At 36.3% G+C, this 72089-nt stretch overlaps 1 protein-coding gene across 1 annotated transcript in view; it reads left to right on the top strand.

Annotated features, from left to right (window-relative positions):
- REV3 (recovery protein 3) overlaps positions 1-1633 on the top strand; it is a 410344-nt gene extending 408711 nt beyond the window's left edge. The window contains exon 22 of the mRNA XM_089402764.1: positions 1051-1633. Within this exon, the coding sequence (XP_089258890.1) occupies positions 1051-1218 (168 nt within the window). The 3' untranslated portion in view covers positions 1219-1633. The remainder of the gene's footprint in view (positions 1-1050) is intronic.
- The last annotated feature ends 70456 nt before the right edge of the window (positions 1634-72089 follow it).

The raw sequence follows: 72089 nt of genomic DNA, 5'->3' as shown, positions 1-72089 counted from the left end.
TATGTAACATGCCCAAGAAGGGTTCTTCATACATGACATTGACTCAATTTGACTTTATGACCAATCCAAAGGGCTCACAATGGGAGCTTTACCTAAAAATAAAATTCCTCACTCATTGAACCCATGAGACATTACAATAATAATTTTATTTTTCTTCTTTGCATCAATTACATAAAATCACAATTACATATGTCATTATGAAAACCGAACCTAATTACACTTTTCAACAACAATCATCCTCAATGACTTTCGTATTCCCATGAAATAGATTGATTTGGCCCTTTTATGTGTGCTGGTGGTCTGGAAAATAATATTTGAAATTCTTTCAGCATTAAAATATACTGCTAGTTAGGAGAATATTGTAGCTACTCTATTTACTGCAATTTTATATTCTATAGGTATTAATAAATATTTGTACTGGTTGCATGATTTACTGTTGGGTATGGATTCCCTTATAATTTATGCTTACTAGGTCAGTAGTCATGCATCTGGTGGTTTACACAAATATTTATCCTTTTCAGTATCTATACTTAAATAACAAGATCCCATTGTAAAAGAATTTTATCTTTCAGCTTGCGTTCCAAAACACACAATACATCAAAGATATAGTTGAAAGTATAATGTCCTAATTTTTTCTAAAATGCTTTTGGGACTTCTTGACCGTTTTTCAACCGCGTAGTTTTGCAAAATTCTTCTGGATTGCGTAAATGTACTGCTTGCGTAAATGTTTCATTTTCTGTATAAAGCTTGCTTTACATCATTCTTTTTTGAGCTTTCCTTAAGTTATCTGTTAGTTGATCATGGATAGTTGCTATTCAACTTGCCTTTTTGTTTGAGCTTAAAGAATAGGTCTCTGGAATTTGAATCCGGCTGACCAATTTGCGACTAGATACTATTTTGAGGTTCTTTATTCTGTGGCAATTTTAGCATTTAAAGAGTTTTCCTGCCCTTGGATACTGTTTGATATGCCGTTGGCTCGTATTAAATTTCATTAAATCAATGATTTATGCAGTGACAACTAGAAATTGACACTATATTTTCATGTTTCAGGTGTGCAGACACTGTGGTGGGGGTGATTGGTTTGTTGAGAAGGGAATCAAATGTGTTTCTCTTGATTGTCCTATATTCTTTGAACGGAGGAAGGTACAAAAGGAATTGCTAACTGTTTCGCAAGTTTCAACTGAGTTGGGATTTTACCCTCCTGTTGAGCTGTTTTAAAATTAATCCTGGTGTCAGATTGGGAAATATTAAACGTAAATTTATCTCCTTTCTCCAGCCACGGCTAAAAAGGCCAGCGGTTTGGGTGGCGGTTGAATAATCAGCTAGACACCCTGCAAAGCTTAAATTAAAAAATCAGCTAGGGCAACAAGCACTTTGTGAGGTATATAGTGATGTTTGCATTACCAAAATCGTAGGTTTATTAGCGGTTGAATAATCAGCTAGGCAGCCTGCAAAGCTCAAATTAAAAAATCAGCTAGGCCCACAAGCACTTTGTGAGGTAATCTAGTGATGTAATTGCAAGTGTACATTACCAAAATCGTAGGTTTGTTAGCGGTTGAATAATCCGCTATACAGCCTGCAAAGCTTAAATTAAAAAATCAGTTAGGCCCACAAGCACTTTGTGAGGTAACTAGTGATGTAATTGCAAGTGTACATTACCAAAATCGTAGGTTATTCATTCTATTCATAACCACAAGAATTGAGTTATTACAATCTTGTAAATATACATAACCTATTGCGAGTACTTGCATGTGAATATAATTTCAGTACACTTATGCCTCTTCCGTCTAAATGTCCAAAGGTGGAACTTTATGGTACCGTAATGTGTTGAATGGTACCCTAACGATAACCTAATGTTTATTTGCAGCAGGTTTGGCTATTAAACTTCATAAAAGCATCACTTCTCGATTTGCGCATATTTAATGTACTTTGATGTGTAAATTATAATTAGATTTCATAATTATTCTGGAAACCTTTACCTATATGTGTAACAATATTTGTGTAAAAATAAGTAAATATTTTATGCTTATCATCATGTTGCAAATTAATGGTTTGAAAATTTATGTAGATGAATTGAACTTTGAAAATATGAGTGCACAAAACAAAAATTAATGGTATATATAATTTCAGTAATTTATGTTATATATGATTTACATTTTAAAAGTTGTTGTTTTTAGTCCAATTTTTTGGACTTTTTGGTGCTAGAATATGGCGAAAAATTTTGAGGTGAAATCTTGATTTGTGTTATTTAAACTGATTTTTTCATTGTATATATGGATTCAGCGCCCTAAAAAACCTCCAGGGCACTTCGATTGTGCAAGAGTCACCCGTCAAGTTTGTGATTTCAATAAATTCCTACCGGAATTTAGAGAAATTGGACTGGAAAAATCCACCAGAAAAACTTCCAAAAAGTTTCACTAAAGACAACTCTATTTTAAAATGCGTTTTTTGGCTTTTTTCACAAGTTTATATATATATATATATATATATGGACAAAAATTACAATTTTGGGCTCCTTTACAAAGGAAGGTGACTTAAGGTGACTTAAGATGAATAAGGTACTAAAAGATTATGACATTGCAAAGGATGCCTCTGTCTCTCTTGTTGGGTGTCTGAATGGAGGTACCAAAGGTGGTCGACGTGAAATCCTCTTTCCTTCAAGGATGTCGTCAAGTTAGGAACTGGTGCTCAATAGCCCCCTACAACACCTAGGTTGTTCCAGGTGGACAAAATTGAGGATGTTCCCTTGGTTGAAATTTCATCCTTAGCTCTAGAGGACCACCTTCAGCTTCTACTATGAGAAAGGGCTCATTTGCCACTTCAATGACTTATGGCCACATACCACTAATTTTTATAAGTGGATGCATGCAACTTGAACTTAGAAGTGTTGGGTTGTCTTTTGCTCTAAGGGTTTCTTTGTAGTATTGTTCGCTAAACCAGAAGATTACTAGAAGGCCCTAATCGATTGACCTTTGTTTTGGGGTAAAGCCAGTTTGTTCATAACCCCCTGGTTTCTGGATTTCGATCCCTCCACAATAGTCATTACCAAGCTTCCAATCGAGGTACGACTTCCTAATTTGCCTTCCCATATCTGGCACTTTTCAATTTTTGAGGGCATAGGTAACCCCTTGGGCCATTATCTTATCACAAATACCTCTCAAGGGAAATATGGTCTATACACCTATGGAAGAATATGTGGAAATCGACCTAGTAAAGGGTTGTCAGATCAAATAAATTTAAAAATTAGTGATTACCATTGGACCCAATCTTTGGATTAAGAGAATACTACATTTCGGTGATGTGTTTGTCTTCAAATTGACCATTTATAGAATTTATTCCCTCTATCAATCTTTATCAAGAAGCGGCACAATAGAACATCTAAATCTAAAAGTTGGAAACCTTGCAAACACCCCCCTATGGAGGGCAAGCCTTCTTCTACTTCTAATCAAGAGGATTAGGGTGCCATTGATGATATGATTCTAGGGGATCGAAATTAGAATGTTGCTACTCATCAACCTTATGAGGATTCAACTGGGATCCCAGTCCCCCTTGCAAATAGGGAGTTGGTATTTAGAGATCTCTTTGGGTATGTTGAAGCATGCTCATGAATCTACATCCTCTGACTCTGACAAGGAATCTCCTTCATCTCTCAACGAAAACTTGCAAATTAGATTGGTTCATTTGCCCCCTTTTGGTTGGACCAAGGTTGTGAGAAAAAGGAGAAAGAAAAGTCACTCTAAAGGCAATACCCAAGTTGGGTGTTTCTATTGAGTTTGTCAAATCTATGGTAGTTTCTTCTTTTGAGTTTGTGTCAAAGTCTTTTTTGGACGACATATGTTATCAATGTAAAACTTATCTTTATTAATAGAAATCTTTTGTACTGGTTTACTAGGAAAAAAAAAAAAGACAACATTACAGTTTATATATAATTTCAATCATTTTATATTATTCGGCTTAAACAGTAATTTTTCATTTTGCAATGAATGTTTTTAATAGGTTTGTTGTGATAGATTCATAATTACATACGATTGTTCCAAGGATTTTTTGAACTCATTTCCTTGTTCTAATGTTTTTGGGAGTTTAAGAACTAGGCTGAGTGATACAATGAAAGCTTTTCTAATTCTTTTAGCAACCAACCTTCGTAGAAATATGAAACCAAATTGTAGTAATTTATCACCAATTAGGTTGGGAGATCAAATTGATTACGTTCAAATGTCAAGACATTTGAATATGGATTGAATCAAGGAACATGAATCAATATCCAATAAGGAAATTTCACTATTGGATTTCATATAAATTTCAATAAATATTGAAATTTCATAGCTTGGTGAGAAACTTGTTTTCAGATCTGGTCAAGTGCTCTTTGTTGTTCAGGGTAGAAATCTGTTGCTTTGGTTCGCCCAACCATCTCTCCAAAATGGAAGAGTTCATGTGTAACAAAATGATTGGTAAAGTAAAGGTGCATCTCAGATCCAACGACAAAAGGCTTGAACCAAAATTTCTGGAGGAATCCTTCGGGAATGCGGACACAGGTAGTGCATGGTTGTCGTCAGCTCGTACAACCCAATATTTTCTCTTGAAGTTCTTCCTCCATGGATTGATCCAAGCACCTTTCAGTGGTAAATGTTCTTTCATTGCTAGAAGAGCTAAAGGAGTAACGGCCGAGTCCCATTGCAATTATTTGAGATGTGTTTGGATAATATTATTTTTCAATTGGGTATGGATCCCACCATTCCTGAGCTAAGCCCAACCCAAAGTGAGTTGTGGGATCAAAAGGAATCGATGAAGGTGAGTGTAAAAAGTTTTATTTGAGAGCAAATAAGGTATATGAATCTGGTATAGTCAGGTGGAGCAAAAATAGACCGTCACAAAAAAATGTAGATGGAAATCTTTATAATGGATCTAAATTTGGTAGCAAAAATAGCACTATCACAAAAAAAAATGTAGATGGAAATCTTTATAATGGATTTGCGCAATGCAAGAAAATTTTGGGGATAAAAGAAATATTTTTAATTCTCTGAATTTAGAAGATATTTTGCTTCCAAAATATTGTGAAGAATTTTGAGATCTTATTGTCCAATAAAATTGTTTTGTGGGATCCCATTGCAATCACTTGAGATGCGTTTGGATAATATTATTTTTCAATTGGGTATGGATCCCACCATTCCCGAGCTAAGCTGAACCCAAAGTGAGTGGTGGGATCAGAAGGAATTGATGAAGGTGAGGGTAAAAGTTTTTATTCGGGAGCAGATAAGGTATCTGAATCTAGTATCTGCGGATGGAGCAAAAATAGACCGTCACAAAAAAATGTATATGGAAATATTTATAATGGATCTAAATTGAGCAAAAATAGACCGTCACAAAAAAATGTATATGGAAATATTTATAATGGATCTAAATTTGGTATTGTCAAGTCGAGCAAAAATAGCACTGTCACAAATTGTAGATGAAATCTTTATAATGGATTTGTGCAATGCAAGAAAATTTTGGGGATGAAAAAAATATTTTTAATTCCCTGAATTTAGAAGATATTTTGCTTCCAAAACATCATAAAGAATTTTGAGATCTTATTGGCTAATAAAATTGTTTTGTGGGATATTTATGTCAAAATCAATAACGACACACCTCCAAATGGTTTGGAACAATTTTAAGAACTTGGAAACGAACAACCCCAATTCGTGAACAATAGTTTTGATCTTCTTGGGAGCTTTAACTTCATGGAAACGTCAAAATCAATAACGACACCTCCAAATGGTTTGGAACAATTTTAAGAACTTGGAGACGAACAACCCCAATTCGTCAACAATAGTTTTGATCTTCTTGGGAGCTTTCACTTCATGTTAATAAAAGTTTCAGAACAAGTTTTCTAGTTGTTATTTTTAGCCGTTGAGTCATGGATTAATGAGATCTGCTCATTCAACTTGTCTTGATGATGAACCGCACTAGAAGGTTCGAAATGCGTCGACATAAGTTTTTCTATGTGATTTTCGCCGAAAATTCTTCATAAAAATTGATATGGATCGCAGAAGTCTTAGTTCAATAAGTTTTCAATATAGAAAGCTTTAAAGTAAAATTATATTTTTGATATTTAATAAATTATAAATACTAATTTTTAGTTTTATTAAATTAAAATATATATTTTTTTAATATTTATTCACGTATTAAGAACACCTACTTTTGAATAATTGACGTTTCGAATCCCAAGTGGGATCCATCTTCAGGATGAGAGAATGATGATGACAGAAGAGCAGCGGAGAAGTAATAAATAGTGATGAGGATGAAACATTTAGGAATAACAAACAAGTCGGCTTGAATTAATAATTTTATTATTTTTATTTAATTTTAATTTTAATTTTTATAATATTAATATGTTAAATTTTTTTATTTTTTTTAAATATTTATTTTGATATGATAATTAATATTAATCTTAATAAGAAAATAATATCTAAATAATTTAATTAAATTATTAATAATATTAATAATACTAATAATACTAATTAATTATATTATTAATATATTATTAATATTAATTAAATTGATTATATTAATATTAATATTATTATATTAATTAATTAATTAATAATAATTATATTAATAATATTAATTATTGTTATTAATTAATTATATTAATTATTTATTGTTATTGAATATATTAATTAAAATATTATTAATATATTATTAATACTAATTATTATTAATTATATTAATTATATATTATTATTATTAATATATTAATTAATTAATATTTAATTATATTAATCATATTATTAATTATAAAACTAATCATATTACTTATATTATTAATATTAAATAAATTTTTAATTCTTAATATATTATTAATATTAAATAAATTTTTAATTTGATTAAGAATTAATTTTGTTATGAAATTAATTTAATTTTATACCTAGGAAGGAATAATTCTAATAAGAAATTGATATAAACCTAGGGTAATAATATTATTAATTATATTAATAATAATAATAATAATAATAATATATTATTATTATTAATGTTAATTATTTTAATTATATAATATATTATTATTATTATTATTATTATTAATTAATTATATTATTGTTAATATATTAGTTAATATTAATTATAATGATTATATTAATTATTATTATTAATTATTTAATAATATTAATTATATTATTATTTATAATTATAAAATAATTCCTCAATATATTAATTAAATTATTATTAATTATATTATGATTATTAATATATTAATTAATATTAATTATTTATTTATTTATATTAATTATATTATTTATTAATTATAATATTATTAATAATAATTCTTATTAATATTGTTATTATTAATATTAATTTGTTTTAATATATAATATTAATTCCAAAGTGAGATTAATGTTATACCCAGGGGAAATTTTTATAAGAAATAGATTTTAACCTAGGGACTATTAATACCAAAAGGAAAATAATATCTAGGGTTAGAATATTCTAGAATTTTACCAAAATCCTATACCTAGATTTAAATGAAAACAAAGACTAAAGACACAAGAAAGGAGAGGGATAACTTACCTGCTTGAGGCCTTTACCTATTACCAGGGGAAGTGCTTACGCTTTTTATTTCCTTGATCAAGGGAAGCCAACTCCCGCTAATCTCCACGCCATTATCTCTGTTCAAATTATGAGGATGTTTGATGATTTCAAGCGCTTCTCTGATCTTTCGTCTCTGATGTTGCTCTTCCCTAGCAATAATTGATGCGCTTTCGAGACATATATGGTGCTTTGTCTTTAAGGAGTGCTCTGCCAGGGCTGAAGTATGAGATCTTTCTTTCTTAATATCCGCGCCATGTTCTTTGAGTCTTGTCTGGAGGGAGCGACCTGTTTCACCAATGTAGCATTTTCCACAGGAACACTCTATTTTATAAACTCCTTTAAGCTGCTGCTTGTCGATATCATGTTATAAATGTTTCTATTATATTTATCCAAAATATCATTATAAAATAAAGATTAAGTTACAGTTAATTTTTCTTTCAAAGATTAATTTAAATAAAAAACTTAATTTAGTTTGGATATGAATAAATTCTGATGACATGAAATTCTAATAAATCAACTTTCTAATATTTTATTGTAATCAATCAACCATATCATATTGTATATTCATATTAGGAGAATAGTACTATTTATCTTTTATTCCAATCAAAACCAAAACAAAGTTATATATATATATAAATTACAAAAACATTAAAAATTTATATAGGTATTTCTTTTTCAAATAAATATTTATTGATATTAAAATTTTGAGTTTGTTAAATATGTTTATATAATTATTAACACAAATTAAATTAGTAACTTTAATATATAATTGTTCTAAAATTAAAAGGTGTTAATTGCAAATCTTCATTTAATTTGAAATTGATACTTGTTAATATTGAAAATAAAATTTAAATACATTAATATAATAAAGTCCTATATATTATATTATAAAATATTATGTAAGTACACTTGTATCCACATTTCTCATGCACCATAGGATAGATTGTATATTTTTGAATTGTTCAAGTTTTATCAATATTATACAATGGTTTTACTGAATTCTTGAGAAAATAAGGGGAAAACAGATAGAAGTCTGTCTTAATTTTCAATTTATTAAAATATTAATGTCTAAATACATGCCAATGAGATTGCAAAAAAACAGTGATGCAGACATAACATTTTAGATTAGGAGTGTTTAATGCATTTTCAACTAGAAAAGTAATAGAAAAAGAGCAACATATGAAATGAAGAGATGAACTCTGATTATGTAATTTGGAAGAATACATTAAAGCTTTTAAAATATTCATAATGCTCCTAACCATTTTAGGATACTTGGTATAGTTTTGGAAGTGTCCTAATTGGTTAGGACTTTCTTATGTTGAATAACTTTATGTTTCCCTTAAATGGAGTCATGCTGACCAACACATTACATGGCTATTAATATTGAAACATGCATCCCAAAAAATAGAATTGGAATTGATTTCCTAGAGATTTAAATAACCATATGGATTTGTGGCATTTTTGCTCAAATTTTCATTTTATTGTCCATTAAAGTGGGTTTTATACATTGGGAAAATAAAGTAGGTTTATAGGAGTTTTGTCTAACTATCTTTTCAATTTATCTTTGCAATATCAATAGCGAGCCAACTTTTTTTTTTTTAAATATGGACATTTGGCCACAAGCATCTATAAAAAGATTTGCTTATGGCTTTAATTTCCCATAGCCACGAGTCATCAAGTTCATGGACTTTAGTTTCCGTTATACTTCTCATCATCTAGGACAATGAAAATGGTATGGAGGATCATTAAGGGGTTAATGGATAATTTCGTAAAGACGTTTCACCGAGGTTCCACTTGCGCACGCTTGACACACATTTTAGCTTTATACTCAGGTTGAACCCTGAATTCAAAGTGATGTGATTTGGATATATGAATGCATTAGCCTGTTTTAAGGAGTTTCTCTTATTGTTCTATATGTTGGAGTTGTTCTCCATGCTCACGTTGTTGTACATAGTGTGTACTTCTGATTTCTTATGCCTTTGGAACATAACAAATGGAAGATGAACAAGAAGAGGATCTATAATTGGAATACTATACACATTGCAATTTTTCTAGAGTGTAACTTTTGGTGAGTTAGTGGTCAAACAAAACCTTAAAATATGAAGCCTGAATTCAAAGTGGTGTGATTTGGATATATGAATGTATTGATGTATTTGAAGGAGTTTCTCTTATTGTTATATATATGGGAGTTGTGCTCCATGCTCACATTGTTGTACATAGTGTGTACTTATGGTTTCTTATGCCTTTGGAACATAAGAAATGGAATATGAACAAGAAAAGGATCCATAATTGGAATACTATACACATTGCAATTTTTCTAGAGTATAACTTCTAGTGAGTTAGTGGTCAAACAAAACCTTAAAATATGAAAGGTTCATCCTATGAGAGCTTTGAGGTATGACATGTGCCAAGGAAAAACCTCTAGCTTGGAGGAGGCTTGAGACATGACAAGTGTTAGGTGAAAGAGCTAAAAGAAAAATACCTTGCTTGAAGTGGTGACATGTGGTACTAAAACAACATTTCCATGGTTAAAAGAGATGCCTTGGAGGCATTACACTTTGTTTGAGGCATGCTTTACATATTTGGAGCACCAAGCAAGAAAGAGATCAAAATACACTTTGAAACATGGATTTGGGTGTTTTATTCAAGTTATGGACTAGTCAATCCTAATAAAAGTAACCCCAACTTAATAAATCTAATTTAATTTTAAGTTATGAATGTTCAAAATGAGTATAAGTTGAGATCCAATAAAGAAACAAATTTATTATTATTGGAGTCATCAATATGCACTTGGATTTAATATTTCAGGAAGTCCACCCTAGCATAAATCTACATGGCCCGGTTTGAGCAATTTTTATAACAACATTATTATATATCTTTTCGTATGATTCAAATCCTCTTGATTATTGACCCATTTCCATTATCCAATTTGATACACATTGGTTTTAACAACCCACCATAACTTAAAATGATGTAAACTATCAAACGGTACTGTAATGAGTACCTATTTTTTGAAGTAGCAAAAAGAATTCTAATTTTGAAAAGTGTTGATCAAAAAAAATTCTGATTTTGGAAAGTGTTGATTCAGGATAGACCTTTTTTTGTGGGAGCATATTTTTGACACTTTAAATTTTCTTATGTAAAGTTTTTTTTTTAAATGTTAGTGATTTTCATGCTGATTTTGAAAAGTGTTATGCAACATCAACTTAGAAGGCTTATTTTTGACACTTAAAATTTTTTAATGTATTAAGTGTGGATAATTTATTTTAAATGTTGGTGATTTCCATGCAGATTTTGAAAAACATAATTTTTTTTTTTTATAGGCATATTTTTTACACTTCAAAATTTTCGTAACATCCCCCGATCATCTCACATGAAAATGGATGGAGTTAAAAATTTATACACAATTTACCCATGGCTACCCATCCAAATTACTATTCCAAATAAATCATTGACCATTAGATAAAATCTTCATCATTATATAGAGTAGCTTTAGTAAATGAATAGCAAGTTACATAACCATTAACAATTAATGTTGTAGCATATTAACATAAATGTTTTTATGTAACCTTGCATCATTTTCATGATTTCTTTAACTAGATTATTTAACCATACTTGATATTATAAACATCTACTCATGCAAGGAATCCACACCATAAAAGTACCACAACAAACAACCACATCATTAGACACTAATATACCCTAGAAACCTCGTAGGGTGAAAATAAACAAACATTTAATTTTATTATTAAATCCTCTCGTGAGAGTTTTCACCCCACTCAATGGCTTATAAGAGAGTCCATCCTGTTAGCGCTTGGAATTCACCTAGGCTGAGATAGACAAACTCTCAAGGCTACATCAAACCATTTCACCTCGTAGCTAGCCCTACGAGGTATGAGAAGGCTCTCTCGGGTCAGATTCGATAGATCTTTCAATATGATTAGGCTGACCAATTAATAATAAAGATTTTAGGCTAGTAAATTGATAAGGGGGTTGATTTAATGATTTTTTGGGGTTTTTGGTGGCAATTGGAGGGAGTGCAATTCAGGGTGCGGGGATTGGGCTCAGTTTTTGCAGGGGGATCTTTGGGGCAAGGTAGGAGTGAGTGTTGATACCTTAATCTGAGATGGATGATCAGGAATGATAGAGGAGGAGCTAAAGAGGGCAAACAACAACTTTGAATCCTCTTTAGACAGTGGAAAACATAGATATTGAACAAAATTAAAAGCTGAGCATGGCATGCATGAATTCAAACTTTATCACTTCATTTGTTCAATTAGCAGCAAAGAAAGAGATGGAACACATAAACACACTTACAATAACATGTAGAGAACACACCATCAACAAAACAATCCACAAGAATCCACAATGATGTCTGCAAAACCCTGGCCTTCCTTTTCCTTAAATTGCAGTAATAGATGTACAATATACAATAATACTTCTCCCACAAGAGTCCAACCATGAAAATGAGAAGGAGAGAGCATAATATAGACCATCTAGACCATCTAACTCATTTCCCCACCTCTAGGGGTCGAGCTCAGCTTCCTAGGAGCAGTTTGAACTAATTCTAAACTAAGAACTAGAAAATAGGCAGCCAAACAACTTGCCTCTATTACTTAGCTAACTGATTCATGCATTAATTATTCACTTTTTACATCAAGGAAGCTTCTATAAGGGTAAAGAGAGATAAAATCTATCAAAGTGCCATGAAAATATTACATTTATCCATCATCTACAAGTAAAAATGGTCAACCATAGTCAAAACAATGTTTTTTGACCGAAAATGTGAATTCTGGCAAATCTGGAAGTTCTGGTCGCGCCCCTGGAAGTTCTGGCCGCGCCCCTTCACAGCTGTTTTTGAGTGGGTTCCACTGGTCCAAATCAGGTGCAAGATGGCTCATTGGAAAGCTTGGCCTGTCTAATTTCCATCCCAAGTGGAATTTCTGAATTTAGTGTTGATTTGACCCCTCAAAAACCATTTCTCCCAAGGTCACTTTCTGCAACTCAAAAAGTGGGCAGAAAGTCATTTTTTTGATGTATTTTGAGCTTTTGGAGGCTCAAATCTCAAAATCAGGCTTCTCCCAAGTATTGGTAATTTTTCTCTTTGCATGCCCTTTCCAAAAATGCCAAGTTTTCAAAATTCCGAGCAGTCCTCCAAAATGGTCGCGCGCGGGGCGCGACCATTTCATGGGCAAAAACCTGTAAATTGCACAAAAAATTCACAAATGACAAAATTTTCTCCAAATTTCTTGAAATTTGGGCTGGGAGTCCCCAATCAAGTACCATGCTCAGTCAAAGAGGCTTTGGCCAAAGTTTGGAGTGGATCGGGCGTTTTCCTTCGTTTTTGTGCTTTGGCCAACCGTCCTTGGAGCACCTTCATTCTCGCCGGTATTTTTGACATTTCTCTCAAACCATGACACCTGTGTAAAAAGTGAAAGAGGTTTTTCTTCCTTGGCATGTTTTGGAGAAAAACCTCTCTCAGTTTTACAAAATTCATCTTTGATTGCTCTGAAACATCATTTGAGTGTGACTTGTCCCGATGTGTGAAACAAGGAATTTTGTCGAAATGGAGCGAGATGAAGGGGATAGGGGGCTTCTAAATTCTTGGGGAAATTTGTGGGAGTGGGGAGGGATGTTAGGAAGCAGGAGAAAGTGGAATCTCAGTGATTGAGTGAGGGGAAGGGGTCGAAAAGGACAAAACACAGGCCAAACCTAGAAAATTGCCAGGTTGTAGCTAGAAACTAGGGTTTGTGGAAAAATGAGGAATTTGGCAGATCTAAGGGATGGGGAGTGTTTGATAAGGTACTTTAAGGATAGGGGAAGGTGTATGAACATCAGGAAACAAGTTTTGCCGGTGATTTGACCATCCAAGAGAAATTGCCTTCAAAACCCTAAGAGAGGGAAATGAGCTTGCCTGGGTGGCAACTGAAGCATGGACCAGGTGTAAAATGACTCATTAGACATTGAGATGATAATGACAACCATATGAATGATGATAAACTCAGTTGAATGGTGACATGGACTGACATTTGGGCAAACCCTAGACCTAATGCCTAGTGACCAAATTTTGCTTGAAGACTCACTGAAATGACAAAATTTGACCTTGACACTTCGAAATCACTTTGTAAGAGCATATTTGATCACTGATGGAGGGCATCATGACCGACACTAACACATCCCTTAACCATTGTCATAAAATATTACAAAGAAATATTATTTAAATACAACATATCTAGCCAAAAGCTATTACAATCGTCATGATATCATTTACCTACAAATATTCAATCTTTACATCTTTGTGGCCTAGTTGTTCCATCAGTGAACCATCTTGCAGTTCGCACTCATCTGCATGGACCATTAGTTCTTTACCTGCCACAATGTTAAACATAATCTATCCTTTGTACAAGTCACCATCTTTTCCTTTCATTATTGTCGTCAACAAACTTTGATATCGTGATTACATAAAGTATTTATCAACCAATAATCAATCTGTAATAGTGATTCTTCGACATCTATTCATGTGCATACATGAAATGTCAATAAAATATCACAACATGCTTCTTCAAATAACATTGCTCATGCATTAATCATAAGTAAAAGAATGTCAAAATAAATACCACATTACTATGATCTTTCTTGCACAAGCACACATTCTTTACCAAAGGAAAACCATTGTAACCATCTGTTTTTATTTAAAAGATACTAGCAACTTAACTTTGTTTTCCATGCATGTAATTAGATAAAAAATTATTCAAAGAAAATTAACCCCTAAGCTTCTTCTTTGTGCAAATGCATGTTCCCTTCTAAGGGAAAGCTAACATAATCTATACTATTATCATGCATGCAAATGCAAGTCCCTTTCCCAAAAGCATCTTTCACAAGATAGAGCTATTTACAAAGTCTAGTGTACACATAAATACGTGATTTGTTCTAAAAGAAAACTAATGTGTTAGTTATTATCTTTTGCGTGTAGATATATGTATTTTTCTGAAGGAAAGCTAATGCCCATATTGCATGTGATTACCTGTTTCTCTTCTAAGGTCTAACATAATAATTATATACTTTCTATTCATAATTCTTTTCAAAGAATCCGGTATCATAGGTGTACTTTTCATGGAGACAAAAATCATCTCTCCTTTCAAGAGATCAAACACAATATTTCTATATCAAGTTTGCAGATAACTTATTTCTTCTCAAGAAATATCAAGCATAGTAGTTCTATTTTGGTGCATGCAAGGAACTTATTTCCTCTCCAACGACATCAAACTAACCAGTTCAATTTTCGTGCATGTGCACACACTTCCATGTTCTCAAAAAGAGAGTTTAAGTATAATACCCTTAAACACGTGTTTCAATTTTTCAAGAATTCTAACATAATTAATCTTTTCCCTGCATGTAAATATATATTTCTATACCATATTGGTTGTTCTTTGTACATGCGGTAAATAATCATTTTTTCATGTGTAATGCCTAGCACCATTCATGCATGCAAAATCTTTTTTCTTTTCCAAGAATATAATACGATAATGTATGCAAAGACATTTCGCTTCGAAATATACAATGATGCATTCAATTAATATTCCTCTTCAAGAATTAACATAAAATTTATTTCTAGAATTCCAATATAATGGATATTATTATTGTGCACATATTCCTATTAAAAGTCTATAGGGATCATGCTAATATCTCCAAGTAAATTAATAATTTAATTTTCTCTCATAATTTCATGGCAAATTTTTTTTTAAAGTCAATATAGTTACTAATCAATTTTTTTTAATAATGATTTTTAAAATCTTTTTGCAAAATTTAAGATAAAAATAATAACATTAATATTTTGAGGTTAGGATTTTATATATATTTATATATCCTTAATAAATAATTCAATATACATAAAATAATTGTCACTAAAATATAATAATTTTAAACATTGGAAAAAAATTATACATTTTGCATATAGAAATAATTAAATAATATGTTAAATAAATTTTTAATGAAAAAATTGAATACGAAAATTGGAAAAATAGTTTTACGAATTTTAAGTAAAAATAACAAAGCAAAATAAAACATACAATTTTAAAAAAACAATAAAACTATTATTAGAAAAAAAATCTGAAACACATTAAAAACATAAAAAATAAAAATACAATTAAATTAATAATAATAATAATAATAAACAGCAACATTAAAATATACAAAAAAAAATTGAAAAAAAACATTAAAAAAAAAAGATAAAAAAACAAATAAATATCAATAAAAAATAATTAAAATTAAATTAAATAGCTTTATAAAAAAATACAATAAAAAAAGAAAAAAATCGCAGCCCCACGAGCTTTGCCTCGCCCAGGGCCCATGGGGTTGTGAGCCTAAGTGTGGGGAATCCAATTTCCATCGCTGGGGTCATGATTTTTAATTTAAATGTTTTTTTTTTTTTTAATTGCTTTTAATTTTTTTTAATGTTTTTTATTTATTTTTTTAATGTTTTTATTTTTATTTTACATATTTTATTTTATTTTAATTTAATGTTTTCTTTAATTATCTAATATTGTATTTTTTTTTTTTTAATCTTTTATTTTTATTTTTTAAATTGCTTTTAATTTTTTTTAATGTTTTTTATTTATTTTTTTAATGTTTTTATTTTTATTTTACATATTTTATTTTATTTTAATTTAATGTTTTCTTTAATTATCTAATATTGTATTTTATTTTTTTTAATCTTTTATTTTTTTTTCTTAAATTATGTTTTTTTGGATATATAATATATATATGAAGGTGATGATTAACGTCCACTAAAACCAATGTGTTCTATTGGACCTCAAGAAAAGAGAGTCTAATTGTCATTCTTTAAAATCTTGTTTCTATGATCAAAGAGCAGGGAAAGAAGCATTCCAAGATCGCTATAGTTGGGTTGGCTTAATAAGTCAAGAAGATTGGAGGTGTGGCTAATGATAGGGAATTGAGAGCGGATGTGGGAAATAGTCGAGCAGTCTAAAAGGAAGTGCTTTTCATCTTCCACCTTCTTAGTATCACAAATCTGACAAATTCTATCGTCCTAGCGAGTCTTGGGAGTAGACCACCACCCAGTCTCACTTCGAAGCTCATAAGAGTTAGTTCTAATCCTAGTGATGTTCATTTTCTTCTTAGTGCTAGTGAAAAGAGAGATAATTTTGGTTATCGAGGGTGGGGTGATCACCTTAGATTCCTTTTACCCTCCAACTCCTTAGCATCCCACATCTTTTCCTTAAAACTGGAGGTAATAGTATCTTTGATACTGTCCTTGCTTCCCATAATGATCTCCTCCTTAATCCCCCAAAGGTTGAGCCGAGACTGAGCATCCTGATGGCACCTGCGCTGGAGGCGCAGGTGGGGATTTGGACTAAAGTTAGAAGCAATTTTTGGGAGCCTCTTAGATTCCATATGGTGAAGTTTCTTTGTATACATCAGATATCTAAACATAGTCGCACTTTCAATGGAGGACAAGCCAACTTCGATCAAGAGGATAGGATATAAAGTATTTCCCTTGATCTTGAGGTTATAGGTTATGAATTACTTTTGGATCATCTCAATCTTTCTCGACGACTCCCTAGATATACTGCACCCCCAAAATTCACATCCGTACAAGATAACAAGGGTGACGAGAGTCTCAAAGATGAACCTTTTTTTACTCCAAATGTAATGATCGGTTAACTTACAATTGTTTTCAAGCTCATAATAAGCTTTCCAACCTCCAATAATTCTTTTCTCGATGTTATAATTCTAGTTGAGTTGATGAGGAAATTCAATACCCAAATATTTACTTGCTTAAGGGAAGGGTTAGCATAGATGAAACTACCATGGGTGACCTTTTTGGATTTAATGATCATGACTTTAGTCTTGTCGGTATTAACCGTTATACCCATCTTGGAGTAGTAGACATGAAGAGTCTGAAGCTGCTTGTCTAGGTTATCATGGCTCCTTGCAAGAAGAACGATATCATCAAAATAAAGGAGAAGAGTAATGATAATACTAGCGAGCTCGGTGCCTTTGCAACCCACAATTTCCAAACACTCCTCTAGTTTATCGATGTAAATACCAAAAAGGGTAGGGGGAACAGGACAACCTTGCTTAGCCCCGTTATTACATTTAATATCTTTAGACCACCCTTCGTTGGACTTAAGCTTGGCAATGACAATCTCGTAGAGGTGGATCACAACAATCTTTAGTTCAGGAGGAACCATGATCTCTTCAAGCCTCTCCTAGAGCTTATCTCAGGGAACAGTGTCGAAATCTTTTCTAAAGTCCACAAAACAACAAAAGAGATCGGTTTTACTATTGCAACATTCCTCTACGATGATCCTAAGGGTGAAAAGGTGGTCGATGGTCGAGTGATGTCTCCTAAAACCAACTTTCCCTTTAACTCTTTTACCCTAGTTCTCAAGCCAAATTCTAAGTTTTTTTTCTAGAATGAGCCCATAAAGCTTGGCTAGGATGTGGCTAATCATAATGGTCATGTAGTTAGAAGGAATTCTTTTGTCGCCATTTTTGAAAATAGGCACAATAAGGCTTTGCATCCAAAGGTTAGGGAAGCCATGCTTTACATCCAAATTGAGAATCTTGTGGATATGAGGAATGAGGATAGATTTTCCCATTTTAAAGATCTAAGCTTGGTAACTTTCAATATCTTTGGCTTTCCCATTTAGCGAGCTTATTAATCCCAAACTCAGTCTTCCGGAGAAAAAATATCATCCTTAATAGGAGTGTTTAATATAGTGCCCATGGTATTCAGAGAGTCATACAACCTTTTAATATAGTTATCCCAATTTTCTAGGGGGATAGAATGATTATCTTTAGTTTTATGAAAAAGCACATTCTGCCAAAAAAAATTGGGCGCAACTCTGGAAAGGTGGAGAAGATGCTCTTGTCTCTTATTAATATAAGTCCTCTTCTTCTTCTTAATGAGAGCTTTGTATATACTTATATTCTAGAGCTTAATGCTTTCATTAGGGACATCTCTGATTGCTTTTTTGGCAATTTTATTGTCTTTGTCATACCAAGGATTGGAAGTTCTAGTATTTTTCTTATACGAAGTCTTATTACAGAATTTACTAATAGTGGTGGAAAGGGTAGTAGTAAAATGGTAATATATTTGACCAATGATGTTATTATAAGTCAGGGAGCCTAAATTCCTTTCTAAATCCCTTAAGAAAAGGTGGATATTACTTTTATCAAAGTGAATGTGACTTTTGCTTTCACTATTCTCCTGCATGTGGGTGGTATGCATAGCGAGATTGAGGGATAAAGGCAAAGGTCTATGGTCGGAGTCAAGCTCGTACCCGTTACGAAGATCAAATTTTGTAATAGGGTTGAGGACATGGATGTCAAAGATGTAATATATATATATATATATATATATATATATATATATATAATTTTGATTTTTTTTGTTTTACATTTTTTATGTTTGATTTTTTTATATATATATTTTTGTATTTGTTTTTTTTGCTATGTTTGATTTTTATTTTTTTATGTTTTAATACATATTTTTATTTACTTATTATTTTTTTAAACTATTTGTTTTTGTTTTTTTTTTTTTTGTATTTTTCTCAATGTTTTATTTTATTTTATTGTTTTTTAGGTCATGTTTTTTAAATTTTTAATGTTTTAATATATAATTTTATTTACTTGTTATTATTTTTAAAACTTTTTTTGTTTTTGTTTTTATTTTTTTAAATGTTTTAATTTATGTTTTTTTTGTATGTTTCATTTTTATTTATTTATTATTTTGTTTTATTTTATAGTTTCCTCACATTGTCCATGTCGATCCTCGAGTAGCAACCCGATCTCATTATGTGTCAATTTGATAGTTTACTTTAAAGTTTTTGTTATAATGGATTGATTCCACCCCCACAATGTGTCAATTTCATGGTTGGTCTTTAAAGTTTCATTACAATGGGTCAAGTTTTCCTACACTAAGTGTCAATTTGATAATTGATTATTATTATTATTATTATTATTATTATTATTATTGCAATTTGTCAAGTTGTCTTAGGCTAAGATTTTAAAGTCGTTATACCTTTAACATTTAAAAAAGAAATTACTCTTGGTACAATGACTCTTTCGTTCAAGTGTTTATTTTTTAAGTTTTTGTCATAAAAATTCCCATAATGCCATGGTTGAAATATGTTGAAAACTTAAGGTTTGTTGTAATCATGATCTTTAGTTCTAATTCCATGGTTGAAAAATTACCAAAATTTGAAGGTTTTTTTGAGTCATGATATTTTATCTTTAATGTTATGGTAGAAAACAGTTATAAGCATTATATCTTTAACGCCATGGATGAAAATTGCTGGAATTTTAAGGCTTTTCAGAGACATGATATTTTATCTTTAATGTCATCTCTGGAAATCATTGGAATTTTAAGGTTTTTCGGAGTCATGATATTTATCCTTAATACCATTATTAAAAGATGTTGAAAATTTACTACGAAATAAAAGACATTATTCCAGCGTCAACACTTTTTATTTTCAAGATGTTTTTTGCACAAAAATTTGGTTTTTATTGACTTTCACTATCATTTTTTTAAAATGTTGAAAACTTACCTAGATAAAAATAAATAAATAAATTAAAAAAATAAAAATAAAAATAAAAATATTCCCGCATTAACATTTTTTGTTTTCAGGATTTTTCATATTTTTTGCTAGAGTTCTCATTTTGAGTTTACAATTCTCATTTAATAGTTTACATTGTTTTAAATTTTGAAGAACATATTAAACAATTATTTTTGAGGCCTTACCCGTTTGTATTAAAAAAATACTAGTCTAAACTGAAAGGAAGAGATGTTGTGATGAGGATTAACGACCTTTTTAAGTGCCACTAAGATTGCAATTAGTTCAAGAACTTGAATATATTTGATTTCTCGAGATACAATAGGTGCGATACAACGGTTCCATGATGACTTTATTTTTATTCTTTTAAATCTTACTCTTTGTGACCATTACACGGAGGAATGAAGATTTATTCCTAAATATTTTGAAGTAACTAATTGCCTGTAGTGGTGAGGACATCATGCACATTGGAAGGAAAAAGATGACTCGCTTTGGCATGGAAATTAGCTATGTTGGTGTTGTGCTTCCTAAATTTCATATCATTTTGTTATATTGAAAATTTCAAGACATATGGCATTATTCCTAAAGGAATTGGATTTTGAAAGGGTTTTTTCCTTTAGATTCCTTATGTGTCTCAAGATATTCTAATGAGTTAACTAATCTAGATTGGGATAAGCTCGTCATGGAGTTTCATGGACCTACTGATTTAGCTTCGCTACATGTTGCATGTTTTATTGAATTTATTGGAAAAATTAATGTTGTCAATAAGGATGCCATACTGAAATTTCTTTTAGAAGATTTTGTAGAAGTATGGCTTGAAAATATTGGGAAACAATAAATATCTTCACTTATAAATCTAATTGTAGAATTTTGCAAGCTTTGGAATCTTGATTATGAGGAACAAGAACAAGAAGATGTAGCTGAAGTTGTAGTGTTTGATTCTCACTTAGAAAACAACAATGAAATACACAACCTTATGTTCTATTGCATAGAAACCCATCAGAGGTACCAATGGTTGAAACACATGAAAATATTGTAATATTGATGGAAGAGTTTGAATGATTAAATTATTTTCTTGACCACCTAGAGGAAGAATGTTATGGGCCAAACAAGGAGGATGACTAATATTTTTGGCTTTCATCACACGAGTCACTTGTGTATGATATTTCAGATCTGGAAGAGCAGAGGTGTAACATGAAAACCCTTCTTATTAATCTCCCTATTGTAAACAATGTAGTGATAATTTTTGTAATTAGCAGGCTGAGATTTGGGATATGGATTTCAGAGCTTGGGGAGGAGGTTTCTTGGGAACGGAAGTGGTTATTAATACCAATCATGGGCTAATTGGTGGGATTTTAATTGGATAAATACACAATTATGGAGTTAGAGGACAAGCCCATACACCTTTAGGAGAGTCCACCAGAAAAGGGGACAAAAAATTAATTAAAAGAGTGGGCTATGTTGGCAAGGAGACTTGTGATGGGCAAGATGCATGACCACATCACAACCATACAATTACAATGGTGGTAATGGGGAGGTCGAGAAAAAAAACAGATGAAGGTGAAATAGATGGAATAACTCATATGGGCTTAAGGCAGAGCACACCCATAGACAAATAATTTGGGAGAGCGCAAGAGGACTTAGTTGAGATAAAGCATTGCACCCTTGCCGAGATATATTACCAAGGAAATTGAGAGTAGCGTAGAGAAGATGGACATTCCTGTTGCAGCAAAGGAGCAACAAAAACAAAATCTCATGCTAGACTGCTAATTCTGTAGTATTCTAATGTCCTTTGGATTCTCAGTTTAGGGTAGAGGCACTGGGGTGGAAAGTATTTGGTTGCTGGGTGGAGATAGGTGGATCCATGGACTCCCAGTGGTGCTAAATTTTTTAGCAGTTTCCTTGTAGCACCTTTCCTTAAGCTCTGAAATATGGCTCACGGGTGATTGGCTAATAGAAAGGTTGCAGTGCAAGTCAATCTAAGGTTGGGTGGAGAGTTAAAGTCCCAATCTCAGTTGCTAGGTTCCCTATTTTAAGATGAGTGTCTATCTAAATCTTTGTCATGTGAACCATATATAAATGTCATTTGAATGCTTATGATGTTGCATAAATGCTTATGTTAATATTGAGAGATATTACTTCCTGTGTGTATGATAAAGAATGTCATTTTTGTGCGATTTGATAAAGAAAGGTTTATTTCTTGTAGGAACAATGAGAAACGATGTTTCCTATGTGATTGATGAGAAATAACTAACCTTATGTCTACTTACGAGCTTGAATTCAATATAATTAACAGGGTATAAGAGATGGGTAAACATTTATTGTTTGATTAAGATCTTGCATTGAAATGATTTAACATATGTTTACATATACATATTATAAGCTTAGAATCGTGAGGGAATATTTGGAGAATCGTGAGGGAATCTAAAAGATTCCTACAGGTCCAGATTTTGCTAGTGTCAGAATTCAGAAAATGGATAGTTGAATTTACACCTCTTGATGACACAAATTCAGTGGTGCAGTCAGTTTTTACAACTAATCCTTCTATTTTTGGCCTGTTTTCCAAATTGGAGTGACAGTGTCAGATTTTAGAGTGTGGATAGTCGATCTAATGTCATGCGATGTCACGATTTCGATGGTGCATTCAGATCCAGCAACTGAGTATTCTATTCTTCAGTCAACATCAGAGTTGAGGTATATGCAATGTTGTTTTCATGTACTTCTTTGATCAATTGTTGTGAGATGTATTATGTTATTCCGATTCCTGCTTGATGTATGATGCAAAATCTTTCTGTCTATTTCATGTGATATGTATTCATCATGGATTGTTATGTATGTTTTGATTGAGATCCATTTGTTGCCATGATGGCGGGATACTCATTGTCACCATGGGTGTTTTGGTTGAGATCCCTTTGATGCCATGATGGCAGGATACTCATTGTCACCATGTGTAAGATTATGTTATGCTGATAGGAGGTCTATTGTGATTGAAAGTTCCTGTAGCGGAACGTCTCATGGAGAGAATTTTCCACGCATATAGAGGGAACATGTCCTTGTATGACATAAAACATAGTCCATGTACATCTTCACCATTTCCAGCACTGAATGAAGCGACCAACACCATCTTAACATCGAGCCCAGAGATGTATTCCACATTGGACAAACTCCATTATCAATGTCTCATGTCGATGATTTGTTGATTGTCATTATGTTTCCATTTGATTAAGAATGCATATATGTTCCTTTATGATTTGTTAAAATGCAATTCTAACTATATCACGGAAGCAAAAGATCTAGGTCAAATCCAGAAGTTGAGTCAACTCAGATCAAGTTTGGTATCAGAGCGGTCTTCGCATGGATGTGACTTGAAAGCATGAAGAATGGAACGTGAAACAATGGAGGATGACAAAGAGATGTATGATACCATGCTCAAAGTGTCCCAAAAGATGGAAATACTATATGAAGATCTACAAGAAGAGACAGAGGAAAAACAGTGATTTCAACTTCAGTTGTGAGCCACGGAAGAGGCCCTGGAAGAACTGAAGCACAACAACCAGAGTCTTCAAGAAGATAACGCTGAATTGAAGATGCTTTTACAGGAAGAGAAAGAGGAGAAATAGAGGTTTCTATGACAACTGAATGTTAAGGACGAGGCCTTGGAAAAGCTGCAGCGTGACCCTTGTGAGGTAAAAAGTAATTCTTTGACTTCATGTATGTGTCCTGATGATGATTTCACTATTTTTGAAAATCATCAACATGGGAATCGACTCCAAAATATTGAGGAAAATGGGGTATAAAGGAAAATGCTTGGGCATTAATGGCCAAGGCATTGTCAACCCCCTCAAAGTAGAAGATACCTTGTTGAATAGGACTTGGGTATGTCGGGAAGGAAGTTGGGGAATGCGCCAAGACAACCAGCAAGCCACCAACAACAGATGATGAGAAGCCTTCATCAGTGCTTTCCAAATCGACAATGGAGGTAAACGATGTTGATTTCCCTTCAGTTTCATCTTCACATAGTATAATTTCTATTGGAAATGTTGAGATACTAATTACAAGGATGAACCTGAGGCTCCTTACCAGGATGAGGTGCAAGGAAGAAGAAGAACTTGGTGTTAATAACCAAGGCATAACTCAGCCATTGGAGTTCATGCAAATACCTCGATTTGCAGACTTGGGATACACCGAAGGAGAATGCTCAAGGGTGTCAGATGCTTCCGAGACATCGTTGAAATCGTCGAGGAAAGAGAATGATGGGAGCACATCACCATCATCCCATGGTAGTGCCCATTGCAGGGAAAGAGTTGAGGCAAGCTCTCATCACCATACATACACCAGAGAGAACAAGGAAAGTTATAACAAGTCTCAATATTCGAATTTTCATTTCGATTAAAATCATGATGTTAATGATGGACATAAATCATGGAATCAAAAAACAAGTACTTTTTGTGGTTTACATAACCATGTATTTGATGAGTGTTGGAAGAGAATGGTACCACGAAAGAGGATGAGGCGTGAAAGGCATTCTCCATAATAGAGAAAGAAGCAGGTTAAGCAGATCTGAAGGAAGAAGACTTATTGCAGGCATTGCGACAGAGGTGGCCATCAAAGAGCCATGTGTTGGAGGCTCCATCCATAAAAACACATAAAGACAAATCATCGGTGCATGAATGAGTTGAAAAGTCATTTGACAAGAAAAACCACCAAAGGGGGGTGACCCATTCACATTGAAAAGTGAAAAATGGTTTCTAGATATGTTAGCTTGTCATGGCCATGTTTTTGTGAATCATTTGTTGCAATTTAAAATGTAAAAGTGGTAATGTGTTTTCCATCACTTGTTAAGAAATAATGATGTCTAGTCTTATTTTGTGTTGCATGTTAAACTGTGAAAGTGATGATGTGTTTCCGTCACTTGTTAAAACAACAATAGTGTTTGGCCTTATTTTTGTAAATCATGTGTTGTAGTGATGATGTGTTTCCATGACTTGTTGAAACAATAATGATATTTTGGCCTTGTTTCTGTAGTTGGGGTATTATTTCCATTTTGATGTAAATTTGACCACAGAGTGTGTTATAAACTATTGGCAAGTATGGGATGTTTGGGTCATTAGTTGGTCTTGTAAATAAAACATGTAATTTGCATAATTGTACTACATGTTTGCAGAGGTGGCAGGTGTCGTCTCATCACTTATGGTTTTGAAGGACAAAGATGAAGGAGAAGGAAGGGTGACTTATCAGATACTTGTGGTGCATATAAGGTACAAAGAAGTTGCAAATTAGTTTTCATGCTTTTGGAGGACCAAAAGCTCCTCAGTAGGGGGGATCGATCCAGGTGGCTCCAAACACATGCAGAAGTCCTAGAGGACTCATAAAGGGTCAAAATTCAAAGTGGGGAAAACACCCCCAAACCAGCACCAGATCAAAGAGCTTGTCGCTCTGATTCTAATGGTGTGAATGGCACTCAAATCTGAGCTCATATGTAGGAGATAGAGCCAGTCAAATTTGCAGTCAAAGTTGGGCAGTGGGCCAGGTTTAAGTGTCCTACAAATTCACCATCAACTGGCGTGGAAACTTAGCTCCCAAAAATGGGCGAAATCGTGGCCTCTTTAAATTGCCCAATATCCCTTATTTTCGTGAAAGTTAAAAAGAATCATTTTTTTATATAACGAATATATATATATACATATATATATATATATATATATATATATATACATATATATATATATATACATATATATACATATATATATACATATATATACATATATATACATATATATACATATATATATATATATATATATATATATATATATATATATATATATATATATATATATATATATATATATACATACATATATATATATATATATATATATATATATATATATATATATATATACATATATATATATATATATACATATATATATATATATATATATATATATATACATATATATATATATATATGAGGTGGTGGGCCATGACCCCCACCGGCCCCAACCATTATGTAACCAAAACACATTATTTATGGGTGGTGGGCGGGCCACCTCCGGTGGACCCGGCCCACGCCCCCTCCTCCATACGACACTTGTCACATGAATTTTGAGGGCGGTGGGGCTTGAACCCGCTGGGCCGGTGTGGCCAACCCACCTCTCGGGCGCCCTCACACTAACTCCAACAACTGCGCTCCACATTTAAATTAAAAAACATTTGTTATAATCGCGCCACTATTTTATATAGCAATTATGTATTAATGCAAAACAAACGCCAGGTTTGACATGGGCAGGATTTGATCCCCTGACCCCATGCTTGCATTTCCGAATATTACCATTAGGCCAACGACCTTCCTTTTTTTATCCGCCTCAAGAAAGTATATTTAAACCTTTACTTTCTAATATATGGGGGAGGGGATTGGAGAAATGAGAGAGGAGCAAAACCTAGAACAACGAAACCATGCAGGGGCAGTATTCCAGATAGGTAGAACCATGATTTGTAGTTCCACAAAGGCGAAACCATGATGGCACGATTTTCGATAATTTTTTTTGGAGAGAATCTTAAGATGCTAAAAAGATTTGTTGGGAGGTAAATATTCATTTTGTCAAAATGTAATCAAGTTTACAGTCATTTTTCTCATATTTTCATAGGGAACATAGTGGAAAGATTGGATTCACCTTTTGAGCAGCGGATTTGCAGATTCCTAGCAGAGGAGAATCTTCGAGAATCTTGAGGGAATCTTCTAGATTCCTTGGAGGCTGAAATTTCCTAGATCTAGAATGCAACCAACTTTATACTCATTCTTCTCAGAATTTCACAAGGATCTTAATGGCGAGATTGGTTTTCTTATTTTAGTTGCAGATCTCCAGTCAACCCTGAGGAGGGACTCTTTGGAGAATCGCGAGGGAATCTAAAAGATTCCTATAGGCCCAGATTTTTCCAGTGTCAGAATTCAGAAAATGGATAGTCAATTTTACACCTCTCGACGACACAAATTCATTGGTGTAGTCATGTTTTACCGATGAGCCTTCTATTTTTCGGCCATTTTCTAGATTGGAGTGACAATGTCATATTTTACAATGTGGATAGTTGATCTTATGCCATGTGATGCCATGATTTCGATGGTGCATTCAGATCTAGCAACTGAGTATTCTATTCTTTAGTCAGCATCAGAGTTGAGGTATATACAATGTTGTTGTCATGTACTTCTTTGATCAAATGTTGTGAGATGTATTATTTTATTTCAATTCCTGCTTGATGTATGATGCGAAATATTTGTGTCTATTTCATGTGAGATGTATTCATCATGGATTATTATGTATGTTTTGATTGAGATCCATTTGTTTCCATGATGGCGAGATACTCATTGTCACCATGGGTGTTTTGGTTGAGATCCCTTTGATGCCATGATGGCGGGATACTCATGTTCACCATGTGTAAGATTATGTCATGCTAATTGGAGGTCTATTGCGAGTGATAGTTCTTGTAGCGGAATGTCCCATGGAGAGACTTTGTCACTCATATAGAGGACACATGTCCTTATATGACAGGAAACATAGTCCATGTACATCTTCACCATTTCTAGCATGGAATGAAGCGGCCAACACCATATTGACACTGGGCCCGGAGACGTAGTCCACACTGGACGAGCTCCATTATCAACATCTCATGTCTATGATTTGTTGATTATCATTATGTTTCCATTTGATTAAGCATGCATATATGTTCATTTATGCTATGTTAAAATGCAATTCTAACTACATCACAGAAGCAAAATATCTTGGTCAAATCCAGAAGTTGAGTCAACTCAGATCAACACCTATATCTATATTCATATATATAGGGGCCACCATAAATCTCTAAGTATCGAGGACTGATGGGAATCAATTTCCAGCAACTAACATTGTGGGAATTCCCATCTTGCGTTCTTAGACCTCAGGGAGCCCCAAAGTGTGCACCAATGTGGAATGTTGAGCCATGAGGCCGAGACGAGAAAAATTTTGGTAGTCAACATGAAGGAATTCTGTCTCGAGCCCTTGGTGCATTGTGATGTGATGCCAAATGCCAAAAATATTATAACGTAAAATTCATGTTTTGCACAAGGGTCAGAACCCTAGTGGGACCCAATCCACGTGATAATGATGTGGATTAGTGGTGACATGGAATTGAGGAGTACTACACAACATGTGCCATTTCCCTTCTTGGTGGGACAATTTTCCCAAAAATATATGATACATGGCACTCCCAAAGGAGGCCACATGGATAGGATCACATCAATATGATTTCATCTCAGGTTGATGTCATCTTAGGGTCTTGGTGGGGATGGATGTATCAAACAAGGATATTTCTAGATCAAAACAGAAAATAAGCCCAACATTTGACATGGAAAGTCATGTCTCACCTTGTACATTTTTTCATGAGCATGGTCTAGTGGTCTAGTGGTTCGAGGGAACATTTCGAGAGATGGGAAGTCTTCCTGTCATTTAACGTGGGAAAAATTCTATCTCACCTTAAAAACATTGTTGAGTGCCATATACGATGAGAAATATATTTATTATAATGAGTGCAAGGTTTCAGGAGGGAAAAAATGTTAATTGAACAAACCCCTTGTTGACACTAATCTATAGAAAATGTTGAATATTACATATATATATTTTTTTACATAATCGGTTGTTTTTTGTATTCCAAAAAAAGATTGGGGAGGCTAAGCTCCATTGTTACAAGGCGTTATGCCCGGGAAGCAAAGTAAGGAAATATTACAGGAGGGACAAAATTCCCCTTTGCTTCTGTCATTCTTGACTTTTGGAAAACCTGAACTAGTATAGATTCTAATAAACTGAAGCAGTAGGAAACAGAATTTGCAAGTCATGCTTAATCAATGTTTATATGACTGATTTTGTGGGCCGTAGATTCTTCAGGATTACCTTCAACACCTGCATTCCTTAAATTTGATGAGCTGGTGCTAGGAGCGTTACTTTTTTCCATGATGAACTTCAGGATGTCAATGGACTCTTGGACATGACTGCATCTATTTGAAAGGTCATTGAACTGCTCTTGAAGGGAAGAAACTCTGTGAAGAAAGAGATTGAGGTCGGCCTCATGCTTCTCCTTAGTGATCCGGGCATGGGTGTCGATTTTGGTGTCCAAAATCTTCTGGTAAGCTCGGATTTGCTCCAGTTCTGCCTGCAGATCGGCACAGTGTAAGCAGTCCTCGTTTCTCGCCATTGCGTATGGCCAAACTGAATTCTCCGTGCGCAGCAAAGGCAGAGTGCTGCAAGAATGTTGTTCCAAAGAGCCTGGGAAGAAAAAGCTTGGTGGAGGTTTAACAGAAATGAACCTGAGGGAAGGAGAACGAAGGCTCAGAGCAATATAGGATCGGTCGGGAACAAACGAGGGATGGAGCGAATGCAGCCAAGGAAAGGAAGAGTTGCGATTCTGAGTGAATAAGAGCATGAATATGTAGGCAGGCTCTGACAAGGGGATAAGGAAGAACGGAGAGGGAGTCACGGGTATATTGAGAGAAAAATCACGGGAAAGGGATGAGAGAATCAGAGCACCTTGGGTGATGGGACAGAAGTGGGATTGGCAGATTGATTTCAGAGATATGGTGGTAGAGTCATCATCATTATGGATTTCAATGAAGATTTTTGCTGCAACAAGGATCTGATTCCACTTGAAGACGCTACGAGTGATAGTGAAAAGGTACATTAAAAAAAAAACTCAGGAGTAAATATCAATGCATGGATAGTTTATGACAATGATTTTTTATCATGATTGAACAATACCTATGGATAACCTAAATTAATGCCATAGTCTGTAATATTAATCAGCAAATGGAAATAGTTTTGATTGCAAATCGATGGCTCTCCTTTACGAGGGTTCTTTCATTTGGAAATTAAATGTCCTTAGCTAGAAAATTTGGGGTTTATTTGGAATTTTACCAATTATATTTCATTTTTACCACTCTAGTTTACTGTGTTATATTGAAGTTTGAACGATAAATTTGTAAACTAGCTCGTGGGACAACTGTTAGAGATTCCTTTTTTTTTATCATGTTTGGATATTGTTGGTAAGTTGATTTATGGTTAACTGCACAATAGATTTTGTTTTTGCATGGATTAATGACTCTCTTTCTCCATTGTTAATTTAACCTTGTACATACAACTCGTTACCTCTACATTGGTCATAAAGCTTTGTTTCTCTGCAAAGTATTTCATTAAAATTGTTAGCCACCTTCTGAAGTTGATTATCGAGCTCTTGATAACTTCAAACCTTATTTAAACCTTAGGTTTTTATTTAATATATAAATAGTAAGTTTATTGGAGAGTAATTTTTGAAGAGTTATTCTTATTTCTTTATCAAAATTTAGAAGAGTTCCTTTAAATTATGGCTTAACCTACCTCCAAGACTCTTGCTCTGATTATGAATTTATTACATATTCATCTCTACCAATCTTTGTTCGTGATATTATTCTAAAAGTTTAAAACCCTCATGCACGAATAAAAAACCCATGGGTACTAAGACAAAGATATTCAAACCCTGCTTTAAATTATGAATTTGTTATATGCACAAGTATTTCTTAAATTTTAACAATTGTGCTAATTTTAAAATAAAACCTTTGTGTATGCTTCCAAGTGTAAATTTCTACATTTTATATTTCCTCATTATTCTCATTTGATAGTTGAAACCATAATATTCTATTTGAAATTCATACCTCTAGAAGAAACATACATAATTCCCTTCACAACCATGTTTTAATATTACTATCATGCCATGTAATTGTTGAAACCTATGCCAATTTTGAATGTGATAAGGAAAAATGATTGAATGCCTGCAAAAAAAAAAAAAAAAATCAGAGAAAACAAATGAAAAGAAAAATTCGAATGAAAAATGGTAATCGCTAAAAAAGTCGAAGGGAAAATTAAAACAAAACTATTATGGGGGGATATTAAAAGAAAAATTTTCGGATCTACGATAGATTTAAATAGTACACAACTCCATAAATAGATTCCACCACCACCAATTTAATTTAATAGTTAGTTTCTATAGAACCCATCCCATCCAACACTAGCACCAACACCTGAACTCCTTCATAAAGCACTTGAGAAGGATCTTTGATGTGAGGGATTATTCTTTGATTACCATATAAGATCAAAATTAAGAATTTTTGTTTATAGTTTAGTTTGATCCGATGAATTATTATGGGTTTTACTTCTTCTGCCCCATTTGACTTCCCATTTTTTGAACTAAAACCCTCATCTCACCTCATCGACCCTTTTCCCTATTTACCTGAGAGTTTATTGATCTTCATTTTAAATGCATATTTGTGATAGTTGTTTAAAAGGGAGATGTGTTAATTTATCAACTTATTAAGTTTATTCGGTTGTTGTTAATATTTTGGTTTATTTGCATAAAATAGTTCACATTTAGGAAGGCAAGGTAGAGTCTGAGGAAGGGGAAATAGACCTCTAATTTATGTGATACTGGTTGAAACAAGAATATTCATTTCTCAGTTCATTTTGACACTGATTCTGAAGAGTTTCATTAGTTGACCACTACTAGACATAATTTCCTTGGTTCTCCCAATGTTTCTTCTCATCTTCGTATTTATCAGAGTAGTTCCTCCCCTCCTTTGAGGCCTCACCCTAACAATCATGAAATTCATGTTGAAGAACCTGTCAACAATGCCTGGAATAATGTTGATGGTTGGAACCCCATTCCAAATCCACCTTATGCAGAAGATAAAAGTTGGGGAACAACCCCCAAAAGCCTTGTTTATCATGCATATGTTCATTCACATTCTTGTGCCACTCACGCATCATCTTCAACATCTGAAAATCTTAGCTCTGACTCAAATCTTAAGAATGACATTCCTCCCACTGCAAATATTCATGTGGACCTTGTCGATATCTCTACTGATAATTTTTGTCTATTACACATTCTTTCTCCAAACTCATTGATTTTGAACCACTATATGTGAACTTTGTTAGTCCAAACTTTGTAAAATATACTCCTAAAACTAAAAGTCTAGATCCCAGTCTTATGTCTGCAACTACATCAATGAAAATATTAGATAAATAAAATATTGTTACTCAACTGTTGGTGATTTCAATGGAAAAAATTATGTTGAGAGAAAATTATAATTTTGCTACTTTTTCATATAGATTTTGATTGTTGACTTGTAGATTTAATTTTTGGCTATGGCATAATTTTGATGGAAGTATGTGGAAACTTTGATGATTGACATATATAGACATTCATGTTGAGAAATCATGTAATCTGCATGTTAGGGTAGATTTCTCTTTCATGATAATTACTTGTGAGAGTTTTTTGGATTATTATTATTATATTTTTTTCTTCTTCATCGAGCAATTATCAAACTATATATGAAGATCACAAAGAAACAAGAGAGCACAAGATATAGGCTCAAAGCTAGGGAAAAATCCCCACAAGCGGGAAAACCCAAAAAAAATGCTATTCTTATATAATCGGATCAAAATGAGACATCCCAAGATCCATGACCATGAGAAAAACTCCAACCCTCAATATTCCAAGTCAAGCCTTCCTTCCACATAACAACAAATTCGTCAACAACAAGAAGATCATCAATATGTATCGTAGAAGAACTATCATATATTATCCCAACTCAAGAATAACCTTCCTTTGCACTTGCACTTTTTGGACTTCGACCTTTCTTGAATTCACTCTCATTCTTCAATTTATTTCAGAACAGGTCGTGCAAATTTCTTGTCACAAAATGAACTCAATCACCCTCTATTTATATTTTTCAGAAGGGTTCGAATATATGTTTCTTTTGGGGAAGGGTTGACTTGATAGGTAGGGACAATTTGACATCTTGAGGTGACTTTAAATCAAATTACATATTTGAAAAAATCTTTTTCTAAGATATAAATAAGACTTTGACTATGTCTAAAAAAAAATAATGATCATGAAGAAAATGCTTTAATAAAATAATAATTTGAGAGCTTGAAAAAGAATTTATTTTTTTTGTTTTTGTTTTTACATGAAATATACAACGACACAAGTACAATGATAATTATGAAGACTGAAACTAATTACATTTTCCAACACTCCCTCTTAACTAGGGAGTAATTACACACCAGGATATGAGGATATTCTCAAATTGAAATATTCTCATAAGAAGAGTTTAGATTGATAAACCATCATCAAGCATCAACATCATAACCAACATTTTCAAATTGCAATATATCAAGGCATTGAATAAAAAGCTCTATCTCTTCACTAGATTAGAGCACAATGTTGGGAGGCATACATTTGAACAACATCACCATAGCCTGTCAAGGAACATGCCCCATTCAGATGTTCACTAGGCATGTCCTTACAAGACTATTCTTATCTTGGATTTCCAATCCTCAAAGAATATTGGTCCTCTTCGATTAATTTTATCTTGGATACCCTATCCTATCCTCAAAGAGTATCAGCCCATGGGACTACCCTATCTTAGATTCCAAATCCTCAAGGAGTATCAGTCCTAGATGCTTACCAATCCTCCATTCTCCACCTTCACTATACTTACAATTGTTAGTCACAAAAAGTTCAAGATATATCAAATAGATGTAAAACCATATTTCCTGAATGGCAATCTTGAAGAAGAGGTTTATATTGAGAAACCTGAAGGTCCCCAACTGTAAATTTTTTTGGATAATGTATGCATGTTGAAAAAGGATTTATATGGTCTTAAATAAGCACTAATGGCTTGGTATTCTATGTTACATAAATATCTGCTACAATGTGGATTTAGAAGTGAAAAATAAGACAATAAATTATAAATCAAATCTGAAAATGAAAATCTTTTGATTGTTGCTATTTATGTTTATGATATTATTTTTGGCAATGATGCAAATGCACTTTGTCAAAAGTTTGTTGCTGATATGAAGGATGAATTTTAAATTTCCATGCTTGGATACATTTCGTTTTTCCTTGGCCTACACAATAAAAAAAGGAATATTCATCTCCCAAGGCAAGTACATCATGGAAGTGTTGAAGAAGTTTGGTATCGAAGAGTTCTCACTGGTTAGTACTGCAATGCTCACTGAATGTAAGCTCAAAAAAGATAATGGGTCACCTAAGGTTGATCAGACATTGTACATGTCAATTATAGGTAGCCTCTTATATTTAACAACTACAAGAGAAAACATTATGAAAGTTATTGGTATTGTTGGAAGATATCAATCAACCCCCAAATAAAGTCATCTCCTAGCAGCCAAAAAAATGATCATATATTTGAGATCTATGATGATTTAAGGGTTGTTGTATCCATGAAGTAAAAAATTCTCCCTAACTAGATATACAATTGTTGATTGGGAAATAAATTTAGATGATAGGAAAAGCACAAGTGGAGGTGCTTTCATTATTGGAGAGTACCAAGTTACTTGGTTTAGAAAGAAATAAACACAAATCTCTCTCTCTACTGCTAAGGCATAGTACATTGTAGTAGCATCTAGCTGTAATCAGATTTTGTGGATGAAGCAAACCTTATAGGATGTGAAGGTAACATATACAAATTTTATTCCCGTTATCTGCGATAATACAATTGCTATCAACATATTTAAGAATCCCATCCTACATTCAAATACAAAACATATTCCCATAAAATACCACTTTTTTAGAGACCAGGTTATAAATAAGGTGATGAGACCGAAGTATATTCCTAATAAAGAATAGGTTGTTGCTATCTTCACCAAACCCCTAGCAAGAGAACCTTTTGAGTATTTAAGGTGGAGATTGGAGTAACTTAATTAGTATAGGGATAGTTGAAGAATAAAGATAGGTTGAGGGGGAGCTAACAATTCTATAAGAATAGAATAACCACAAGGGGAGATTAATTTCAAGGGGGGTATCTAAATTCCTTTCCATTTATGTCAAAGGGGAGAATGAGCAAGAATTGTGTGAGATAAAATTGGAGGAGAGGATGAAATTGGCTTCACATAAGAAAAGGGGGAGAATCATCAAAACAGTAAAGAAGGATGTGATAAAAACAACAACAATGTTTATGATTAAGTGTTAAAGTTTGGCCATCAATGAACTACAATGTTTGGAAGAAAAACTTAGTGTGTTTCCATCAATGGAAAAGGGGGAGATTGTTGAGAAAAAAATGGTCATTAATTTCAAAGTCTAGTCATTACTTAGAGGTACACTTATATGATGTAAATGTTGCAGTAGTTAGTTTTAATTTTGAATTATTCCTAGCTAGAAGGAGTTCATGGTTAGGGTTTTCTTATGGTTTCCCTAGCTAGTGTTTAAAGAGTTTAAACTTGTACGAATGAAAGATAAGTTATTGGTAACTACGTGCACACCATCTTTTATATATAAGTGAGTTGTTCTATATATTCAAATTTTGTGTGCTTACATTATAACACCCTAGCGTATAATCCCCCACTAAAATTGTAAATAAATAATGTTCATGTCCTATGTGAGCATGTAAATGTGAGTGGGTTAAAGACACATAGTACTTGTAATTATATTTTTAATGTAAAATTCCAAAAAATTGATGAAGACGTGGATCCAGATATGAATCATGAGAAGGCATGAGAGGGGGAAGGCCAACAAGGGGAATATTATAGCAAGCCTAAGCATGTAAATAATCCTTGAAAATAAATTAGTTTCCTGACCGAAATATTTAAAATATCCAAGATTGTGAAATTCCTAGGCAAACAATTAATGGGAGAGAAGTTGGTAGTGGAGCTATAACTCCCATAATTATGAAGGTAATTTGGATATTTATGCAACTATCATCCAGGTAGGGGAAGAGAACCCATCTAGAGACTTCTATGCTTTGATTAGAATCTTATGATCTAACCAATAATTAGCAGATTTAACATGAAATTGAATGGATAAGAAACACATGAGGATTTGGGGACAAGAAATCCTGAATCTTTTAATCACCCATGATTGGGGACTTGTTGGAAAATATAAAGTGACATCTTATTAATTCTCATTTTCCTTTTTTGTTAATACTTGCTTGTGAACTTTGTTATTCTTCTTATGTTCTTTAGTTAGATATTTTCATCAAACAAATATCAAGAATGAAACAACTGTTGGGTGTGAAGCCTGATTATCTTCCGTATTCAAAGGTTTCAGCTGGATGTATACCCCAAAAGACTGTACACCCCTCCACACAAGGGGGTGCAGGGGGGACTTTTCCCCCCCCCGCGGGGGTCCGGGGGGACTGATCCCCCCCCTGGCTGGGGGTCCGGGGGTCATCGGTCTCTCGGCGGGGGCTCGGGGGCAGCGCCCCCGAAGCTAAAAATAGATGTAAAATTGCCTTGTAAAAGTCTAGTAATTTCTAGTCAATCTGGGCCGTTCATTAGATGGATGATTTGACGATGGAAGTTATGTTTAGTTTAGGGTTTTTTGCCCTAGAAGGCAACCCCTCACTATATATGAGGGAATTGTATTGCGTCTACATATATCTGTATTCTGAGTGAGGAAGAGAGAGGAGATTAGGAGTGAAGAGGGTGTTACAATGGATCTACTGTAGGTTGTATCTCTTTAGTTTGCTGGATAATATAATAAAAGAAGGACTGGTTGTTTCTCCGTGGACGTAGCCCAAACTGGGTGAACCATGTATATCTTTGTCTCTCTTGTTTTATGCGTTTTTCTGTGTTTATATTTCTGCAATATTTTTATGTGTTCCATTGCTCCGTAATATATAATTTTCTAACAACTGGTATCAGAGCCGAAGGTCTATTTGGCTAATAAACTCACAAGAGAGAAGGGTTCCTGGTTCAAGTGGGAGAAATGGCGGAAGATGGTGGGTTTAGGGTCAAAAAAATTCAACGGCCAAAACTACCAGCTGTCGAAGATGCAGATGGAAGATTATCTGTATCGGAGAGATCTCTACCTACCATTGATCGGAAAGACAAAGAAGCCGATGAGTATGACAGACACAGAATGGGATATTCTCGACAGAAAGGCACTCGGAATAATACGGTTGTGCCTAGTGGCATCGGTAGCGTTTAATATTTCAAAGGAAACAACAACAAAGGGTTTAATGTCGGCATTGGCCAAACTATATGAAAAACCCTCTACCTCAAAAAAGGTATTTCTTATGAAGCGTTTATTTAATATGAAGATGTTAGAAGGTGGATCTATTGCAGACCATTTAAATGATTTTAATACAGTTACAAGTCAGTTAAGTTCTGTATGGGTAAATTTTGAGAAGTTAGGCTCTGTTATTTCTATGCTCATTGCCAGAAAGTTGGAATGGCTTAGTTATGGCCATTAGTAACTCTGTCTCTGGATCTAGTACTTTAAAGTTTGATGATGTTGTCGGGGCAATCCTTAGCGAGGAAATGCGACGGAAAAACTCCGGTGAGACATCAGGTAATGCTTTGACTGCAGAGACTAGGGGAAGAAAAATGGAAAGAGGAAAGAGCTCAGGATATCGCAGTAAGTCAAGAAAAGACAGATCCAAGTCTAGATCGGGGATAGTGTGCTGGAAATGTGGGAAGAAAGGACACTTGAAGAAAGACTGCAAGTCTCGGAAGGGAAAAGAAGGAGACACGCAGCAAGAAAACAATCATGAAGCGAATGTAACAGGTGATGTGTTGCAAGATGCTTTGATTCTTTCATTAGAAAATATTATTGATGCCTGGGTGGTAGATTCAGGGGCCTCATTCCATGCCACACCTGATAGGAAACATTTTCATGATTATGTTCAAGGAGATTTTGGACAGGTTTGATTGGGTGATGATAAACCCTGTAAAATCGTTGGAATGGGTACAGTTTTCATAAAACAACAAAATGGAAATCAGTGGCTATTGAAGGAGGTAAGGCATGTTCCAGATCTGAAGAAAAATCTGATTTCAACAGGGCAGTTGGGAGGTGAAGGTTGCGTAACTACTTTCACAGATAAAACCTGGAAGGTCACTAAAGGATCCCTGGTAATAGCGAAAGGAGAAAAGGTTGGTACATTGTATTTATGCAATGGTATTTCTAATTCTGTTAATGCTTTAACCTCTAAAGGAGAAGATACGACACTATGGCATCATAGGCTCGGGCACATGAGTGAGAAGGGGATGCAAATTCTTCACTCAAGAAATTTTTTGCCAGGATTGAAGCATGTCGATTTAAAATTCTGTGAGAATTGTGTTTATGGAAAACATAAGAGAGTCAAATTCCTTAGAGTTGGGAAAGAAAAGAAGAGCAAAAAATTAAAGCTTGTGCATACAGATGTATGGGGACCTGCTCAGGTATCATCTCTTGGTGGCTCTCATTATTGTGTTACTTTTATTGATGATGCAACCAGAAAAACCTGGATTTATTGTATTCGAAATAAATCTGATGTATTTGATACTTTCAAGAAATGGAAAGCTTTGGTTGAAAATGAGACAGGGAAAAGGTTGAAGTGTCTCAGATCAGATAATGGAGGTGAATATTGCAGCAAAGAGTTTGATAGGTACTGTTTAGAGAATGGAATTTGTAGAGAGAAGACAGTTCCAGGAACACCACAAGAAAATGGCATGTCAGAAAGGATGAACAGGACAATCATGGAGTGTGCAAGGTGCATGAGATTGCATGTAGGATTGCATTTACAATTTTGGGCAGATGCTGTAGACACTGTTGTTTATCTAATAAACATAGGGCCTTCAAGTTCCTTGGATGGTGGTATTCTAGAGGAGGCATGGACAGGTAAAAAGGTAAACTACTCATTTTTAAAGACTTTTGGTTGTGAAGCCTTTGTCCACATTAATAAAGAAAATAGAAAAAAGCTTGAGGAAAAATCAAAGAAATGTACCTTTATTAGATATGGTGTTAATGATTTTGGTTATCACATATGATTATGAAAATCACAAAATCATTAGGAGCAGAGATGTAATATTCAATGAAAAGGTCTTGTATAAGAATCAGTTGCAGGAAAAGAAATAGGAAAAAGAAAACAGAGAATACACAGTGCTTGACGATATCACAGGAAAAGTGATGGTGCCTGAAAATCATAATGATCAACAGCTAGAACAAGAACCACAATAGCAACAAGCACCTCAAACACCTGAAAGTGGTGTTAGAAGATCTCCTAGGATAAGTTTGAGGGAGTTTGGCAAATTCTGGGCGCTTTGTCTCTGTGCGCTATGCGCAAAACCTAGTGCGCCGCGCTCTGGGTGTGCACCACGCTATTTATAACTTTGCACTGCGGGCGGGCTTTGTGTGCGCTGCGCCCCTGCCTGTGTGCGCTGTGCCCCTAAAACTTCCTCCAAACTGCTTCCAAATTACGCGCTTACACACCCATGACTTTGCAATGCTTTCCTTCTGCCTTTGATTGCACAATGACTTGGATTTAGGTGGGAGTTTGTATATAAAGACTTGGAAGTGATGGGTTACATTTTTGCTTTTTCAAAAAAACCATTTTCTAATGTTTATGTTTGACACATTTTCATTGACTTTAAAACAACCTCGATTTTCACTTTTCCTCTGAATTTTGGCTCAAGTGATGAAATTTTCGGCACTCTTTGCAGGGATTGCTTGACAGGACATTTGGCCAAGGAAACCATGACTGCACTTGAAGAAACCAACTGAAGACTTTTTTGAAAATTTTGTCACCAATAACACTGTTTGACTTTTCTTCAAAATAGAGTTTTGAAGAACAGTCGAAGTTTATCAATATGACGATGAAACCCTGTGAATCATTACTTTGCAAGGGCATCACTCCGGCCTGCATGGCTTTACTGGACCTATTTAAAGACCAAATTGATTAATCCCTAGACCTAATGACTGAAAATGACTTTTGTCCATTAAAGGACCAGACCTTGACTGTCATGGACTTTGGTGATCATTGACAAAATACCTGAGCCAACAGGAGACAGACATGAGGGGAAATGACTAGCATGACCCTCTGCGTCAGATCATGGCATGCCCCTAGTGGAATGCAGCTGAATGATGGAGCGGGACACCTAAAAATGAAATGCATAAAAAGTTTTGATCTCTGACGGAGGGCTGACCAGACTGACTCTAACACAATGCAACAATGACTTATTGAAATAATTGATGTTATATTCAATCTACCAAAGTTGATATTTTGATTAAAAGTACAAAAACATTAGAAATTAATATTAAATTTTCAAAATTATATGGTGATATTGCCATGATATTGTTTATTGTTATCATTTGGTTTTAAGAAAGTTTTTGAAAATTTTACAATTTTAATGCCTCATTAAAAGGGGACACTTCATTTTGATGCTTGATTTTTAGGTTTTTTTTGAAATGGGATAAGTTGTTTTGGACTAAGATTTGAAAAGAGCTATACTTTTACCCTTTAAAAAAAAATACTCTTGATTAATGACTCTTTCATTTACATATCTATTTTTAAAAATTGTTTTAGTTATAGAATTTGTCCATAATGTCATGGTTGAAATATGTTGAAAACTTAAGGTTTTTAATTCCATGGTTGAACAATTGTCAGAATTTTAGGGTTTTTATGAGTTATGATATTTTATCTTTAATGATATGGTTGAAAATAATCATCATTTTAAGGCTTTTTAGAGTCATGATAATTTATCTTTAATGACATGGATAGAAATTGTTGGAATTTTAAGTTTTTTCATAGACACATGATATCTTATCTTTAACGTCATGTCTGAAAATTGTTGGAATTTTAAGGTTTTTCAAAGTCATGATATTTTATCCTTAATGTCATTGCTAAAATGTGTTCAAATTATAACCCATTTTTATTTTTATTTTTATTTTTATTGTCTTAACATGAACACTTTTTGTTTTGAGGGTGTTTTTTCATCCCTTTTACAAAAAAAATGGTTTTTACTTCCATTTAAAAAAAAATTGAAAATTTACCCTAAAAAAACATTGTTTCAAAATACACACTTTTTATTTTTGGGCTAGAGTTATTGTTTTCAGGTAATAGATCTCGTTTAATCGGTAGCTTTATTATAATACATTTTTTATTTTGAGGCCTATTTTTTACCTCAAAATTTCCCTTACTATACAACCTAACTGTAGGTTTGATATACTTAGACTACATGAATAGATAGAGTTCCAAGACAATAGGTGCTTAAAAAAAGCAAGAAATAGATGCTACCTATAGTGTAAACTAGATGGATTCCTCCAAAATCCAATCCATATTGAATTGATTAGAGATCCTTTAGTGAAAGAAAAGTTACCAAACAAAACAAGTGAGCAAACAAGAAAATACACTAGAATAGGATTGAAATAATGGAGGAAGAAAGAAACCAATGTAAACCTATAACTAACCCCCAAACTTACAAGTATAACGAGACAATGGAGAGGAGGGTCTGTTCATGAGGTTATAGTGTCTAATAAATGCACTTGATTTCCCCTAATTTATTCTTCCCATGCCTGTAAATATTAATAAGTAACATTGGCCCAAATACATCTATGATTGTTGTTGTGTTCCTCATTTCCAAAATGTTATTACTAATACCTACCCATGAATGAATTGTAATTTCCATGAAAAGCCTCATTCTTTCCTTATCTCAGAACCTTTACTTCCATCAATGACACATTGTCATAGCTAACATTAAATCCCTTCCTTTAACATGTGCCGGGTCTTCATTGATGTCCACTAGTAAATCATTTGACATTTACACCTATAAAACCATTACACGCACATATATAATTTATTTACCATAGATAATAATTGTTTTTAATTATTTATATTCAAAATATTTTATAATATTCATTTTAACTATAAAGTATTGAATATAAATATTATATCTTTTATAAAGTATATATATATTATTTTAATGAAGATAAACATTACATCTTTTCTAAAGTTAACAATTTTTAGATATCATTTATCAAATTCATATTAAGTATTAGAGATCTTCTTCTTCAACACACCAAGAGTGAGCCAAGCCTTTCTAGCAAGAACTTTGGGGTTCCAAATTGGGAAATTCCCAACAAAATACTTAGGAATACAACTGAGTGATCAACAGTACAGAGTAGTGAACTGGCAAGGCCTGATAAGGAAAATTCAAAAAAGAATGGAAAATTGGACGTTTAGAACGCTCAACACACTGAGCCATCTCATACTCCTAAAATCAGTCCTCCAAGCTATGCCAATCTACCAGATGGCAAGTCAAGCAATCCCGAAGACCATATGTCAGAAAATGGTGCAAATATTTAAAAATTTTCTATGGCAAGGGGCAAACAAAACAAAAAAATGGGCCCTGCTTTCATGGACATGGTTAAGCAAGTCGGTTTCAGAGGGTGGTCTGGGACTCAGAGACCCAAACATATTGAACCAAGTCATGGGGGCGAAATTATGGTGGAGATGGATTCAAGGAGGGAATGACCTCTGGAAACAACTATGGGAACAAAAATATGAAATAGCACGGACTCTGGAGGGTAAACTCCGAACCTTGACAGAAAATAAAGGCTCAGCGATTTGGAACCTAGCCAACATGAATAGAGCTCTGATAAGAGACAACAGTTTTTGGGAAATTCGAGAGGGAAATAAAGTAGATTTTTGGCAGGAAGGGTGGCAATAGAGAGGTACCCTAAGTCAAGAACACCAGCTACATGAAGTACAACAGTATACAACCCAAATAGTGGAGGATGCAGTAAGAAACTATTGGGTAGGGGACCAAAAACCGTTATTGGAGACAATGGAAGATGAAGAATGATTGGCCTGAAGCCCCAGAAACTGATCAATGGACTACATATCACAAAGAACTGGAAACTAGGAAAATAGCTATCAAAGAAGGACCAGACATAATAAGATGGGGCAAACGAATTAAAGGCATGTTCACAATATCAGAAGGCTACCACCTAAAAATAGGAGGAGCAGGCAATGCAGACATGAAAAATGGAAAAGAATCTGGCAACTAAAAACCTGGCCAAAAGTGGCATTTTTTACCTGGACAGTGCTACATGGGAGAGCTCTGACTTGGGATCAGCTAAGATGGAAAGGGACGCATGGGCCCTCCCATTGTGCACTGTGCCAATGGCAAGAGGAAACCTTGGAGCATTTTGCCAACTCCTGTAACGTAAGTAACATCCTATGGAAAAAGAACCAACAAATCTTTGGGATTACAAAAATAAAGTTAGAAAGCATTAAAACAACAATTGAAACATGGAGTAGCAAATCGTATTGAATCGTCATCCTCAACCATGCTTGGAACCTGTCAATCGGATTCTTCCTGTGGAATCTCTGGAAAGCCCAAAACAGGGTAATATTCAGAACAGAGAAAAATGATACAGGGGAAATCTGGAACCAAATTATGGGGAATATAAGGGAAACAATAATTCTGGGAAATTAGACAGAGGAAGACTGGAAGACGGAAGGTATGGAAACCAGCATCATGAACCGACTGGAAATTAAAGTAAAAAATACAAGTAGCAAAAGGAAGATACAAGACGTAGAACAGGTAAGAGCGGAAGAAAGTTATAGGAACCCCCCTCAAGGATTCACAAAACTAAACTTTAACGGGGCGGCCAAAGGCAACCCAGGGGAGGCGGGTATAGGAGGGATATTCAGAGACGAAGAATGAATGATGATACGAGTATATGTAATGGACTGCGGCATGGCCACCAACAACGAAGCAGAATATCATTCACTAAACAGAGGACTGGAGATAGCAATACGAGAAGGATACTAAAGATTGCAGATAGAAGGGGATTCTAAGCTGGTCATAGACACTATAAAACAACTACAACAAGGAGTAAATGAGGAAAAACTAAGCAAAAGTTGGTGGACGGCATGGGTAATTACAGAAATTGAAAAGAAAATTCAATGATTGCAATATATTATCGTCTCCTATGTGAAGAGGAAAGGAAATTCCCCGGCGGATCTCCTCTCAAACTAGGGATGCCGAAATAGAGAGCACCAGTTAGACACGAGAGAAACAAAGCTCAACAGGAATGAGGAAATGAACCAAATAAAACAGGCAGTCAAGGCAGATCAGAGGCAACAAGAGAATCTAAATGACGTCGAGAGGAGGGAAGAAAGATGAAGGCATGTGCAAGCAGATAAGAATAGATCATCCATGGAACAGAATAGAACGGAAGAAAGGACCGAGAGGACAGGGATGACGGAAGAGGAAAGAGAAAGGATAGACCTGAGAAGTGTGTGAGTAGAAAGGAAGGAGGTGGGCATAGGGAGAATAGGACAGTAGGACCGAGAAGGGATAGCAGAGGAGAGCCAGATGGCAATGTGGAGTTAGCAAAGGGATGGCAAGAGCAGCTGGGAGAATATAGTCATAAATGAAGCACGGAGGACAAGACATTTGGGTAGCATCCCAAGGAAAGTGGGCCGGAAAGCACGCCACGGATCGTCGGAAATGGAGACAGCTGGAGGAAAGGTTAAGACAGAGGAATGTTAAAAGAATAAAGTATGAGGGATACCATGCATGTTGCATGCAGATGCGGGAGAAGGAAGGTGGCAAGAGAGAATGCGTCGAAGGCCAAAGACAGCTACAGAAGATAGAACAGTGGTTCCAGACTGACGGGTATGTGAAAACTTCTCCCCCTCACTTGGAAAAAAGTTCTTGCATGAAGCAAAATGTAGGCATGCAGTTAGATAGGAATAGTCTGCATCACCCCAGTTTCAGTTATAAAGTTAAGATAGTCTGGGTCAGGGGAAAGCCCCGTGACTCCATGGCTGGGAAGGATGAATATAGTAGTAAGGAGAAGGGCTCACAGGAAAAGAAGACCCAATATTCCTTGACCCCTGTAACAGATGGGAAGCCCCTGGAATGCCAAACCCTGAGATTATGCCCTCGGTAAGGCGAACCTGGAACACCCGAGCGAGGAAGTAGATGCCTTCCATAGGAACTAGAGAATTGGGGAAAAAGTGGGAGGGGAACCCTGAATCAGAGGAAATTAAAACAGGAAGGGGGTTAGGAAAACCTAGGAGAGATGGGAGGGGTCTGGAACTCAAGATGGTCCATGCGGCCCAGAAAAACTACGCCAACTATCATAGAGTAACCCTCATCAAAGAAAACTTGGGACAAGAAAGCTCTAGAGAGGCTTTGGATTTGTATTCTAGAGTTAGACATAACTCGAAAGGACCCATGAAGAGGGATGGTAGTGCTACCCCCTCAAATCACACGTTCCCAATGGATAAAACTGACCACTGTGTTTATACTGTGATAGGTCTAACACATAGTGAAGGGTCAACAATAACCCAACAAGTCTACCTGAAGGATCAGAGCATCAGGAAACTGCCCAGCAAAAACATGGCACCCAGGAGAAGCAAAAGGAATGTCAAGAAGGAAGCTGAAACAAGCAGCACGGGCCAGAAAAAAGGCAGAAAATCAACAGGTGAACAGGTAAAGAAACTAGTGGACGCCTACATGAAAGAAAATGTGCAAGAAATCCAGGAACAGATTTGGAGCTGGGAACGTGACTTAAGACAAAATCTTCAAGGTAGAAACCTCCCCGTACATGAGTGGGAAGAAATGATACAAGACCCAGGCACTACAAATGGCAGACAATCTCTATATACCAAAACTTTGCAACTATACTAGATCATGAAACACATAGTCGCTCGCGCTATGACCCTCCATCAAGAACACATGGAAGGAGAAGTGGAGAACCGACAGGAGTGAAACAAAGAACCAGAACATATCAGCGGGGAAATAATGAAGGAATTGGCAACCATCCAGATCCAAACATACAGGAACAACCTTGCTTTGGGCCACATTGAGCAAACTCTGTCCGAGCTAAAGTGGAAACTGTTTCAGTAGGGACGAGAACTCCCAGGCCCAGGAGTAAAGCCGCAGAACAAAGGAAAGAAGATGATGACCCCGGAAGAGCAGGCAACCCTCCAGATAGCCTCCTCAGATGAGGAGTAGTTGTTTTCTTCAGTATTTTTGTCTACAGTTTTTGAATGTTTATGTCTAAAAAAACCAGAGAGAGGTACTTGGGAGATTCAGATGTTGATGATGAACTTATTTAAGTTTTGGAATGGATACAATGCTGACCAATGGCCACCTGGTTTCCTTCGGGCAGGTGGCTGGTTAGTCGATGTGTTGGGAATGTAAATTTTGAAAAAGAAAATATAGAAAGTACTACCTTGTTTACAAAAAAAAAATATATTAAGTATTAGAGGAATATATATCCCCAATATATTAATAAGAAAAAATTTATTTTTAATTATTTTTTATATATGTATAAAAAGTAATGGTTAAGAGAATGTTTTTCCTTTTAAGAAGTTATATGTTAGAATTTAGAGAGATAGAGAATGTATACCTTTGTAAATTTTAATAATTAAATCTAAGATGGACTCATACATCAATTTGATGTTTTGGTTAAGGCTTTGGAGAGCTCTGCAACCAAAAACCTAATGGCAGCCATGTGGTAAAATCGAAGGGGAGGAACCAAGAAAAGGCCAGGGTGCAGACAACAGAGAGATACAACAGCAGACAAGGCAGACACCTAAGAGACACAGTCATGACAGAAGAGGTCAAGAGGGGAGAGATCCCCTCCTATCGGGATACAGTGACAGGGGAGGGTCAGAACAGTCAGTGGGCAAAGGAGAAATAGAATGCAGGCCCGGTTCTGGGAGCGACTTGGCAGGCAGGCAGAAGGGGAAGATGCCTGCCATGTGCGGAGGAGAAACCCAGGTTTGTGATTCCATCAAATAAACTGGAAAGGTACAGAAGTTACATGAAAGACCACGCCCTTATCTGCAAGTTTTTCAGTGCATGGCCGTCTGAACGAGACCTTACCAAGTGGATACAACAAAAATGGCAGCCCCAAGGACACATTGAGCTAAAGTTGGGAGCGAAGGGCTTCTTCACAGTAATCTTCTCTAACCTACAAGATAAGGAAAAAGTGTTTGAAAATGGACCTTATTTTTATTATAATGCTGGTCTTTTTATGAGGTATTGGGAGGAATGTTATAACCCCGATAAGGAAAAATTTCTAGCAGCGCCAGTCTGGGTTCGATTATTTGGGCTACCCATAGACTTTTGGGACCCGGAAATATTGGAAGGGATAGGAAACACAATAGGAAGTTTTGTGAAAATAGCAGAAACCATGAAGAAAGGAAGGTATACATCGTATGCCAGGATATGCATCTATATGAACTTAGCAAACCCTATCCCAGATTCAGTGGAACTAGAGTATCATGAAGAAGTCTGGCAGCAAAACCTAGACTATGAGCATATACTGTTTAGATGTCGTAGATGCCATGAACATGGACATATGGTTAAGGATTGCCCGATTACTATGGAAGAAGAAGAAAGGAGAAGTAATCTGCAGAAGAGAGGGCTAGTAGATCAGGAAGGATTCTAAGAGGTGAAAAGTAAATGGAAAATAACCAAGGTAAACCCCAAGGAAGACAAGAAGGAAAAACAAACAATCCCAGGGAAATCAAATAGCTTTGAAATATTACAGGAAGAGGGAGAAGAGGAGGACCAAACCATGGAAAATCAAGAAGATAAAGAGTCAGACAATAGCTCAAGTAGTGAAAGGGCTCACATAAAGAGGAAAGCCCTGAGTGAGGTCACGGCCAAAGGCAAGGAGTAGGAAGAATCGGCAAAACAGATGGATACAGACATGGAGACAATCAGGGAAGATCTTAGTCAAGAAGAAGAATTCCTAAGAAAACTACTAAATGAATGGAGGAATTTGGACTAGAGGTTTATCCCGAAAGACCAGAAGAGGTTGTATGTGGAAACCTTTCAGCAGTACAAAGCTAAACAGGAAAAAGGTAAAGCGGCACCAGAAGAATACCAAGAGAGCCAGAAGGAAAGCAGAACAGATCAACAAGGACAAGGCAAGGGGGGGGAAAACGAGGATGGAAAAATCTTAAAGATTCTATCCAACTAATGGGAGAAATGCTGGTAAACACAAGAAGAGTGGTTCTGCTGTCAGCGGTGTTTCAAAACCTATCTCAAACCCCTCAATGATTTTGACATCATGGAATATTAGAGGCTTAAACAACAAAGGGAAGCAGAGACATTTAGCGGCAAGACTGAGGAAGGACAAACCACAGATAATGCTAATCCAGGAAACTAAAATTTCAAGCCAGAAGATGGAGGAAATTCTCAATAAAATAAACCTAAGATATGAGCAAGTAACCATAGGCGCTAAAGGAAGTGCGGGAGGGATAGCAGTCATTTTGAATCCAACAAAATTCCTCTCAAACTGGTGGATAGGAATGCCCAGAATCCTGACCGGTAGATTTAGACTCATTGGGAAAAGTGAATGGGTAGTTGTGTCGGTAGTCTACGGGCCCCATACCCCGACAGATCGCGGCCTCTTCCTTAGTCATCTGGAAAAACTCAAAAATATGCACCAGGAGCAAAGGTGGGTTATCGCAGGCGACTTCAACTTGATAACCTCCAGAGAAGAGAAGAAAGGAGGCATTAGCAGGGAAGACCCAGAGATGGAAAGATTCAGGGATGTCCAGACAGACTTAAGGATGGTAGATATACCAACAATAAATGGGAAATTCACCTGGAACAATAGAAGAGGCGGGAACAAACAAATAGCGTCAAGATTAGATAGATTTCTAGTCTCTGAGTATATAATAGGTATGGACATTTTTTATGAAGCCTCCATCCTCCCCTCTATAGGGTCGGATCATTGGCCAATCAAACTAGAAATAGCTATGAACAACCAGAATAAAAAGAGACCTTTTCGTTTTGAATCCTTTTGGCTAAGAGATCTAGAATTCTTAGACAAAGCAAGAAACTGGTGGTAGGAAAGCAAGATGGGAGTGGAAGGTCGGAACAAAGTGCACATGTTCCAGCTCAGACTCAAAGACATAAAGGGAAAAATAAAGAAATGGAACAGGGAAGAATTTGGCAACATACAACAAGAGAGAGGAAAAGTATAGACTAGAACGGCAGGAATACAACAACAAATCATCGAGGAAGGAAGCGAGGAGTTGGCTGAGGAGGAAGGCAAGTTAATCAATCAATATGCAAGAAAGAAGAAATTACGTGGAAATAGAAATCACGTGCAAGAAAGAAGAAATTATGCTGTGGAAATCACTGAAGGAATCACAGTGTCCATTGGTTGAAAGACAGAGAATAAGAACTAACCAAATCTTCTACTCCACAAAATGGCAAAGAATGACCTTGCTTCACAAGTTTTCAGTTTCAAACAGGAATCACATGCATGCACTGAATATTGATTCATTCGGATGAAATCAGACTCAAGCCAAGATCATAGCTTATCAAGGCAGATAACAGACGATAGTTTGGAAGCAGCTCACATGCTAATTTGCTAAGGCTTATGATTGCCTTAGTTGGGTGTACCTAGAAGGTATCCTCAAAGCCCACGGGTTTGATGAGAGATGGGTGAAATGAATCCTGTCTATGGTGAGCACTCCGGTGATGTCAGTCCTGTTGAATGGCACCCCCACCGAAGCTTTCAACCCCTCGCGAGGGCTAAGATAGGGAGATCCCCTGTCTCCGTTCCTCTTCATCTTGGCAGCAGAAGGATTGAGCAGGGTGGTAAAAGCACAAGTAGCCAGGGACCAGATAAAGAGGCTGAGTGTTACCAGGAAAAGTGTCTATTCAGAACGACCCTATCCCACTAAGGTGTGACAGTGACCTTAGAAACAAACAGAGAAAACTACTTTTGTATTCTTCTTTATGAACTATAAACAAAGAGGAATAGGATGAACCAACCTGTATCTTGCGCTAGTCCTTTGATCCAATCTCTCTCCTCTTTGACAGCTTCCAGCTACCTGCTCCCTTACTTGCCCAGCTTCACCAAACACCTGCAAGATCACAGAAGAAGGAAACTATACAAAGACATGGGTTTATATTCATAAAAAGCTTAGGATCAGATTTAAGCTAAACATACAAATGTAACAAGCATCAATGATACACAAGCATGTAGGAGAAACTCAAATAGTTTTATTGATATAACAAGAAGATCCAGGAGGAGTTACAACCGATGATTCCTGATCCAGCATCAACCTCCCAGCAAAGAAGCCCCTCTTCACCTCCAACAAAGCATAAATCACCCAATACTCTGATATCTATCTCAAAACCAACAACAATTCTTTGCAATGTACAAAATTCCAGCCTCTGGATCTCTGGGATGAGGGATCCATATATAGATGTATGCAAGGAGGATGAGTCAGCTCATGAATTGATTAGTGGCTTCTCTCTATCAGTTCTTGCTTCCACTTGGAGACTGAGAGCCTCTTACTCATCCTTGGTCGAATTCAGTGAGGCAAGTGTCATTGGAGAAGATTCTGGAAGCTTCCATTGTCTTTCCACCTCGCGGAATGGCACTTCCATTTGTCATTTCCCGCTCAACGCACCCTGATAGTGCATTTAGGTGCGTTGCAACGCACCTAGCTAGTGTATTTGGGTGCTATGCAACGCAGCTAGCTAGTGGAGCAGCTGAAATGATCCTGATTTGACTGATTCTGAGCATTTTCTGGTGGAGAACTCCTGGGAGAAGCTGTAATTTGTTGAGTCTTGACCTTGTTCCTTTAGGAGTTAGAACAACACTTTTAGGGACTTAGGAACCCTTGGTCTATGGACATTTCATGCTTAGAGCTGTAAGGCACAAAAATTTCTATAACAGTTGCCCCCTAAAGTATGAGGTCGTTTATCGGGTGAAATGCTTTATTAGGAGGATCCGAAGTTCTTTTAATGCTGGGAGGAGACCTGTAATAAGATACAATACAATACATTATCTTCATACTGTTTTTCATGATCTAGCTGAGGCGGGCATTCCCATGCTCAGCTTTATAAATTCATTTTCATGTACATAAGACAGACAATCGTCTGATGGTAGACTGATGATTCAGATAGAGCCATCATCCTTTTGGTAGGATGATTATCTGTACTGCAATGCTGTAAATTTCAATGTCTTTATTTTCCTGAATATATATCGCAGCCCGGATGGATGAAACTAGATCCGAGGTCTTCAATCTCGTCCGATCTTCACTCGAAGTACAAGTCGATCCATGTGAGAAATGTTTTGAAGTCGAACATGGAAAGACATCGCTTGATTACCAGTCAATGATGTAAAATGTTAACAAGCGCGAGAGGAATCACTGATAATGATGATGACCCTCAAGGTACTACAGTACAATTCACGTGGTGTGAATAAAGGACTTGGCATCGAACACCACGCAAAATCTTTCGGTCGAAGGTCATTGATGTATACCTGTCGCCGGAAGTGAGAAACTTGCCATTGAGGCATGCAAGCTTCAAAGTACTGAATGGGGTGTTCCTAGATCAACTTCTTGGATAATGAGCTGATGTCAACAAGAAGCGATCTGTCAAAGGAGGGCCTTAATGAATCCCACATCAATGACACGGAACAGAGCAAATGATTTTGATGGAAGTGAAAACAATATGATGATATACGGTTCAGGATGGCGGTCATGAAAGAATGAAGTATAATGTATGGTAGTGGATGGGACACAGGTGACTTCTCTGGATGACTTCTCTTGAACATGTCGGCGACACTTATGTGATGGATTGGTAGCATTTACCCCAAATGTGGATGGTATGGCGTGACCATGGTGATGTGACCGGTGAATGAAACAACCCAACCCGACTCGGACACGGAGTGGAAGTGTCATGTTCAAGAGCGACTTGCTACCAATAAAGATTCTTTGAGTTTTCTTCCCAATTTTTCCCCAGTCATTGTTGACCAGTACCTCTTTATTTTTGTCAAGCTTGAGGAGGATAACATATGCTTGTTCTATAATTTTCCCTTCGGGCAAACCCATCGCTATGTTTTAACGAGCCTAGCGATAGTGAAACTCGTTCTCGTCTAAAGAAAAGTTTGTCGCTATTAATCTTTTTAACGAGTTTAACGACAAAGATAACTCGGTCCTTTTCATTTTTAGAGAGTCTGAAAAGGTACGTAAAGGTAACTCCAAAATTCCTCTTTCGTCATCTAATCCCTTAAGTCCGAAAAAGTATAAAACAATACAGAAGGGATGAATTTTCGATAGTTTTAACGAGCCGAACAAAACAAGCGCTCGATCTTTTTGTGCAATAATCCCTCAGGTCCAAAAAGATTAAAATCTAGAGGAGGGATAGCACTTCCCATTGCTTTAACGAGCTGGAAGGCCAAAACTCGGCAATCTTTTCATATTTTATGAGTCAGTTGAAAAGAACTTAAAGAAGACTCGTCTTTTGAGGAACGAGTGATAAAATGGGTAGCAGCTGATTCCAGGTAAGGGTTGGAATTTTCCAATCACGGCAGTGTCACAAGGATGGCTAGTGAAATCACTCTTCGCAGCTGTTCCTCAAAATGGGTAAACAATCAAATGGAGGTGAATGATCGGCCAATGGAAAAGTGGAGGTGACGGTGCAAACACGACCAAGGCTTTAATGGCTGAAGTACTACATTCACGGTGGTTATTTACCAGGGAATAGTTCATTTTTTGATGAGCTTAAAAGCGCGTGGAAACATTTGCTCGGTGCGGGTTTATTTTTTAACGAGCTTGAACCTTGCGGTAACACTGCTCGATTAATCCAGTCATATGATAAGAATGTCCCATATAAAACGGAAACTTTTAGATTTTTGCCCCACATCCTTTCTTTATGCAAGTTAGGTGATGACTAATCCTACGAGTTTAAAGGGTTAGAGGTCCTAAAAATTTAAAAAATAAATAGTCGCCCCTCGCTTGCACTCCAAAAGGTTTGCATGCCCCCAGGTATAAAATATGGTTTCAAGGTTACCCCTCAATTTGCAGACAAAACATTTGTTCTATCGGGAGAGGCCTACCTCTTACAGGTTACCAAAGATTGTCTTATTTACGGCGTAAACAAAACACTTCTTCGATGATGTCTACCGAGATAAATAAAGGTGAGCGACGATGCCCGCCAACTCACATAACTTTGACAAGAGAATCTTATTCTAGAATAAACCCTCTTCCAATCATGGACGGGGTACAGACTACTCATATTCTCCCGCGGAAACCTACCCTATACCCGAAGTTTTCCTGCCGAAGCAGACCAGGATGCATGCCCCCTGGGTTTCAGTCATATCCCTCCAAATTACTCGTGCTCATCGGGAGGACGGACCGGGGATTGAGACATTTCTTGCGTGAAAAGACCATTTAGGGATGGTATATGACTATTTGCTATGCGTGATCTGGGAAATGAAAGCTGGTCCACGAGCTTGACCACTCTTCCTTCGTGCGGAAAACACATTACTCTAAAGAGTGAGGAGTCAATGGCTCCCATGCAATAAATATAGTCTCATCCAAGGAGTAGATTGTAATCTAAGGGTCCTTGAACTACCATTACGTTCATGCAAACTGTCTTCCTTCTCAATGTTATGGGCACGTCGGGAAGGATCCCTAAAGGTCGACTGGTTCCTTTATCAAAGCCTGTCAGATTTCTCATTTCAGGCAAAAGCGATGGTGAACCAAGCGCTTTCCAAGCAGTCGAGGAAAGGATACTCACAGAAGCCCCCTCATCTATGATGGTACCAGCCATAACCATTCTATATATTTGAATGATAATCTAGAATGGTACACTTGCTGGTAAACGAGGTCTGCCTAGTTGATTCCAGTCGAAGGAGACAACTAGGTTGCTTGGAGGTGGGACCGAATAGACGGCCGAATACGGCTCTGACGAACTTCCTTCCTGCGGTAAAGGAATGGGTAAATTGCCCCCATGTTCGTCGGAGTCTGTGTTTATGAAGAGAATTTGGACGGTGTCATCCTTGTTCTCTTCGGTGACTGTATCATCTGAAGATGAAACCTCTGAAGGCAAGACCGGGTCAACTGCCGCCTTGACCTTTTGACTTTCATCTGGTATGGATCCAGATGGTTTATCTTCAATGATAGGCGCTTCAGCCGACCACTTGAGCGGGCCAACTGGATTCTCAACTAGCGACGGACTCGGCAAGAGTTTTTTATATCCAGGAGGAAGTCGTAACGGTGAAACCGGACGATCATCCAAAACTCTTTTAGCTTTTTCTAAGAAGGGACAACGGTGGACGGCATGATTGCCTTTGCACAGTTTACAAGGAAATCTAGCTTTCCCATTTTGTCCTGGGGCTTCACTTTCGCTAGTTGACGGTGTGCTTTCAACATGATCATCAGAGGTTGATGACACCGGATTGTGCAAACGAGGAGACCAGTCCCTTAATATCCGAGGGATGCAAGGACAATCTCTGTGAAAGTGGTATCCTTTGCAAATGACACATGGCGATTTAGGCCTGATCGGTGCAGTGTGTGGATTTTCGTTAGACAACACTCGTTTTCCCCCATTCGCCTTTGGCTCCTTCTCCTTCTTCTCTTTCTTCTTCTTTTCCCTCTTCTCCTTAGGAACTTGAATTTTGGCTTTGCCAGCCCCATCAAGCGAAGAGGAAGGAGGAGAGGAAGAATTAGAGGAAGTAGAAGGTTGGTGGGCAACTCTGGACTCGTCTAATTGCTGATTCGATTGTTCAGGAATAGTGGTGTTCTGAACGACATTGATTGGGGTGCACCAACATCTCCCCAAGAGGAGAAGGGACTAGGATTTCCACCAAGGGGAATTCCTTGGTTGGTGGACTCCATTTTCTCAACCTAAGATCAACGTAGGAAAGGGGTAATGAATATTCCGTTTAAAATAAATTTTTAGACGCTTTGACACAACTTGTTTTTTCAATTTTTAAGAGTCGAGAAAAAACAAAAGATGACTCTAGTCTCCTTCGATTTTTAATGAGCCTGAAGTGACAAGTGCTCAGATGGACCCTTTCCGTTAAGGAGTCTGAAAAGGAACGAAAGGGACTGCTCTGGAGATCTAGGTAGAGGGAGTACCAAACCAATCGCAAAACTGCAGAATACTTTTTACGGTACGGCAGTCAATCTTCCCGAATGTTGTGTTCAGTGCATTGCAATCAGTAGGGTGGCCGACACGGATTCCTATGGATAAAAGGATTTAAGCCTATAGGGGTCTCCCAATATATACTCGACGGTACGTGGGAGCACAAGTCCGTACTGGCACTTATCGCCTCAAAGTGGAGGAATCACCCAACCATCAGTGAGGACAACAGTTACCAGGCTTTACGACACTGGAATACGTCTCTAGCCTAGACCTCTAAATGTTGTGCGTTAAGTTCCAAAGCGTTGTTAGATTCATTGAATTTATTTTAAGTTGATCTTTCTTATGAAGTTTTCCTTTTGGGTTCACCACGAGATGTAGATGTAATTCCTAAAATGCAATCTAAAGATGATAAGCAAACTTTTATCTCTTTTCAGCAATGAAAATCCTAGCTACAAGGGGAAAAGAAAGACACAATCTTTTCACAAAGAGCAAAGAGCACACTGTAAATGCACTTTCCTAAATCAAGCCAAACAGACTGTCAATATGCAAATGCACATGTGCATGTATTTGTTTTTCACTTTCTTAATATTGATGCCTAAAAAGAAAGTTGATGTACAAATCTGAATTTGCTTTCAAGTGACAAACACAAACAAGCTTCTTTTCGAAATCAAAATGTAGAGATGATTACGACACTTTATGATTTTGAAATAAATACTCGTTTCGACACTAGAAAGTCACAAATTCAAACCAAAGGCAAAAGTAAAAGCATAATCGACTGTCAACAACAAATAAACTTTCTCCTATGATCAAAATCGACACTTGCGACATATCTAAATCAAAGGACGACAGTATGACTATTCTACTTTTACAATGGAAAACTGTAAATGACGTAACAAACACACAAAAACATCTACAGTTCTTTTGTACAAAGGAGGCGGAATTACAGCAAGGAAAAGAGGTTTTTAAACAGACACATACACTGATCACAAGCTGCAAAAATCAGAGATAAAACTGAAAAAATGAAGCAAAGAACCTCAGCTGCACAGGGCTAGGCTGATCAGCGCACCTGTTACACAGAGAAACTGCATTGCAGCTCAGGTAGCCATCTCGGGAAGTGCATTGAAATGCATAACCTCTTCACAGAGCCTGCGCTGGGGTAGAAACGAGAATTCTATCCGGGTTCTGGGTCACGGTTTGCAGTTTAATCTATGGTTTTTGGCCGAGTAAAAGCAATCAGTAATGCACAATCAGAGGGTAGATTTAAAGAAGGTCTAAGAGCTATCACAAAGGGCAATCAGATCATTTTTGAATCAGCTGTTCAAATCATAAACAGATCCAGTGAATGGATTGAAGTAGCAGATGTCTACTTTGCATTTGTTAATGGCAAATGCAGTTCGATTGCTACTTCTAAGTTTATGAAACAAACAACAAGAGAAACACAAACAAACTAATTAGACAATCGTCCCCAGTGGAGTCGCCATTTTGTTACCGAGAAAAGTGTCTATTCAGAACGACCCTATCCCACTAAGGTGTGACAGTGACCTTAGAAACAAACAGAGAAAACTACTTTTGTATTCTTCTTTATGAACTATAAACAAAGAGGAATAGGATGAACCAACCTGTGTCTTGCGCTAGTCCTTTGATCCAATCTCTCTCCTCTTTGACAGCTTCCAGCTACCTGCTCCCTTACTTGCCCAGCTTCACCAAACACCTGCAAGATCAAAAAAGAAGGAAACTATACAAAGACATGGGTTTATATTCATAAAAAGCTTAGGATCAGATTTAAGCTAAACATACAAATGTAACAAGCATCAATGATACATAAGCATGTATGAGAAACTCAAATAGTTTTATTGATATAACAAGAAGATCCAGGAGGAGTTACAACCGATGATTCCTGATCCAGCATCAACCTCCCAGCAAAGAAGCCCCTCTTCACCTCCAACAAAGCATAAATCACCCAATACTCTGATATCTATCTCAAAACCAACAACAATTCTTTGCAATGTACAAAATTCCAGCCTTTGGATCTCTGGGATGAGGGATCCATATATAGATGTATGCAAGGAGGATGAGTCAGCTCATGAATTGATTAGTGGTTTCTCTCTGTCAGTTCTTGCTTCCACTTGGAGACTGAGAGCCTCTTACTCATCCTTGGTCGAATTCAGTGAGGCAAGTGTCATTGGAGAAGATTCTGGAAGCTTCCATTGTCTTTCCACCTCGCGGAATGGCACTGCCATTTGTCATTTCCTACTCAACGCACCCTGATAGTGCATTTAGGTGCGTTGCAATGCACCTAGCTAGTGTATTTGGGTGCTATGCAACGCAGCTAGCCAGTGGAGCAGCTGAAATGATCCTGATTTGACTGATTCTGAGCATTTTCTGGTGGAAAAATTCTGTGAGAAGCTGTAATTTGTTGACCTTGTTCCTTTAGGAGTTAGAACAACACTTTTAGGGACTTAGGAGCCCTTGGTCTATGGACATTTCATGCTTAGAGCTGTAAGGCACAAAAATGTCTATAACACTGAGAATCTATGGGAATGATCTCCCCATAACACACCAGCAATTTGTAGACGATGTAATGATGTATGGGAAGGCCACACTCAAGGAAGCCCAACAGATTGTCAAAACCTTATCTGAGTTTACTCAAGCTTCCGAGACTGAGATTAATAAAGGGAAATTAGAAATATTTTTCTTCAACACTCAGTTAGCAGCCCAAATATTTCTGGTGTGCACAATGGGATTTAGAATTGGAACTTTTCCAAAGAAGTACCTGGGTATTATGCTTAATGAGCACCAATTCAAGGCCGCTAACTGGGCACCCCTAATAAATAAAATCAGGAAAAATATGGACAATTGGATCTTTCGATCGCTGAATACCCCAGTCGAATAATTCTCCTAAAAGTAGTTCTGCAAGCTATTCCAATTTATCAGATATTGAGCCAATCTATCCCCAAGTCCATCAGTCAAAAGCATTCGCCATGTTCAAGAAATTTCTTTGACAGGGCACCAACAAAACCAGAAAATGGGCCTTATTATCTTGGGAGTGGCTCAGCAAGCTAACCAAAGACGGAGGATTAGGTTTGAGGGACCCCTACGTTCTCAACCAAGTGATGGGGGCGAAGCTTTGGTGGAGATAGATACAGGGTGGCCAAGACTTATGGAAGGCAATCTGGGAAAGGAAATATGAGGCAGCAAAGGAACCAGAAGACAAGATGAGAAGTTAGACAGAGGCCAAAGGTTCCGCAATTTGGAGCCTGGCGAGGAGTAACAAAGAACTGATAAGGGAATATAGCTTTTGGGAGATAAGAGCAGGAGATAAAGCTAGGTTTTGGGAGGAATCCTGGCAACAACACGAAAGACTCATCCATAAGGAAGCCCTTCAAGTCATCCAGGCTTTCACCTCCCAGGCAGATGGGGATGTTGTTGGCAAATTTTGGAAACCAGGTATAGGCGCATATTGGCGTAATTGGAAACAGAAGGAGGATTGGGTAGTGGCCCCTGACTCTGATAGATGGCAAGATTACTACAAGGAAATGGCATCCCGTAAAGTGGCGAACAAAATAGGGCAAGACATCCTAAGATGGGGCACCCGAATACAAGGAACCTTCACTATAGCAGAAGGGTATTACTTAAAAGCTAATCAGAATCAACAGGCAGAGACGAAGAAATGGAAAAACCTATGGAAAATAAAGCATTGGCCGAAAGTTTCCTTCTTTGTCTGGATTATGTTACATGGCAGGGCGCTTACCTGGGACCAACTTTAGAGGAAAGGGAGGTAGGGACCATCATGATGCGCACTCTGCAATGCACAGGAGGAGTCAATGGAACACTTGATGAACAGATGCACTGTCAGCAACACCTTGTGGGACAGACATTACAAGTTGTTTGAGCGACATCACAGAAATTATGAAAACATCATCAACACCTTAGAAAACTAGCCGAGGAAACCTTACCAAAACCCGGTGGTAAATCGTGCTTGACTACTATCCATTGGATTCATGCTCTAGAACATCTGGAAGGCACAGAACAGTGTGATCTTCAAAGCAGAAAAACACACCCTGGCAGACATATGGGATCAAATAATCAAGAACACGAGAGAAACAATTTTAACGGAATGCTGGAAGGAAGAAGACTGGAAGGCTTCACTAACAGAGGCACAGATTTTGCAGAGGCTAGAAATAACCCAGAGTATGATATGCAGTGACCGAAGAAAAGACCAAGTCAGAGAGGTGGTAGAAATCAAACAGTACAGGCACCCCCCACAGGGATTTGCAAAACTAAATTTCGATGGGGTGGCCAAAAACAACCCGGGAGAAGCAGGCATCAAGGGGTCTTCAGGAATGATAGAGGAGAAACCTTGAGAATCTTTGCGATGGACTGCGGGGAGGTGACAAATAATGAAGCGGAACTACACACGCTGAAGCACAGCCTTGAAATTGCGATTCAGGTAAAGGTCAAGAGTCTCCAAATTGAAGGTGACTCAAAATTGGTGGTGGATATGGTGAGGCAACTGCAGCAGAAAAAACCAGTGGAAAAAATAAGTAAGAGTTGGCGAACAGCGTGGCTCATCGGCGAAATTGGGAAGCTACTTACCAAAATAGATTATCTGATCCCCACCCATGTTAGACACTCAAGAAATCACTCGGCAGACTGGTTAGCAAACTGGGGCAGTCAGAACAGGGGAAAGCTGATAGACAACGAAGGAATGGAGCAACTACTCCCAGAGGAGTGCAAACAATTACAGCAACTTCTCGACGTCGATAAGGGTGGCCACAACAACTCCAAGGTAATCGGCCAGGAAAATCTGGTACGTGGCAGATGCGGGGAAAGATTACAGCGGGTGGTGATGGACAGTATAATCATGAGAAAGGACAGGGGTGGTATAAGTGATGGAGCATGGCCGCTGATGGGGCAGGGAAGGATAGGGTCACTTGACGGGGAAGAAAAGAGAATCAAGGTGTCATTAAGAAATGAATTGGAGGGAGTGTGGGGAGTCGGGATAAGAGGTCACGTAGGGATGACAAGTGGCGTCAGTGGTACAAAAAGGTTACGGCAGCAGTAGCTGGGAGAATGTAGTAGTTATGACGAGTAAAGGTGGTCAGACAGTTAGCGGAAATTCCCGAGGTAAGGATGCGGGGATGCGAACAAGGAAATCCAATGGACAGGTGGAGGTAAGGACGAAAGGACAAAAGGGATTATACATTCAAGGGCTTGAGGTGGCAGCAAGAGTTTTCATGCAGCCTAGCACGAAGCAAGGAAGAAAGGCGGAAGGTGGGAGCAAGGTGTAGTGACCAACCCATAGCTCTGGTTCCAGTGAGGAAAGGTGGTATGTATATTCACTCCCCTCTCTTTCAGCTCTAAAGATAGCTAGAGGTAGATACTTCTGTTATTTCTCAGAGATGTCTAGGAAAAGGAAGACAAGAGCTAGTATTAGGAAGGGAGGAGGCTATCCCAGATATGGGAAGGGAAATCTTTACCCTATCAGAGAAGATGATATCCCAGGCAGAGAGAAAAACGAACTCGGAGGAGGATAAAACCCAAGTCCAGGAATGACTGGTGGGTGGGGAGGGTAGCTAAGCCGAGAGAAGACAGGTTCCCTGATGTCTGCAGGAACCATACCCTCGTCTGCTATCCTAGAAAATCTCGGAAGGCTAAGAGCAGAACTCCATCGGTTTATCGATGGGAAAGTAGTTCACCCCATCAATCGGGGAGAGGAGGAAAGATGGCATCATATATAGTAAGACACCAAGAGGGATAGTGAGGGAATTCCAGAGAAGTAGATAGGGGTGCAAGGGGAGAGGGCGGACCTGTAGGGCAGGTCGAGGAGTGGCCCAGGATCTTGTGCTAGAAGAACAAGCAAGAACATAATTCTTAGATATGGGAGGTAAGTGAGTGGGTTTTTGCATCAGAGGTATTGACTTGTGATTTGGTGTCTTTATAGGTATGATAGAAATAATCAAACAAAGGTTCCAGGAGAAGAGCAAGATGGCTCCGAAGAAAGAGAAACAGGTTCGGACCCGGGAAGAAGGATCAAGCAGCAACCCAAAGTAGAGAGGAAGGCAACCAGAGTCAGAAAAAAGAATGTACATGGTCAATGCATATATGGCCGAGAACTCCCCTGAAATTCGAGAATAAATACATGGGTGGGAACGCGAGCTGAGATCTATAAGCGAGAACAAGGAGATTCCCCAGGGGGAATGGGAGGATCTGGTTCCAAACCCAGGAAATACCAAGAGCCACAATTCACTGTTTAATAAGTCACTCCAATAGTATTGGATTATGAAGCATGTGGTCGTTCGAGCCATGGAAATGAACCAGGCAGTCCGGGAGGAAGAAGAGGAGGAAAGAAAGTAGAAAGAGGAGCAGCTAAGAAGCCAGACAATGGAAGAACTAGAAAATCTAAAGTCCATATTCCTGAAAGAAATAGCGGCCATCCAGATTCAGGCAGCGAGCAATAATCTGATGTTGGGAAAAATGGAACAAATGATGCAGGAAATGAAATGGGTTATGGAGCACAAGAATGTGAATCCAGGGTCAAGTGCCATGGCACCCGCCCCGGTTAATTCATCAGACGAGGAATGATGAATCTATGTCCTTGTATAGTTCTGTTTAATATGTTTTTAGAAATGAACTATGTATGGTTGTTTGGTTATAGACTAGTAGATAAAATAGTTAGCAGTATTCAAAAGCACAGATATGACAGTATTAAGGAGAAAAACATTTTTAAATTTTGGTCTGGGTATAACGCTGATAGGTGGCAGCCTAGATTCCTGCGGGCAAGCCAGCCACTTGAACATAAGTTTGATGTAAGAATTTTGCTATCGTAATATAGAAAGAAGTAATGCCTAAGTTTACACAAAAAAAAAATTGATGTTTTGGTTAACAATAACCTTATTATTAGTAATGACGGTGGTACTCTTAGAATTTATATAAAAATTCTTTATTTATACTAAGATCAAAATGTTTATTTTGTTGTAAATATTACAATGTGTAAATTCTATATTAAAAATTTAACTAATTATACATCTCTAAAATGGAGTGCCAAAAGCACCTCTCAATACAATAAAAATTATATTCATAAAAATATTAATAAATATTAATTACTAATATCAAAAATTAAATTAAGAATTTTTCTTATGTAGTAAGGAAATAGGTTTATGATAAAATATGTAGAAGTATTTGGTTAGAATGAAAAATTACACTTTTATTATTCATTACCTAATTATTTTATACACATTAAATACTAAATTTATGAGAAACGTCTTTATTGTAGTTCACTTAGTAAGTTCATGATAAGTAAAGTTGTATGAGTAATGAAAATAGTATGCTCAATTCCTCACTACCAAGATTTCATGTATCCTTCTAAGAAGTGGGTGGTTTTAATAATAAAAATTAAATATCCAAAATTTAAAATTTCATTATTCCAATTTTCAATTGGTATTCATAATTTACATTTTTTAAATGGTGTTCTTAATTTCTACTATATTTTAATGTACTAAATTCTAGTGGATGAAAAAATAAGGAAATGGTCTCAAATGTATGAATTCAATTCACTTAAATGAGGAAAAAAGGGTTTCTTTGGTATCTCATTTAAATGATGATGTTGATGGCGATTAACATCCATTAAGACCAATATGGTCTATCAACCCTTAAGAACGTAAGATATTAATTGAGATTCTTTAACATTTTATTTCTATAATGATTGAAAAGAAGTGAAAGAAGCGTACCAAGATTGTTATAGTTTTGTTGACTTAACTAGTCAAGAAGGTTGTTAGTGTGGAAAATATTTTGAAAATTAGAGTGGATGTGAATAAGAGCTATGAAATCCAAGAGAAAGTGGTTTTCATCTTCAACCCTCTTAGTATTGCAAAGGTGTCAAACCCTTTAGTTCCAAGGTGCTTTGGGAATAGATCAATGCACGATTTCACTTTGAAGCTCATGATAATTAGTTCTTATATTGACAATCTTCATTTTCTTCTTAGCACTAGTCAAGATAAAAATATAATTATGGTTTTCGAAATCGGGGTTTATCACCCCCTTGAAATACCTTGGCTTCATTGTTCCCTCTAACTCCTTTTCGTCCCACAAATTATCCTTAAATTTGGAAGTAATAATATTTTTCTTATTATCCCTATTTTTCAATATGACCTCATCCTTTACCCCCCAATGGTAAAGCAAAGACTAGTCATCCTTATGCCATATGTTTGCACCTAATCGTCCCGGATTGGGAAAAAAATTGTAAATATATCTAAAATTAGAATAAGGAGAGAACCAGGAATATGCATCCTAAGGGTAACCATACAATTTTTATCTAATTATCTCCATCTTAATGAAATGCATCAATTTGGGGAGTTATCGTCCTCGCATGACATGGTATAAAATCCCAGGTCCATAGGTTGTCAATTTAGGTTGTGCCTCCCATTGCGGTTACTAGGAATTCTCAGGGTTAGTGTAAGTGTTCCTAATGATCTAAAGGATGTTCCATAGGTACATAAGGACATAAAATGGCATCCTTGGGAGCCTATTTATCCTACTCCTAAATATCCATGTGAGATCATTTTGGATCTCCAATAGGTTTCATCTTCATCAAAGGTAATGTCTCGACTGGCCTCAACTTTCCACTATCCTAGAACATAAATATTGTAAGCCTTTAATGTCTCATTGTATCAAAAAAAATTTCCCTTCTTCCCAAAAGGCTCCAAATTCATCCTTTTCTTCTTGGGTACATCAATGTAGACTAGAAAACCAAAAATCCTCAAATTCTTGGCTTCTCGTTGCTCACCTACGAAAGCCTCTTAAGGAGTCTTATTTTGCAAGGTCTGGTGAGGAATTTTCTTATGAATATAAACTATCATTTTGGGTGCCTCTCCCCATAAGAACTTGGGTAAATCATGGTCATGAATCATTGCCTTAGTATCCTCCTCAATGGACTTGTTAATCTTATAAAAACCCCATTCTCCTAAGGGTTTTAAGGAATTATCAACTCCATATTTATCACTACTTCCTTGCAAAAGGTAATTAGGTCCTTGGAAATATACTCTCCTCCATTATATTACCTCAAAAACTCGATCTGCTTCCCTATCAAGTTCTCTAGGTGAGCTTGAAGTCACGAACCTGTAAAAGACCTCATCTCGACCTTGGTCTTCATGAAGTGGATCTTTGTTTTCCGGGAGAATTCATAAATGAATGTCACATGGTACAAGAAACCACCTAAATATGATACTTTCATTAGACCACATGTATTATATCGAAGATCCCCTTGGACCTATTATCACTATTCAAAAAATATCACTTAGCATTCTTTCCAAGTGCACGACCATTGAAAACTCCTTCATGCTCTACATGGAGCTCTAAAAGACTTGTAACCATCTTCCTCAATGATAGCAAAGCCTAGTAGTGTATGTGAGAAAATATTTGATGCCATAACTCACATATATTGGTGTTATCATGTACCAACGTTTGGGATTATCATCCTAGGAGTTTATTCAAGCATCCCTCTCAAACACCAATCACCTTAGAAAAATCTATGCTTGAGCCCTTATTCCATTATATATTGATCTGCAACTGAATTTTAGTTTTCCTGTGCTAATTTCATTTAAGATTTAAAAACACATGCTTGTTAATTGCTTCATGTGCAGGGTTCTCTTATGTTGTTTGTGATTGGAAACAAGTAAATTTTATGTCAATTTTTATGTGAAATCATGATCAGAATAGCATGAAGTAAAGTAATGAAAAATAGTAAGAAAATGAACAACAAACCATGAAGACAAAAACTTAACACAGTGTTTTGATAAATGAGTTCACTCCTCCTGGGCTACATCTCGTTTTCTCAACTTCCATGGCTTGGCCCTCTGTATTTGCTCAAAATGGAAAAAAGTGCAGTTTACGTTTCTCTACAGCTCCTGAAATTTTCTTCAATGGACTCAGAGCATCCAAAATACCTTAAGATGACTCTTCAAGCTCCTCAATTGATCTCTGGTTGAACTGGGCTTGACCTCCTCCAGTGGTGGCCCTAGGCTTCATAAAACTTCCATGTAGAAAAATCACATATAAAAGTGCCCTATTGCCTCTGAAACCTATTTCATTGTCCTCATAATGTTGAAATTAGCTAAGAACACCTTTTTTTGATCCTCATTTGGTCGAAAAATGCTCCAGTTATGAGAGAAACTGACTTTCCTTAAAAATCCTCCTCCAAATCTGGAAGAACTCTAGTTAGGGCTACTAAATTTGGTGGAAGGGATGAAATTGATGGACCACCATATTTACCGCCAAATTAACTGTGGGTTAACTATTGGTTTAATTAATGTTAAGCTAGGTTAATTAGCACTAATCATTCTTAACAAAATTATTGCACAATTTTTCATAACCGTTGACATTAACTTCTGGTGGTCTCCTGAATCTGGTCACATGGATGTGGTTAGTCAAAAACCCGCACAATTAGGGATAACCATTAGCCAAACTGCTAGTGGTCTCCGTAATTGTGGTCACATGTTGTGTTTTTCTGGCACGGTTTCCCCAATGATTACGAAACCGTAACCTTATCTTGGTGATGTTCGCAAGGTTGTCACATGGCGACATAAACTTTCAATGTTAAGGTTAATGGAGCCAGTGGTATTAAAATGTTTGGCATCATTGTAGTTGTATTCACATGTCATGCGATTAAATTTTGTCATTTGGAGCCATTGGTGGTTTCATAACATTAATTGCATGGTAATGGGTGTGAGCACATGGGGAGGGTTGGCTCGCAGGTTGGCCCTCACTAACCACAAACCAAAAACATTTTAAAACTTAAATATGCGTCGAATCCGTTATGTGGTAAGAATCGTCATGTAACAAAGTTGTTAAGGAGCTTTGGCTATGGAGGGGAGGCCTTGGGGTCGAACCCTAGTGCCTCCACAAAATTTTATCATACTAATGTAGGGGCACGTGGTGACCTTCAAGCTTGCCATGTGTTGCCTTCTGATTGGACCAACTCAACCACTACTGCCCAATGATGCGCTACCACATGTCAACATATGACTCGTCCACTTGTATATGGATATTCAAAGGAATATTCTAGCGAATATTCCTAAGAATATTTTAGAGAATATTCCAAGTAATATTCTCCTTGTTGACTGGGTTGTACAGATGCCCAGTCAACCTTTTTTTCCAAAATTTTGCATGTTTGGTGAAACAGTCAGCGGGCTCTAACTTCCTCATACAAACTCTATTTTGAGTGAAACGAGTTGTGTTGGGATCATTTTGATGAGAAGGATGGGGTAGTTTAGGTTTCACATGATTTCGAGCACTTTGATTTTGAGCTAATTTTTGCCCCTAATCCAGATTCTGATCACTCCTTCTCACTAACAGGATTTTGGACCCACAAAAGATGGTTATCTGATTAGAGTTGAATACTCTTCTTTTTCCCAAGTTCTATCCTCTGATTATATTTTAAAAGTCTCCATGACAACCACTTGGGTACATTAACATGCCTTGCATTACAAATGGCTATGTCACTCAACCATTGTTCTCCTTTTGTTGCTGACCCAATCCAACACTTACTAGACACTATCTAGCTATAATATACCTTTTTTGTACCACATCAATCCCTCGGTGCTTGGAGAAATGATACAATATGATAGCCTTCCCACTGAGAATCTTGGCGTCAACACATACAACAGTTTATAAAGGCTGCAAATTTTTGGTGTCTCGTCCACTTTCGCTTCTTTCCTCTATCATCCTCTAGTTCAACATGATGTTCATGTCATGATTTTAAAATGAAAGATAAGCATGAGTATCTTGCTAAAAAATAGACCTTCCAAAATCCTGCAACATCTTGTCACAAGAAACACCATCAATGGAAAAAACACATTATGCAAGAAATGTAAATCGACGACCTCTTCTTTTGCTCCTTCAAAGAAACAATTGTCACATCATGTAACATCGCTATGTACTCTTGCATCTGGTTGTACAAACCATTTTGGTTTTTTAGTCGATGGTTTACTAAATAAGTCGAAAAAATATCATCTACAAACAACTAACTTGACTTGAAAGCCAAACATAAGCATGTACAAAAAATTTGACGATTCTTTGCCTAAACAAAAAGAATTTCACATCTCATGCAATAATCCGTCAACATATCCCTTTCATCTTTGGAGATAAAATAAACTCTTCCAAGTCGATATGACATACATGTGACAAAAATCGACATAAGTCGACATTCATGCATGTATCCAAACACAATAAAACTAGCAACAATTACACTATTCACACACACACAAACTCTCATGTAAGTGTACAATTCTTCAACTCTTCATCAAGTACAAACGCAAGTAAAATAAGCCCAAAAACATGTATGGGTACATAAGAACTGAATTGACAAATTTTCCGCAAATGAAGTGAGTAACATACTCAACTTTCACACACCTTCATGGTGCAATTATGCAACATCAAGAATGAAGAAATTGCTACAAATGGAGTGAGTAGCATACTCAACTTTCACACAACTTCATGGCAAAAATATGCAACATCAAGAATGACAAATTTTCTACAAATGAAATGAGTATCATAGTCAACTTTCACACACCTTCATGGCGAAAATATACAACATCAAGAATGACAAATTTGCTGCAAATGAAGTGAGTAACATACTCAACTTTCACACACCTTCATGGCGAAAATATGCAACATCAAGAATGACAAATTTGCTGCAAATGAAGTGAGTAACATACTCAACTTTCACACACCTTCATGGCGAAATTATGCAACATCAAGAATTCTTTCAAAAGAAATTCATGCACATACAAATTTGTAACCACAAATTGTCTTCTTTGCTACATTTGAGTGAGTCAAACAGAACTCCACTTTCAGCATCTTGCATCATACAAGTTGCAACATACTTTTAACAAAAAAGTAATGCATTAATAAGGAAAAGAAATTCATTTTTAAGGCAAAGAATTACATCTATCAAAAAAATAAATGCAAGCCTTATTTGGATAGGAAATCAAACCACCTCTTACCAAACCATTTCAATGGTGATTCTTGCAGATGCACATCATCTTGTGAATCATCTTGACCCACATTAATTATGGAATCCTCTTTTCCATCTTTGCCAAAGTCTCTCTCCACCAATATCGTGGATGAGTTGTTGGATACAAAGTCCAATGTTTGTCTATGAGATGACCTTGCTTACGGAAATGAGTGCAAACAAATTGCATCTTCTTTGCAACATGGTTTCCATTATCCAGTGGACCTTTGGTTTTTTGTCTCTTTTGTTTCGAAATTTTCCTATGTATGGCTATATCTTCCAAGACCTCGAAACAATATGGTTATTCAACCCACAAAACAAACATGTAAATTCTCTCCAATTCTTATGTGAAGATCTACCATGTTTATCATAATCAAAAGAAACTTGATTAAAGGAAAATTTATACCTTACACTTTCACCTTTGTCACCTTCTTGAGGAGGTGAATTTGAAGAGGTAGTGGCTCTCTTCAGAATACCAACAATGGTTTCAATTTCCGTAGAGCTTTAAACATCCTCTTATTTTCCCTTTCCACTAGTTGCATGCTTATGAGCATCTTTTTGCAAAGTGGGTATAAAACTTTTGCATTCCTTATGAAAACAAACTTCACACACTTGAGGGTATGAACACGAAAATAAATTCCCTCTTGGAACACCTTCATGTGCCTCCTTTGATTTGGAGAATTCTCCATCATGTTGTCCATAACCAAGACCCAAATACCTAGACCTTTCCTCAACAACAATTGGCTCAACTATGCATTGTGCTTGTGTGCCTAACCCTTTACCTTCATAGCCCATTTTCATCAACAATTTGGACCTTATTCCTCTAATGTGTCTTTCAAAAGAACCAAAAATTTTATTTTGAGAGGAAATTGAAGATAAAATTAAATTGCATACCTCATGTTCATGCACATACTTGGCTAGGGTGTCCTTGGCATCATGGAGTAAAATCTCCATCTCATGCATATTTTCAAGAAGCTCTTGCTTCTCCTCCTTCATGGCAATCAACTGCTCTTGAAGTATAGTGTTCTACCTCCTATATTCAGTCATCTCTTGCACCATACTTCTCATGATGAAAAACTCCTGCAACATCTCTTCATCAAAGAATCTTGCTAATGAAGAGAGATTAGAGACATCACTTATTGAAGTTGCCATCACAAAAACTTGCACACTATTAATTCTCCTTGCACAAATCTCAAGCAACCAAGAAAATAAACCTTTGCTTTGATACCAACTTGATCTATATTTGAATGTTAGTTTTGTTGTGCTAATTTCATTTATAGATTTAAAAACACATGCGTGTCAATTGATTCATGTGCAGGGTTCTCTTATGTTGTTTGTGATTGGAAACAGGTAAATTTAATGTCAAGTTTTATGTGAAATCATGAGCAGAATAGCATGAAGTAAATTAATAAACAATAATAAGAAAATGAATAGAAAACCATCAAGACAAACACTTAACACAGTGTTTTGATAAAGGAGTTCACCCCTCATGGGCTACATCTCCTTAGCTCAACTTCCATGGTTTGGGCCTCTATATTTGCTCAAAATAGAAAAAATTATAATTTACATTGCTCTATAGCTCCTGAAATCTACTTCAATGGACTCAAGGCATCCAAAAACCCCTAATATGACTCTTCAAGCTCCCCAATTGAACTCTGGCTGAACTGGGCTTGACCTCCTCCACTAGTGGCCCTGGGCTTCATAAAACTCAATGTGGAAAAATCACATACATAAGTGCCCTATTGCCTCTAAAACCTATTTCATTATGTTGGGAATGACGAAATTAGCTAGGAACACCTTTTTCCGATCCTCATTTGGTCGAAAAATGCTCCAAGTATGAGAGAAACTGACTTTCCCTACAAATGCTCCTCCAAATCTGGAAGAACTCTAGTTAGGGACACTAAATTTGGTGGAAGGGCCTAAATTGGTGGACCGCCAAATTTACTGCCGAATTAACTACGGGTTAAATGTTGGTTTAATTAACGTTAAGATGGGTTAATTAGCACTAATCATGCTTAACAAAATTGCCACACAGTTTTTCATAACCGTTGACATTAATTGTTGGTGGTCTCTTGAATGTGGTCACATGGACGTGGTTAGCACAAAACCCATGTAGTTAGGGCTAACCATTAGCCAAACCACTGGCAGTATCCATAATGGTGGTCACATGTTGCAGTTTTATGGTGCGGTTTCCCCAACGGTTACGAAACTGTATCCTTGACTGGCGGTTTTCGCAGTGTTGTCACATGGTGACATTAACCGTTAGCGTTACGGTTTATGGAGCCGGAGGTATTAAATTATTTGGGGTCACCGTAGTTGCATTCACATGTCATGCTCTTAACTTTCGTGATTTGGAGTTGTCGACGATTTTGTAACATTAATCGCATGTAATGGGTGTGATCACATGGGGAGGGTTGGCCCGCAGGCTGGCGCTTCCTAACCGCCAACCCAAAACATTTTAAAACTTAAATATGCGCGAAAACCGTTATGTGGCAAGAACTATCATGTAGCAAAGTTGGTAAGGAGCTTTCACTGTGGAGGGAAGGTCACAAGGTCAAACCCTGATGCCTCCAAATTTTTTTATCACACTAATGTAGGGGCACGTGGAGGCCTCCAGACTTACAATGTGTCGCCTTCTGATTGGACCAACTCAACTACTACTGCCCAATGATGTGTTGCCACATGTCAACATATGACTCATCCACCTGTACAAGAGTGTTCCAAGGAATATTCTAGGTACTATTCTAAGGAATATTCTCCTTGTTGACAGGGTTGTATGGATGCACAGTCAATTTTTTTTTTCAAAATTTTGCATGTTTGGTGAAACAGTCAGCAAGCTTTAACTTCCTCGTACGAACTCTATTTTGAGTGAAACGACTTGTGTTGGGATCATTTTGATGAGACTGACGCGGTAGCTTAAGTTTCACATGATTCCAAGTACTTCCATTTTTGAGCTAATTTTTGCCCCTAATATAGATTTCGATCATATATATGTAATGAAATTAGTAAATATCATGATTGAATAACCATGCATAGTAGACACCAATTTTTTCCTAGGGAAACCCAAACTCAGGAGAAAACACAGTAGTATTCTCTAGGAGAAATTATATAGTTCAACAAAAGTACATTATGATATTTATAAGTCAACATTGGTCAAACGAGACCAAAAATTAAAGCATTGGTAAAACTTCGTCAAACAAGTAAAAATTTGACGTTTTGCAGTAACGAATCAGCTTGGTCAAACTTCCTATAAATACTCAGTCAAACACCAATAATGTAGCCCACATGTGTGAGGTGAAACTCATTCAACCATTGGTAAAATATATCATAGATCATTTCGATCAATGTAGGTAAAATTAGATATCAAAAATCTTGATCAACGTTGATCAACACCGGTCAGATGTTGGTCAAAATTCAACTGTCTTGAAAATTCACCTCCTTACAAACTTTAACCTCTTCCTCAAATTGCTTCCCACGTGAGAGAGAGAGAGAAAAATATGTGAGTGAGAAAATGAGAAGTTCAAGTGTCTTTTTATAATGATTTTAGGGTGCCCAAGTAGAACGTCTCTTTACTGGGCCAACCTGTACTTTTAAGTCTGACTTGAGAAAATTAAATTTAAAATTACTTTCATTTTTTTTTATAATATGGCTTGTGTAGCTTAGGAATACCTCCTACAAATACCCCAAAAAATTAACAATCTGAGGAAAAATATGTGGCAGGTGTAGAAGAAAATAAAGATATTATGTGGCTTAGGAAAATTATTGAAGGTTTGCAGGAGAAACAAGTGCACTCTACTCATCTTTTAACTGACAATACTTCTACAATTAAATTGGCCAAGAATCCAAAATTACATGATTTAACCAAGCCTATCAATACAAAGTATCATTTGATTAGAGATCATGTAGAGGCCAAGACCATTCACTTAAAACATTGTTCCAAAAATGAGAAAATCGTAGACATATTTAAAAAATCACTTGGAAGATAAAAATTTGAAAGATTCAGAATGATGCTTGGACTTACAAACAACCCTTCAGATTAAAGGGGGGAATATTGACACCTAATCCTTCGAGATTGGGAAAAAACTTGTCAATATGTAAATATATAATTAGAATAGGAAAATACCCAGGAATTTGAATCCCAAGGCTCACCATCCCATTTGTATTTAATTACCTTTGTCTAAATGAAATGAATCAATTTGGGGATTTATCTTCTTT

Source organism: Pinus tabuliformis, chromosome 2_1, assembly GCF_031772625.1.
Source record: "Pinus tabuliformis cultivar Carrire ecotype Pingquan chromosome 2_1, CPIR1, whole genome shotgun sequence".
Taxonomy (NCBI): Eukaryota; Viridiplantae; Streptophyta; class Pinopsida; order Pinales; family Pinaceae; genus Pinus; species Pinus tabuliformis.
Note: the sequence above shows the minus strand (reverse complement) of the source record. Positions and strands in the feature narration are given on the sequence as shown.